A 72,089-nucleotide genomic window follows, 5' to 3' on the forward strand; every position below is an offset into this window, starting at 1 on the left:
TAAAATGATTGAAAGGTTTTTTGACAAAAATGTTTTTAGAACCAATCCTTAATAAAAACTCAAGTGAATCTTGGAAAAGCACTTAAGGTACTTTTTCGAAGAAGCACAAGTTATGTACATCTTGTAGGAAACACTTTCAAGTGCTTTTAGAATCCAAATTTTGTTTCTTCTCTAAAAACACTTTCAATTATTTTAAAAGTACTTCCAAACGGATCATGAACAATCTCATATTTTATTGGGTTTCTAAAGACATATAATGATAAATAATGTGAACAATTCTCATTAAAAGTATAGAATTCCATAAGTTCATGACCAAGTGTTTCCAATAGGCATTCCAAAACATAAAATTATAGCTTGAGCCCATCATCCCTCAGTTCCAAGTTCCAACCAATCATTTGGTTTGGAAATCTAGCAAGTGCAGGTACTTGTCTCTCTCCAGTGTTCACCAAAAGTGAATTGATTCACAGTCACATACTTCGTAATTCTCAACTCAATCTCTCCAATTCCAAACCCCACCTTCCCCCAAAACCCCCAAAAGCCATGGCCAAAGCTCTAAACCTAATTCCCAGTTCAATTTTCCCGCCTTTTTTATCCCCCACAATACCCAAAAGAAAATTCTGTACTATTAGAGCTACTACAGAGTCCTCTGAGACCCCCCAAACTTCAGCTTCTGTTCAAACCAAACCAGAACCTTCATCGCAACCGTTAACATTTGCTCCTCCGCCCAATTTCAAGCCGCCGGAGCCGAAGCGGTTCGGCGTCAGGCCTGACAAAGTTTGGGACGTCTTAGGGGCTGCTCTTGCCTTGTTCTTCCGGTTGGGGACTGGCGTTTTCGTTTCTGGGTAACCAAATTTTAATTTTTTTTAAAAAAAATTTCGTTAAATTAATTTTTTTGTTCAGTAATTTAAAGATTGTTGCTTTATTTGCACTTGGGTTTGTTTACCATGTAAATTTGTGCTGTTTAGCTTAGTTTGAAATCGCTTCTCGTGAGCGGTTTCGCTATGCAATAAGCTATTTGAGACTTGTATAGCGTAAAATAGTATTGATAAATATATATGATAAACTCCTAGTCTCGACAAATGTATAGTAAGCTATTTGATACTTGCAACAAAACACATATAATTTAATAATAATTTCACATTAATGCATAATAAACTCGTACTATAGTCATTTTCATTGAATGGATGGATGTGGTGATTGTCGTAGCAATACGATCACGAGGTATTTGGTGTGGCATATTGCTGAATATCGCATAAAAATCGAACATTTTTTTAGACTATCGTGATATTTTGTGTTATACTGCAAAATCTCTTACGTGACGGGATATATAGCGCTATATATATTGCGCGTTTTTTCAAACTATGCTAATGCACCACTAAGCTGAAATTTTGAATTAGATATGTTATAATAAACTACACTGAGTATTTTAAGTACCAAATTCCAGTATAGTGCTAGCAAAAAACAGTTTCTGACTTCATTTTTTCTTTCTGCTTTCCTGTTTTGGTTGTACATTGGCAGATATTCTTTCTCTTTCGTTCCGAAAAATGATATTCCTTCGGACCAGTATGCTCTCGAGTTTAATGGTACGTGTTAGTTTGAGTTGATATGATTTATGGCATGCCCTTGTAAAATTAAATGAAGATGATTTAAGATATTGTTGTTAAACGGCTGGTATTAGTGTATGTTGAGTCTAATCAGAACTAAAAGTAACTATTTTTAAGTTATGAAGAAGTTTTCCTATGTTGGCCATCATGATTTTTCCGTAATATGGAAGTTGTTTTTGGCATCAAGCATTTTGCTGTCGTTGTGAATATGAATTTTTGGTTTGTTTTAATACAGTTTTTTGAACAGTAACCAAGAGATCTGATAACTTCAAGTATCCGAGTGTAAGAGGTTTCATTTTTTTTTTCTGTCCAATTTTCATGTAACAGATTCTAAGGTCAAAGAGACTTCAAAAGTAGGCCCCCGTCCGGCGAAGCCTATTGAGATATATGAGTTTGAAGGGTACTGTATTTTCATCCCATTGTATTGTTTCTGTAATTTAATTCTTTATGGTAGAAATTTCTAGTCCCCCCGAGTTTTATCCATACCACTCTAAAACTGACTGCTTGTATTTTTTTTTTTCTGTTGGATAATGCACAGGTGTCCATTCTGCCGGAAGGTAACTTCAACCCCTGAAATTTCCATGTAGTTTATAAATATAAAAGCATATATATATATATATAGGGAAGTGATTTTCACACACCCTTTTTAGTTTTCTCATGCACCTCTCTTTATTTATGGCCATTGGGTTGAATGAATCAAACAGAATCAGCGGCTAGGATTAAACAAGGGTGTGTAAGAGGCTAAAAAGGGGGTGTGAAAATCACTTCCCGTATCCATATGAAAGGTCTTTTTTTATTTTTGTCCGTAGTATTCTCTGTATGACTTGAGTCCATACACATGATATCATTACTGCACTGTCCCATTTAATCCAGTGCATCATCATTCTTTGATGGGTATAATGTTGAAATCTGCGGTTACGAATAGGTTAGGTGTTTAGGTTGCTTTTAGGCATTTAGTTTTAGCCATATTGATATTGAGTAGTGTAATTTAGGATCAGGCTATTGACCTTCTGTTTCATCCAAGATAAACACTTTTTGAGCTTCATTGCTACCTGGCCAATTAAGGGATCCTCTAATTGTCAAGATTTTGATTCAATATGTGCATCAATGGCTCTTAAGGTCATCAATGTGCTTTTCAATTGATTATTATGTATTTTGATGAATACCGTTACATGTTCTTTCTTTATTTATGAATTGACATTTTATGTATGTATAGGTTAGGGAAATTGTTGCAGTATTGGACCTCGATGTTCTGTTTTATCCTTGCCCACAAGGTGGTCCAAACTTTCGTCGCAAGGTTGCTGAGATGGGCGGAAAACAGCAGTTCCCTTACATGGTTAGATACTGTACTCTTTAAATTATTGTTTTCCTTTTTATCATCGCAGTCAGGGGGGCGTTTGTCCTTGAGAGGGATGTAATGTAAATAATCCTTAATAATGGTAGACTTTATAATTTGATTCAAAAGAAAGCAGAATTTTTAAAGTATTAATGTAGTGCTTAGCAGCTCCAATGTATTAGCAATAAGATGGATCAAGTTGCTTTCTCTGTCTTTCATGAAATATCTCTAGCAAAACTCTCCAATTTTTCGTGTACTCACTTTTGAGATTATTGCTTGTTGTCATTGTGTCATTACGAACCTGTGGCCATTCCTGGAGGTGTAAAATTTCAGCTATGTTTGGACGATTGAGTGCTGTTTTGAAGACTTTTTGTTCAAGAACCCATAGGCAAATTTCCAAGAGAAGGGAATTTGCAGATATTTAGAATAAAAAAGGAAACCTAATAGATAATAAGTGCTATATATAAACATTAGAACCTTTTGAAAATATAGCTAAATGATTCCGTCAACTAAATAACATTTGAAAAACACAAAGCTAACACTTAAGTTTCTCCTCGGCTATGATGATAAGAATCTTTCACACACAACGAAATATTAATAGCTCTCATAGTTTTTACTTCTCCGCATCATTCACTAGTTTTGTTTTTATGCCTGTTGTTACATATACCTTAGTTTCATCTCATTATCATATCACAATGGCTTTGAGTGGCAGCTACATTGCAATTTTTGTGTTTGGTCGCAGGTGGATCCAAACACTGGAGTTTCAATGTATGAATCAGATGACATAATCAAGTACTTGGTTGGGAAATATGGTGCGTGTGGTCACACTCATCTTGCTACAATCACGTTATTTCATTATGTTTATTGTATTACCTTCATCTTACAGTGTATGCAGACATGATAGGGGATAGATACATAATACAACTGCACTATGACGTTTGGGTACATTTTTATACGTTAAGTTTATGGTAACTATTTGTTATGGAAGCAGTATACCTAGGCTCTACAAATTATGCTTCTATATCGCGATGCATTTTTGCTTTTTATTTCTTTGCTTTTTACAGAAGCTACACTTTCTTGAATAAGAGCTTCTACTAACTATATTATTCATTCATGCCAACCATTTAACACCAAATTCTTTTTAAAATTTCTTACCCCCGGTCCCCCAAATGTTTGTGCAGGTGATGGAACTGTTCCTCTTGCATTGTCACTTGGTTTGTTAACGGTTAGCATTTGACTCATCTCAAATTTTCTTTTTATCTTTAGAAAGTATATTTTTAATTAATTCTTCTGGTTGTAAAATTGTTGTTTTTAGTTATTTATTTATTTCAACTCTCGATTGCAGACTTTGACTGCAGGGTTTGCTATGATTGGTCGTGCGGGAAAGGTTAGGTTATTTGAATTCTTTAAGTGTGTAATTCTTTTCACAACCTCTTTCTTTTGATTCGTTGTGAGTAGGGGGTGTGTGTCCTCCTAGAATATGCCTAGTTCATTAACTGCACGATGCATCATACACTAAAGTTTGCCCACATTGAAAGCCCATGTTAGATTTTCGCCATTATATGTAATTTGTTTTACAAACTTAATTGATCAATCTCTTGTTCGATAATTCCGTTCAGGGTTCTCGCTATTCTCCATCAAAACTACCACCCAAACCACTTTTAGTATGGGCATACGAGGTTAGACTGTCATGCTCTGTACTTTATATCCTAACTTATTTGAGGTCCTTATTATACATGATAGATATGCCTTGGGTTTTTTTTTTTTTTTTAAATATATGCATGTGTTATCTCCATCGGCACCCGGATGCAGTGTTAAATGAGCAAGGGGGCCATAGAAACTTCTTTTCGAACGACTCCACTCAAAGTTGTTTGGGAGCATATGCTCCTATCAACTTTACCCGGGACACACAAAAGAAGTACTTTGATCCTATTAGACGGGGGAGGGTGAAGAAGCTAGGACAGAAGGGTAGAGTTCAAGAGAGCAAAATGCGTTTAGGAACGTGGAATATAGGAACCTTAACGGGAAAATCTATGGAAGTAGTGGAAGTTATGGTGAGGAGAAGGATAAATATTATGTGCCTACAAGAAACTAAGTGGGTTGGTAGTAAGGCAAAGGATCTAGAAAACTCAGGGTTTAAACTTTGGTATTCGGGCACAAATAGAACGAGAAACGGTGTTGGCATCATCGTGGACAAGACCTTGGTACAAGATGTTGTAGATGTCAAGAGGGTAGGAGATAGAATCATGGCAATCAAGATTGTAATAGGACAAGAACTTATCAATGTGATTAGTGCGTACGCACCTCAAGTAGGGTTGGATACGAGTTCGAAGGAGAAATTTTGGGAAGATCTTGGAGACTTGGTGCAAGGAATTGCTCAGACGGAGAAGTTATTTATAGGAGGAGATTTAAATGGACACGTGGGCAGGAAGACAGGCAACTATGGAGGTTTTCATGGTGGCCATGGTTTTGGGGAGAGAAACGAGGATGGGGAAGCTATCTTGGATTTTGCAATGGCATATGATCTCTTCTTAGCCAACACCTTCTTTAAGAAGAGAGAAGAACATGTGATCACCTACAAGAGTGGGTCGTCAAAAACACAAATAGATTTTCTTCTAATGAGGAAAGGGGATCGTATAACTTGTAAGGATTGCAAAGTTATACCAGGAGAGAGCGTGGCTAATCAACATCGCTTGTTGGTGATGGATGTACATATCAAAAGAGTAAGACAAAAGAACAAGACTTGGAAGTGCCCAAGGACTAGATGGTGGAATCTAAAAGAAGAAAAACAAGCCATTTTCAAAGAGAAGGTAATCACCCAATGTGTGTGGGATAGAGAGGGGGAAGCTAGCCAAATGTGGGATTCCATGGCTAGTTGTATCCGAAAAGTAGCAAAAGAGGTATTAGGAGAGTCCAAGGGCTTTGCCCCACACCAAAAGGAATCTTGGTGGTGGAATGAGGAGGTACAAACAAAGGTGAAGGCTAAGAAGAAATGTTGTAAAGCCTTATACAAGGAGAGGACCGATGAAAATGGTGAAAGGTATAGAAAAGCGAAGCAAGAGGCGAAGAAAGCTGTCAGAAAAGCTAAGTTAGCGGCTTACGACGATATGTATAAACGACTAGATACCAAAGAAGGAGAGTTGGATATCTATAAACTATCTAGAGCAAGGGAAAAGAAGACAAGGGACCTAAACCAAGTGAGGTGCATCAAGGATGAGGATGGAAAGGTTCTTGCTACAGAGAACGCGGTTAAAGACAGATGGAGAGGTTATTTTCATAATCTCTTCAATGAAGGACATGAAATGAGTGCTTCTTTAGGGGAGTTGAGTAACTCAGAAGAGTGTAGAAACTACTCTTTTTATCGTCGAATCCGGAAGGAAGAAGTGGTTGTAGCTTTGAAGAAGATGAAGCATAAAAAAGCAATAGGCCCAGACGATATACCAATCGAAGTGTGGAAACTTTTGGGAGAGACAGGTATAACATGGCTCACTGACCTTTTCAATAGGATTTTGAAAACGAAGAAGATGCCAAATGAGTGGCGAACGAGCACTTTGGTGCCTATCTACAAGAATAAGGGCGACGTACAAAATTGCATGAACTATAGGGGTATTAAGCTAATGAGTCATACAATGAAGCTCTGGGAGAGAGTCATTGAGCATAGATTGAGGCAAGAGACACGGGTTTCGGACAACCAATTCGGGTTCATGCCAGGGCGCTCAACCATGGAGGCAATCTATCTCTTACGAAGATTGATGGAAAGATATAGAGATGAGAAAAAGGATTTACACATGGTCTTTATAGATTTGGAAAAAGCGTATGATAGGGTCCCAAGAGACATTCTTTGGAGGATTTTAGAGAAGAAAGGAGTACGAGTAGCATATATCCAAGCTATAAAGGATATGTATGAAGGAGCAAAGACTGCCGTAAGAACTCAGGAAGGACAAACCGAAAGCTTTCCCATAACTGTAGGATTACATCAAGGCTCATCCTTAAGTCCTTACCTTTTTGCGTTGGTAATGGATGAGTTAACAGGACATATTCAAGATGATATTCCTTGGTGTATGCTGTTCGCAGACGATATAGTGTTGATAGATGAAACTCAGGAAGGGGTAAATGCAAAGCTTAACCTTTGGAGAGAAGTGTTGGAATCTAAAGGTCTTCGCCTAAGCCGATCAAAGACAGAATATATGGAGTGCAAGTTCAGTGCAAATGGAGGCCAAAACGAGTTAGGGGTGAGGATCGGAGATCAAGAAATACCAAAGAGCGACCGTTTTCGTTACCTAGGATCTATCTTGCAAAAGAACGGAGAATTAGATGGAGATCTCAACCATAGAATACAAGCTGGATGGATGAAGTGGAAGAGTGCATCCGGCGTGTTATGTGACCGCCGTATGCCACTGAAGCTCAAGGGAAAATTTTATAGGACGGCAATAAGGCCGGCGATGCTGTATGGCACAGAATGTTGGGCGGTGAAACATCAACACGTACACAAAATGGGTGTAGCGGAGATGAGGATGCTTCGTTGGATGTGTGGGCACACGAGAAAGGATAAGATTAGGAATGAGGATATCCGGGGTAAAGTAGGAGTAGCCGAAATTGAAGGAAAGATGAGAGAAAATCGGTTACGGTGGTTTGGACATGTGCAAAGAAGGCCTACTGACGCTCCGATTAGAAGATGCGACTATGGGACAGAGGTTCAGGGCCGAAGGGGTAGAGGAAGACCTAGGAAAACTTTGGAAGAGACTCTAAGAAAAGACTTAGAGTACTTGGATCTAACGAAGGACATGACACAGGATCGAGCACAATGGCGTTCTAAGATTCATATAGCCGATCCCACTCAGTGACTTGGATTTTCCAAGTCTCCAACCGAGAAGTTTTCCTCACTCGGAAAATTAAGGGAACACTACCCCAACCTACATGCTCCACTCAGAAAGCTTCAACATACAAGCTTCAACAAAAGAAAATTCAAAGAACTTAGCGAAGAAGGCTTTGGTGTATTTAACACAATACGTTGAAATGAAGGAAAGCTTATTTATTGATATCCCCGATAAGCTACAAATATGTACATATACATGAGTCAAAATAAACACACAAGAGGGAGCCTTCACAAAGGTTGCTTAGGAGAAGTCTCAGCAGTCGGTAGAGCCCCAGAAAGAGAAGGCACCGGAGGGGGATCATTTGGAGCCTCAGTACTGGACAGAACCCTAAAAGGAGGAGGCATCAGAGGTTGATCATTTGGAGCTTCATTACGCGGTACAGCCCCAGAAGACGAAGGCAATAAATGCCTTTGGAACAAACCCACAAATCTCTGATGATCAAGTAAAACCTGACCATCAGTTTCCTTCATCTGGTCAAGCTTCCTCTTCATGTTTGTAGCATAGTCATGTGCGAGCCGGTGCAACTGTTTATTCTCATGCTTGAGCCCTCTAATCTCCTGTTTGAGACTCATCACTTCAGCCGCCAATGATTCAACTTGGCGGGTTCGAGCAAATAGGCGTTGGGCCATATTAGACACAGAACCTGCACATTGAACACTGAGAGCCAGCGAATCCTTAACAGCTAACTCATCAGACCGTTTGGAAAGTAGTCTGTTATCTTTGGGAGTGAGAAGGTTCCTGGCCACCACCGCAGCGGTCATATCATTCTTCATCACGGAATCCCCAACGGTAAGAGGACCAGTAGGGGAGACGAAGGATGGGCGCCATATGTTGTCTGGAGAAGGCGGGGCTGCCTCTTCAACAAGGTTCAAGTCAAAACGACGGTCGGAGGGGCCAGACATTTTCAAAGGTGTTGAAGAGAGAAGAGGTCGGACAAATCAAGATCTTAGAAGTGCAAGAATGAAGCTTCTACTGGTGGAGATTCAAGTGTGCTTTGGAACTTAATGCCAGCCCCTATAAAAATCTGCACTCGACGGAGCTTCAGAAATCGAAGAGGCGCCTGCTCAGAAATCGAAGAGGCGTTTGCTTTCTCAAAAGCTGGGCTGCTTAGAGATCACGAGGGTTGATCTCAGAAATCGAAGAGGCGTTTGCTTTCTCAAAAGTTGGGCTGCTCAAAGACCTCGAAGGCTGATCTCAGAAATCGAAGAGGCGCTCGCTTTCTCAAAAGCTGGGCTCCCCAGAGACCACGAGGGCCAATCTCAGAAATCGAAGAGGCACCTACTTTTCCAGCCTTGTCAGCACCTGTCACACGCACACTCAGCTTTGCGGAAATTATGGGCATTCTGTCGAAGACTTCTGGGGAAGTAGAAAACACATGAATCTTACTGTTCAATCACCCACTTCCCACACGCAACAATAGCTCATGGGTACCACAGATAACTTTGCCAAAGTTCTCTGCCAAAGTTGAGCACGTGAAGCTTGCAGCTTCCACTACATCGCTCTGACCAAGAAGGGTAAAAGAATAGCAAAGAAACAGCACTAACAAAGTTTAGACCCATAAATTTTGAAGGTCTAGCTACCATATTATTACCCACAAGGGTAAAGGAATAGTACCACTGCTGGATAATTGGAAAGTCCCTGTGTGTCAACCTATGTGCTTCGTGGCAAGGTAGACTAGCAAACATGCCCAACCTTTACTCACATTCGAGAAAACACTCCCAATAAGATTGCTTGCTCCAAAATCGAAGAGGCACCGTCCTCCGAATCTCAAGAGCCAGACTCCCAACATGACTTCTTTCTTAAAAATCGAAGAGAGGGTAAAGGAACAGTACCATTGCTGGATAATTGGAAAGTCCCTGTGTGTCAACCTCTGTGCTTCGTGGCAAGGTAGACTAGCAAACATGCCCAACCTTTACTCACATTCGAGAAAATACTCCCAACAAGATTGCTTGCTCCAAAATCGAAGAGGCACCGCCCTCCGAATCTCGAGAGCCAGACTCCCAACATGATTACTTTCTCAAAAATCGAAGAGACACTGCTCCCCGAATCTTCGAGAGCCAGACCCCCAGCATGATTGCTTTCTCAAAAATCGATGAGGCATCGTTCTCCGAATCAATCGAAGAGGCGCTCGCTTTTCTCAAAAGCTGGGCTGCTTAGAGACCACGAGGGCCGATCTCAGAAATCGAAGAGGCACCTACTTTTCTAGCCTTGTCAGCACCTGTCACACGCACACTCAGCTTTGCAGAAATTATGGGCATTCTGTCGAAGACTTCTGGTGAAGTAGAAAGCACATGAATCTTACTGTTCAATCACCCACTTCCCACACGCAACAATAGCTCATGGGTACCACAGATAACTTTGCCAAAGTTCTCTGCCAAAGTTGAGCACGTGAAGCTTGCAACTCCCACTACATCGCTCTGACCAAGAAAGGTAAAAGAATAGCAAAGAAACAGCACTAACAAAGTTTAGACACATAAATTTTGAAGGTCTAGCTACCATATTATTACCCACAAGGGTAAAGGAACAGTACCACTGCTGGATAATTGGAAAGTCCCTGTTTGTCAACCTATGTGCTTTGTGGCAAGGTAGACTAGCAAACATGCCCAACCTTTACTCACATTCGAGAAAACACTCCCAACAAGATTGCTTGCTCCAAAATCGAAGAGACACCGTCCTCCGAATCTCGAGAGCCAGACTCCCAACATGACTACTTTCTCAAAATCGAAGAGAGGGTAAAGGAACAGTACCATTGCTGGATAATTGGAAAGTCCCTGTGTGTTAACCTTTGTGCTTCGTGGCAAGGTAGACTAGCAAACATGCCCAACCTTTACTCACATTCGAGACAACACTCCCAACAGATTGCTTGCTCCAAAATCGAAGAGGCACCGCCCTCCGAATCTCGAGAGCCAAACTCCCAACATGATTACTTTCTCAAAAATCGAAGAGACACTGCTCTCCGAATCTCGAGAGCCAGACCCCCAGCATGATTGCTTTCTCAAAAATCGAAAAGGCATCGTTCTCCGAATCTCGAGAGCCAGATAGCACAGACCACTTTTTCAAAGTGCTCTGACAGAGTTAAAACATGTGAAACTGGCAGCTCCCACTACCGTGCTATGACCAAGCAGGGTAAAGGAATAACATTACTACTTCTTAGGGAGACTCCTATATATGTCGACCTCCATCCCCAACAGACAGGCAGACCTGCAAAAATGCTCAACCCTTCATCATATCTGAGAGGGCACTCCCAACGAAGCCTTTCGAAATATTCAGCTTTCCTTCCCCCCGATAATACCTCTGCAAACAAGCTATACTAGAGCAAGAATATCTCATATCATCAGGGTTAAAAGCAAGAGTATCCCATATCATGCTTTTTCCCTGTCTTTTCCTTTGGCCTTGTTTTTACCTGCAAGACAAGGAGAAAGAGAGCAATCAGTCAGCACTTGGAATCAAGCTTCCAGCCAGGAACTGACTGCCTGGAACCCCTTACCTGATTACTTACCTGGCATTGCTCTCGAGTACTCATCTTCAACATCTTATATTTCCAGGGAAGATTCCGCATCTGCTTGAGGAACAGATAGGGCAAGTGCGAAGGATACAAGGAAGCATGTGGAGACAAGCGTAACAGCACACGTGCCGATACATCCATTACTCTGTCAAAAGCAAAAGTATCCCATATCAGCAGGGTGGAACGTACTCTAGATTTGATGGACTTGTTTTGACCCTCAAATTCTTCAGTCGGCCTTATACTCTGGAGGAAACCAGAAAACCCTCCAGCTCAGTTCAAGAATAAGCCTGTGGAAAGTTACTTCTTCAAAAGCAAAAGTATCTCATATCATCTCTTCTCATTTTTCTTCTCTTTATCCTTCATGCTGCTGCAAGATGGGGAGAAGGTGAACAATCAGTCGGAGCTCTGATTGCTTACCTTGTCTGTCACCTCTTTCAGCAGACCCCCTAGCTCGGCGACTTGGGGGACTCCTACTACATGGTTTGTATCGCGCTTGACCAAGCCTGAAACTACAAGTAAGCTTCAAGTGAAATTGATACATTACCTTGTGCATCTCCACCAGTTAAAGATACCACCCCTGGATGGAGGAAGAGTACTTCCAGAGAAGATGCCACATCTACCTATGAGACAGATAAGGCAAGTCAAGACGACACCACACTCCGATACTTAGAAGTTTCGTGATTACGAGATCATTCTCCCACAATATTTCCTAATGTCATTTGTACTAAATCATTCACTTGTACTCACTAAAGGAGAGCTTGAACCTATGTACTTGTGTAAACCCTTCACAATTAATGAGAACTCTTCTATTCCGTGGACGTAGCCAATCTGGGTGAACCACGTACATCTTGTGTTTGCTTTCCTATCTCTATCCATTTATATACTTATCCACGCTAATGACCGGAGCAATCTAGCGAAGATCACAAAAAGCGACCGTTTTCGCTACCTAGGATCTATCTTGCAAGAGAACGGAGAATTAGATGGAGATCTCAACCATAGAATACGAGCTGGATGGATGAAGTGTAAGAATGCATCCGGCGTGTTGTGTGACCGTCGTAGGCCACTGAAGCTCAAGGGAAAATTTTATAGGACGGCAATAAGGCCAGCGATGTTGTATGGCACAGAATGTTGGGCGGTGAAGCATCAACACGTACACAAAATGGGTGTAGCGGAGATGAGGATGCTTCGTGGGATGTGTGGGCACACGAGAAAGGATAAGATTGGGAATGAGGATATCCGAGGTAAAGTAGGAGTAGCCGAAATTGTAGGAAAGATGAGAGAAAATCGGCTCCGGTGATTTGGACATGTGCAAAGAAGGCCGAATGACGCTCCGGTTCGAAGATGTGACTACGGGACAGAGGTTCAGGGCCGAAGGGGTAGAGGAAGACCTAGGAAAACTTTGGAAGAGACTCTAAGAAAAGACTTAGAGTACTGGGATCTAACGGAGGACATGACACAAAACCGAGCGCAATGGCGTTCTAGGATTCATATAGCCGACCCCACTTAGTGGGAAAAGGCTTTGTTGTTGTTGTTGTTGTAAATATATGCATGTGTTGCTACCATGTTTACATATGAATTTTGGTTTCTTCTATCTATACATATATATACTGATACATCACACACAGGCCAAGTTGTAGTTTGAAATTTTTGTCTGTTTCAGGGATCTCCTTTTTGCAAACTTGTGCGTGAAGTACTGGTAGAGTTAGAACTGCCTCACATATATCGCAGGTAAATATGAGTAACAATAATTATGTTTAGGTCTTGTGTTATTATTAATTTTCATAATTCATCAAGTAGCACACAATTCTAAGTGAACTTTTTACTTGTGAACTATCTTTTTCGTTGGCGGTTGTGTGATTGGTTTTGGCTCTTGTGTAGGAAGTCTTACAATATTGATAAAACTATCTCTGGTGCACATGAAGAATATTATAAGACCATAGTAACAACGCTTCATTTGTACATACACAAATGTTTTTGATAGGAATGTGATTGAATATGCACGCATGTGCAGATACACTCACAAGCAAAAACATTAGATGAACATAAGAACTCTAATCCAAGCCCCATAAATTTGTGGTATTTTGTGTCCCAGTGTCATATCTATGTTAATGTATGTACTTTTACAGTTGTATCGTTCCAAGGTTGTGTATTGGGAAGATGCGATTTATTGTTACATGGTATTATGATTCTGCATGTGTGTGCTCGTGTATATGATTCATATTTATCTAACATGTTTCTATCTCTTTGATGCTACATTTTGGCATCAATTTTGAACATTTTTCTGAAAATTTAATTTTTCTAATATTTCCACTTTCTCACCCTCGTAGGGTTTTTATTTTTTTATTATCCACGTCTCTCTGAATATATCTCTGTTGTTTCTGAACTCGGGTATGGAGCATTATTTTTCCATTGTGTTGTAAAGGATTATCGCCTGTTTCAAGGTTTTTCTGATGCAAAGCGACCCATCATCTTTTGGAAGAACCTATTTAGCCTTCCTTTCAATGTCATCTGTTTCTGTTTTTGTGTACAACGATGTAAAGTATATTACTGAGAGATTATGAATACTCTTTTCAGCTGTGCTCGTGGCAGTCCAAAACGACAAATACTGTTTGAGAAAACCGGACGTTTTCAGGTACTTTCAATAATCTACAATGAATTCCTGAAGCTGTGGTTTTATCGTAAGAGAATGAAAGATTTCATCTCCATTTGACATGCCGTGAATTAGTAACTTGACAGTCTCAATCTTAACATTTTGACAGGCTCCTTACTTAGAAGATCCAAATACGGGGGTGGAAATGTTCGAAAGTGCAGAAATTGTAGAATATCTAAAAGCAACGTATGCTCTACAATAAGTAATGCTTTCCTAAGGCACGCACTTTTTTTCATTTATATTTTCTATAAATTTGTTGTGTATTTTGTCACGCTTTTATGTTACTATGAAATTATATATGTCTTCGGCTTATTTTGTGTTGAATAGCTTTAATTTCGTGTTCTGTCTGTTTGAATATTTTGTTGCGTGACATGATGCAGTAGAGTTATGTTTCGATAGTTGCAGTACGTATACTTGAAGTTTTATCGTAGTGGTTATCAATGATTTTGTAAATTATAGACTTTAGCTCCCTTCTAATTGTAGAAAAACTGTGATACGATACACCTACTTTACGTCTTCACAATTGTACTGTAACTAGTATTATTAAGAGAAATATGACATCATCCTTCAATTATTACAACAACTACTATTTATAGTCACTTGCTAGCTTACTCCTTAAGCTACCCTCCAACAACTTCTAACAATCTTAACAACTCAACCTCATCAACTAATTCCTTTATCACAACCTTACATCTGTCACAATTAGCTGCTGCCATTTGGCATTCTAACAGCACCCTAACAATACCCCCCCTTGAAAACCTACTAACACAGAACAGAAACAAGCACATTAGCATATCAGAAATTGACAATTTCGGGGAATTTAGTCTTCAATTCTGCATAAGGCTCCCAAGTAGCATCCTTTGGTGAATGATTTGGCCATTGCACCAACACTTCAGTGACAGCTCCTTGTCCTTTCTTCACCATTCTCCTTTCCAAAATTGCAATTGGAACATCCTGCAGAATTCCAGCTTCAGTGATGACAGGTAAGGGCATTGTGGGAGTAACTTGGCTACCCAAATGCTTCTTTAAGCAGGAGACATGAAATACTGGGCGTAATTTAGAGCTGTCAGGTAACTTCAGTTTGTATGCCACTGTCCCAATCCGTGCCAGAATCTCAAAAGGTCCATAAAAGTGAGGCTGCAACTTCTGGAATGAATGAGAAGCCAGGGACTTATGCAAATAAGGTACTAAGCGCAAATACACCCAATCACCTACTTCAAAACTCCTTTCTTTGTGCTTCTTATCATACTGAATCTTCATTCGACATTGGGCTGCTTCTAGATTGGTTTTGAGTAGGGACAACATCCGATTCCTTTCCAACAAACATTGCTCTACAGATTCTACCTTTGTAGTACCAGGTTCATAAGATGGAAGAAGTGGAGGGGTTTGACCATAAACAATCTCATAGGGTGTCAACTTCGTAGCAGTATGATATCCGGTATTAAAACTCCATTCTGCCCACGATAGCTACAAGGCCCATTTCTTTGGTTGCAAACTGCAAAAACATCTGAGATATGTTTCCAGACAGCGATTCATCACTTCAGTTTGGCCATTGGTTTGAGGGTGATACCCTGAACTATAACAGAGTGCAGAGCCTTGTAAAGTGAAGAATTCCTTCCAGAATTTACTCATGAAAATAGGATCTCGATGACTAACTATAGAAGTAGGCATACCATGGAGCTTAAAAATATTGTCAACAAAGAGTTGAGCAATCATTGAAGCAGAGAAAGGATGAGCCAAAGCCAAGAAATGGGCATATTTGGATAGACGATCCACTACCACCCAAATCACTGTTTTGCCCTTGCAAGGAGGGAGACCAACTATGAAATCCATGGAAATATCTGTCCATACCTTTGAAGGAATTGGTAATGGTTGTACGAGGCCAGATGGAGAAAGAGTCTCATATTTGTGTTGTTGACAAATTGTGCAAGCAGCAACCATATCTTTGAAATCCTTTTTCATGCCTTCCCAAAAGAAAGTCCTTGAAATTCGTTTGTAAGTTTTGAGAAAACCTTCATGACCTGCAGTGGGTGTAGCATGGTTTTCCTCAAACACTTTAGAACTCTAAGTACTAAGAGGACTAAGAACAATTATGTGTTTGTATTTGAGAAACCCATTATCAATTGTAAACCGGATATTAGCAATGGGAGTGGACTCTGATGAAGTTGATAACACTTTCTGAGTCTTCTCAATGATCCAAGAATCGTGCTCATTGTATCTCCTCTAATCATCAATCCAGGTAGAATAAGGATAGGAAATAGCCACACTCAACCATAGCACAAGCAGTAAGTACTGAGGAGTCAGTGGTTAATGGACTTTGAGAAAGAGCATCCGCAACTTGATTATCACAGCCCGGCCAATACTGAATTTCATAGTCGAATCCCATGAGTTTTGACACCCATTTATGTTGAAAAGGGGTGTGAGCTCGGCCTTGCAAAAAGTATTTCAAGCTGTGATGGTTTGTGCGAATTATGAAATGGTTGCCAACCAAATAAGCTTGCCACTTGTGGATGGCGTGAATAATGGCAAACATTTCACGTTCATAAGATGAAAGGACTTGATTTCGAGGACTAATAGCCTTACTTGTGAATGCAATGGGCCTGCCATCTTGCTGCAACACTGCCCCAATTCCATGACCCAAAGCATCACTTTCGATTATAAAAGGTTTGCTAAAATCAGGTAATGCCAAGACTTGTGGTGACAGCATAGCTTCCTTGAGAGTGTGAAATGCGTTAATAGCATCCTCAGACCATTTGAAGCTGTCTTTCTTGGTTAAGGCAGTGAGTAGGCCAATTATCTTTCCAAAATTGGGAATGAATTTCCTGTAGTATCTCGTCAATCCCAAAAAACCCCTTAAGGCTTTAACAGAAGCAGGAACGGGCCATTTAGATATAACGTCTAATTTTGCAGGATCCGCAACCACTCATTGTTTAGACACAATGTGACCCAAGTATTCCACCTTATCTCTGCCTAATGCACACTTGGACTTCTTAACAAAAAGAGCGTGCTGCTGCAGCGTATCGAAGACAATTCTCAAATGTCGCATATGAGATTCCCAAGATGAACTGTACACTAAAATATCATAAAAAAATACCAGAATAAACTTCCTCAGGAATGGCCTAAAAATCTCGTTCATTAAGCATTGGAAAGTGGCTGGAGCATTGGTTAAACCAAAGGGCATAACCAAAAACTCGTAGTGGCCATCATGCATTCTAAAAGCAGTCTTGTCAATATCACCAGGGTGCATGCGAATCTGGTGATAACCTGCCCTAAGGTCCAGTTTGGAGAAGTACTGAGCTCCAAATAATTCATCTAACAGTTCATCAATAAGAGGTATAAGAAATTTGTCCTTAATGGTGATCAGATTTAAACCCCTATAATCCATACACTTTCGCCAAGTACCCTCTTTTTTCCTAACCAAAATAACTAGAGAGGAGTAAGGGCTATTACTAACCCTTATGAAACCGGCTTGCAACAACTCAGTGACACACTTCTCTATTTCAGACTTTTGAACAGGACCAAATCGATAGGGTCTACTATTAGGAGGCTTATACCCTACAACTAATGGAATTCTGTGATCATGATGGCGGTGTTGAGGTAGGGTGGTAGGAGTTGAAAACAGTACCTCATATTCTTGTAATAATGACTGCAAGTTCTGTCGTTGTTGCTCATTGAGATTGTTGGATTGATTGTCACTGAGAAAATGATCATCACAAGGAACTTGAACAGGCTCTGGTTCTATTTGATATAGTACTGCTCCTACTATGCTTCCTTGTTGAAGAAGCTTCTGCATTTGCATAGCTGTAATATCCTCCATTTGATGCAGGGTAGATTTTGGGCTAGTAATACAAAAAGTTTGAGAGCCTTTTGAGAACTGCATGTATAACTTGTCGAAATCCCACAATATTGGGCCAAAAGTTCGCAACCATGGAACTCCTAGTACCATTTTGCAACCATCCAATGGAATCACATAGAGGTCTGTTGTACAACTGTAACCCTGAATCTTGATGGTTGTTTGCGCCAAGGTCCCTTTGGTAGCCACACGACCACCATCTGCAATCTTGACATTAAAAATGTGACTTGTATCTAACTGCCTTCTCAAACGTTTAACGAGATCCAAATCAATAAAATTGTATGAGCTGCCACAATCAATAAGGATTGTAACCGAGCAATTCTTGATGAATACAGTAACCCTCATTGTGTTGATCGTAGCAGGTGTAGGGATACCAAACAAAGCACATGCCGTGATTTCTGGTTCTTCAGTCTCAATGTCATCAGTAAGCACTATATCATCCTGCTCCTGTACATCAAGGAGGAGCAATTGCTTCTTGTCACATGAATGGCCTCTGACATATTTTTCTTTGCAATGGTAACACAACCCATTTTTTCGACAATGATCCACCTCCTTAGGGGTCAACTGTTTGACAGTGTTAAAATTGGACCTTAAATCCGGCTGTGGTTGATTGTGGACAGTATTCAAAGCTGAAGATCTCGAATTAGGAAAAACAAAAGAGGATCTCGGCAAAGATTTCATCTTGAGATTTGATATAATGGCATCTATTTGTTGAACGAAAGAAGAAGCTTCGAGCACATCCCTTGGCTTAAGGAGTTTCACATCGTGATGTACTTCTGGTTTAAGACCCCCAATGAAGCAAGATTTGAGAAGAGTAGGGTTGATGTCCCTTGTGCGATTTGACAATCTGCGAAACTCGAGAATGTAATCTCGAAGGGTTCCCGTCTGTCGTAGTTTCACCAGATTCGCAGCAGTCTTCGAATTCGGAGGGTTCAAATTCTTGGCATAGCACCTTCGTGAAGTCGTCCCACTTTGGGTAGTTGGTGAGACATTTAGCCCATTGGAACCATTGAAGAGCTTCACCTTCCATGTGGAAAGATGCCATTTTTACCTGTTTCGAGTCGTCGATACCAAAGAAATCAAAATAGTGCTCGACTTTATAGATCCAACCCATAGGATCGTCCCCTTCCCCAAATCTGGGAAACTCTTTTTAAGAATGGCGATTGAACATGATGGGTCGAATTCTAACCAAAATTAGGGTTTGCCCCCATCGTGCAGATTCAGATCACTGGGCGTAGCTTCAGAGGATTCACCACCGCTCGGACCACTGTGACCCTTGGTTGCCAACGACCGAAGCTGCATCAAGATCAGATCTTGACTGGACTTGAGATCGGCGATCATGGTTTCCAGGCTAGAGACTCGGGATTCCATGGCTTTTCTGGAAGCTTGTCGAGTCATACACTATTGAAGGATCAATAGGGATCGTTGACTGGCTCATACCAATGATACGATACACCTACTTTGCATCTTCACAATTGTACCGTACCTAGTATTATTAAGAGAAATATGACATCATCCTTCAATTATTACAACAACTACTATTTATAGTCACTTGCTAGCTTACTCCTTAAGCTACCCTCCAACAACTTCTAACAATCTTAACAACTTAACCTCATTAACTAATTCCTTTATCACAACCTTACATCTGTCACAATTAGCTGCTGCCATTTGGCATTCTAACAGCACCCTAACAAACTGCAATAGAAGGGGAAGGATATTCTCCTGTTACATTTTCCTTATTCACTGAAAATTTAATCGAAAATTAACGTTACTCACCCGTTTATTCATACATTGTTAAATCACTATTAAAGAATGCCACCTTTAAGGAAAGTTATGCTGTCGTATTGTTTTCACAACTTTTTCTGATGAAGTTGAATTTATATATGCTTATCGCGTTAAATCAGGAGTCACCAATGTTGTTCCTTAAGAAGTCTGTAAAATCAAAGTTTTTGAATTATACAAGAGAGAGCTACCAATGTGGGAGCGATGTTTGTGTTTTTCCCTTGTGCTCCAGAATTTGTTCGACAGTTCTGCTTAAACATGTCGAAGTTCCTTTTGAGATCTGCCAGAACTCTCAAAATTTGTCATCTGAGAGTTGTTTGCAGATCCTTGTTCGTTGTCTAGATATATTCATCGACTAGATTGAATGACGATAAATGTTATGCAACCGAGAGAAAATGTATAGTAGATGAGTGAAGACACTGTTGAACCTAGGAATAAGTAATCTTCAGAACGTTTCTGGAGTAGTTCGTTATCTTCCTGTTACTCCTCGACAAAATGATCGAATCCAGATCTCGAGTTGTGTCGCCCTCCTAGAGGAACTGGATCTGCTGGTTCTGCTGTAACTTCTGCTCCTTATCCCTCTAATCTTCCAATTCAGAGTAAATTGTGGTAATGGGCCCTCAACTTTTAATCAAATTGGAGCAATGATCCCTCAACTCATTACCATTGGTCCCTCAACTTATCAAAATGTGTAGCTATGGTCCTTTTTGTTAACTTCGTCAGAATTTTGTCAAAATAAGTTATGTTGGAAGGACCATGGCTACAATTGGGGTCCCTCAACTCATCAAAATATGTAGCTATGATTATTTTAGTCAATTTCGTCAGAATTTTGTCAAAGTGAGTTATGTTGGAAGGACCATTGCTACAATTGGGTTAAAGTTGAGGGATTATTGCTTCAATTGGGTTAAAAATGAGGGATCATTTCTCTAGTTGGATTAAAGTTGAGGGACCGATGGTAATGAATTTTTAGTTGAGGGACTATAGCTGCACGTTTTGATGAGTTGAATGACTAATAGTAATGGATTTTTAGTTGAGAGACTCTTACTTCAATTGAGTTAAAATTAAAGAACCATTTGTACAATTTACTCTCCAATTAATCAAACTTTCGACCTAGCATAAACGATTGTCGAAGGTTATCTGCAAAATAAATTTGTACCAAAAGGAAATTGCAGGTATGTGGCATATCCTCACAATGTGGGGACTGAAGCAAATGGTGCATATCCAAAGTGGATCCTTTTTAACTTTTGGTGGAGAATCTCTCCGTCTTTGTTTCTGAAGCTGAGAAGAAAAGAGTTGTCAACAGGTGAGCTCCTAATCTGCCACATTTTTTGTGGCAACTGGGGATGTTTTTTCACGTGTTTGTTAGTGGGGAATATACTTACCAGATGCGACTTATCACCCATTTGCTTCCTCTAACTTCTAATCTGCAGGTCCTGTCAAATGGTGCGTATGAATGTTGAAATGTTTTAAAGGCAAAATTATTGGGTTCTTTGTCTTCCTGCATTATATTGGCACTTTATTTTATGACAATAATCTTGCAAATACATCATGATTTGCATGAGTTTTGTTTCTAACTATTGGACAAGAAGAGCATGAGTTCTATTTTATTAGGTTTTTTTGGCCAAAATGGTCCATGTGATTAACATAATTCCTCACTTTGGTCTCTGACAATGAAAATCGATAGAAGTGGTCTTTGAGTTTGTCCACCATAAATCATTTTGTTCCTTCCGTGTAAATCATTTTGGTCCTTACGAGAAAGTTGGTCATATCCTCGTTAAATTGTCATGGAAGTGACCGCTTGACCATTTTTTAAGGGTATTTTTTGTCAAACTAATCCCTCTACTTAATGAGGATATTGATATATTTTTCACGAAAAAACCAAAATGATTTATGGTGGCAAACACAAGGATTACTTCTATCGATTTTCATTGTCAGGAATTAAAGTGATGAGTTATGTCAATTGCATAGACCATTTTGGTTTAAAAAAACCTTTTTTTTTTTAATTATTAGAAAGGAATTTAATTACTGGACATTCTAAAGGTCATCGTGTGCTTTTCCATGTGCAATTTCCTTAAATTTTTGAAATGGGATGATTGTAGATCGACTTTTTTGGAGTTTCAATAATATTAATGTCAAACAAACTTTCAACTTTTTAGGCGAAAAATCGCATATAGATCAGGTTTTGAAATTTCACAATATTCTCAAAAGATTTGAAAGAGAAATAGGTTATGGTATATCTTGAAGGAGCATCTGTTGCAGGATATGGGATGTCTATGTTCTTGTGACATTTGAAGCTAAAATTATAGTGGCCTGTTTGGACAACATAACAGAAAACTGCAGAACAAAGGGACCAGAAACCCATTACCTTCCCATATAAAGCGTGCACAGTTTGCCATTGGTGACTGTTGGGGGACCCCAACACCAATTGGGAACCAAAACGGCAAAACCCATCTGTATCTGGGTAAGGTAGTATTTGTCCTCCAGAATAAAGTTAGGGGGGAAGGTTTTGAATAAAAATACGCGGGAAATGATTTCCGCCCTCTCATTTATGTTTAAAAAAAATACATTTGAGCTTTCTAACTGGTGCGGGTTAATCTGTCAATGAAATTGTTATATGAAAAATGATTTCCGCAGTCTCGTTTATGTTTAAAAAAAATACATCTGAGCTTTCTAGACTGGTGTGGGTTAATCTGTCGAGGAAATGGTCATCCTTGGTGCCTTTTTTTTAGTGGGGTGGTGAGTGGGTTTATGGGGAAGGTTGTGGTTTGAAAAAGAGACTACAAAAAGACCCAAGCGTGACTCGTTCAATGCAATTGACGTTTTTCGACTAAAACAAAAAACCAAGCTTGACAAGCCCTTCCTAACATTTGATGCATGTATTGTATTCCTCCTTGTACAAGTGATTTTTAATGAAAAAAAAAAAAAGAATAGAAATGTTAGGGCGGCCGTAATTTGTAGGTTTGGTATCAATTAAGTTTGTTAGAACAATGTGTTTCCTCTTCTGTATTTAAGTTCGAATCCCCATTCTCGTAGTTTAATAATTCTAATGAAAATTAGAGCTTTACCATTACTCTTTTCTTTTCCTTCTTTGCTGCACTTGGGTAATTGAGAGATTAGTGATTGGCTTTTATGCTTGATCTATAGTAGAAGATAAACTTTACTTGCGCTCAGGCTTAGTATGCTACTATAACGGTATCTTGAAACATTAACGTATCCTAAAACATTAATGTATCCTAAAACTTGGGTTATGTGCCACTTAGAGATTTGGACCTCATGAATCAAAAGAACCAAGATGGTTGTGGTGTTCCCCACAAATTTGACATGAAACGTTGTCAAATCTACTAGTTTCGAATAATGTTTTCTAACCACTCAACATTACAATATAATAATATTTTTTTCAATAAATAAAATATCATAATTTTAAATCTTGTAAATAACGAGTTAGCGAAACTAAAATTTAATTGCACCTTTAGTGTAAATATAATTGTTAGTGGGGTCCCCATATATATGACATGGTACCACTAGCTGTCTATAGTCTGTGTCTCGAAGCTTTCCATAGAAAAGCCTTCACATTATGTGTTTCTTGTTTTCCTTGCCCTTTCTACTTTTAATTTATTTCTGCAGATTACCCACTCAGCATATATTTTAAAACAATTTCTTTTTGTAATCCTATATTCGACAAGGTTGTTTACACGTTTAAAACGCATTTATTCACGGTCGGTCACATCCTCTGATTTAACTAACTCATAGTTTAGTAATTTTTTTAATATTAAAAAGAGAAATGCTAAACCCTAGACTTTCTTAAAAGTAGAAGCAAAACTTTTCATATCATCTCTACTATCTTATGTTTTTGAGTAAATTGTAGCTATGATCTCTTAACTTTAACTCAATTGAAGCAATGGTCTCTCAATTAAAAATCCATTACCATTGGTCCATCAACTCATCAAAACGTGTAGCTATGGTCCCTCAACTAAAAATCTATTACCATTGGTCCCTCAACTTTCATTCAACTCGAGAAATGGTCCCTTAACTTTAACCCAATTGTAGCAATGGTCCTTCCAACATAACTCGTTTTGACAAAAATTTTGACGTTGTTGACGAAAATGACCATAATTACACACTTTGATGAGTTGAGGGACCCTAATTATATAAATGGTTATTCCAACATAACTTATTTTGACAAAATTTTGATGAAATTGATGAAAATGACTATAACTACATATTTTGATAAGTTGAGGATCAATGGTAATGGATTTTTAGTTGCGGGACCATTGCTACAATTGGATTAAAGTTGAGGGATTATTGCTACAATTTACTCTATGTTTTTTGTATGATATTGGCACGAGAAATTACGTCAAATTATAAGATGACAAAGAATTCATGAAGAGTCACATTTTTAGAAAGTTTCATTAGTATTTCTCTATTAAAAAATGTCCCGAATTCATTTGTCGATAATGAAAGACCAATTCACATGGTGCCGGCTGTTAAATTGAGTTTTGTTTCTAGACATTCAACTTTATATATTCATAAGCACATTACATAAATTATAAACACCACACCAACGTAACTACAAATAGATGGTGTCAAATTAAGGAAAGAGATCCACTATGGATATTCTGGAAACTAAGGACCAGAAAATCTGGACCACTCAAATTGATTCTGACGGTCTTCATTAACTTATTACGCTAGTCTATCTCACACAAACTAAGAGCTTCATTTTCTCTTTCACACAAACTAAGGATCCAAATTATTTAATTCTTAGGTTGCAGACACTAAATTCCAAAAAGAATTCGAATTCTTAAATTAAGACTTATCTTTCGGTCATTGAATTGATCCATTCTTATAGATTAGCATAGAAACAATTATAATTTAAGGATAATTTCTTAATTATTACAGAATTAGTCCACAAACACAACGGGCAGCGGTGGAAAATTTGTTTTATTTTTAGTTTAATATTAATGCGTTCCCCCGTGCTCTGGGGCATACGTGGCCATGCACTTAGAACATTGTTTTTTACAAATTTAAACCCACGCGTCAAGAAGAAAAATGAAAATTTGAAATAGGGCAACAGATTTTGAGTTTCCACCATGCTTTTTTTGTTAAAATGGTTTTTAAGATTTGTATAACACATAAATTTGGTCATTGAGATTTAAAATTAATAGAAGTGGTCTATAAGATTGTCCACTATTCATTATTTTGGTCTTTCCGTTAAAATGCTCCTTTAAGTTGAGGGTATAACACATAACTTTGGTTATTGAGATTTGCAAAACACATAATTTTGGTCCTTGAGATTTGCATCACACGTAACTTTGGCCCATGAAATTGTCTATCATCTATCATTTTGGTCCTTCCATTAAAAAGCTCAGGGACCACTTAACAAAGTTTTTTAATGGAAGGATCAAAATTATGGATGGTGGATAATCTTAGGAACCACTACTATTGATTTTAAATCTCAGAGACCAAAATTATGTGTTATGCAAATTTTAAGGATCATTTTGGCTAAAAAGCCTTTCCACTGATAGGCCCCAACAATAACACGATTGTTTTCAATCATCTCCAATTTGTGGTGTCAAAAATAAAATGTAAAGTTTATGCAATGTGTGGATGGGAGAGAGATGAACAACACATCTAAAAAATCGAGACTGTAAACTCCCTTGTATCCAAATTCGAACCTCACTCGTACTTTATATTAGACTAAAATTTCCCGCATATCTTAAGAATAAAAGACCATGTAATATCAAAGACAAGTAGAAGATCAAAATTGAGGACTATACAAAGAACTTTTTTCAAAGTCGATTTCATAATTTTGATGGAATTAGGATAATTTTGGATATGTATAAATATCACTTGCAAATCACACATATCGAGTAAATTATAATGCTTATATGCCTTATAGAAATCGAATTTAATAACGATCCACATTGTTTATTTTATCATTAGACCACCCCTCTTAAACGTAAAATTTGATTACCAAGAGCAGATGAATTGTACGTCAAGCGGGCTCCCAACATTTACCTTTACACATGAAGTTTTGTATTGGATTTTTCTCCCCAGCATCACTTGTATCAAAATAGTTAATTACTTAACCCTAAAAATTTATTTGAGAAATGTTGAGGAGATTCTTTCAAAAATGAGACTCTCTATAGACTATTTATCACCTCATGCTTTTGGCACAATTCATGTGCCAACATTATAAAACACTAGCATTTGCCTACACACTTTGTGTGTATAAACACAGTTTTTTAGAAAATGAGAAGGAGAGAGGGAGAGAGATAACGTGGGGGGAGTGTAAGGTTTTTGTTTTTGGTTTATTTTTATTTTATTTATTTATTTATTTATTTTTAAATATTGGAGGTAGTTTAACATTACATGTAGGTGAGGCTTTAATAAAAAATAGTAAAATTTGGACCTGTGAAATTACATTATTACCCATAATTTTTTTTGTGATAGAAGACTAAGTTGTCTTTTTACCATCTTTGGATTGATAAAGAGGGTTTCATTAATTAGTAGAGATTATGCCAAACATATGAGGTGGAAGAGAGTTTATGGAGAGTCTCACTTTGAGAGTCTTTTTAACATTTCTCTGTTTTGTAATATTGACATAAGAATTGACATTAAAGAGTGAGGCGGCAAAAAATCCATGGATAGTCCCTCAACATTTCTCAGTATATTATAATTCTCTTTGTTACACAATCCTGGAAAGGTCAAATGTGCACTTTCACTAAATTCCAAGGGCCCTATAGCAAAGAAGCAGATAAAGATATCGAAGCTTTCTAAATAAAGACATAATTAGTTATTTAAATACAAATAAAAACCCCAAACTGCAGGTTATATAAGCAACAGGAGGCAGCAGTAGCAGCAAGTGTATAAATAGGCAAAGCCATCAAAGCTAAGGTGCTCCAAGACTCTCGAGAAACAACGGCTATTTAGCACTTAGCAGAGAGAGCGAAAGATCGCCTGCCTAAAGTTAGCAGCAAAAGAAGCCACAAGCTATTAAAACATAAGCCACCTGCAGAAGTCTCTTGTTTCATTTGTATTATTGAGAGATTGAACTAAACTATGGCCCTTAGAGTTTCCTTCTCCTTCCTTGTGATAGCTTTGCTGCTCGTCTTCGGCCCTTCGGCTTCTGTCCAAGATGGTACGAAATCTCTCTCCCTCTAACATATCCATATCTAACCCGTTCTTGAGCGTTTAGATTTTGTTTTCTGATATAGAACCGTGCTTTTCTTTCCCCTATTTGTTTCCTTGAATGTTATCTACCTCTCTTTCTCAGCAACTTTCGTGCGTGAGATTTGAACTCATAACCTACTTCGACTGTCATTATTTTTTCAGCTTTTACAAGTGACGGAACAAAAGAGCCGGTTCTGTTTCTTTTAAGATGCATGCTTAATATTCTTGCCATTTTCTTTCCAAGGATTTTAGTTTTCTGCATAAATACTTTGCCACAACATACTTTATTAGTTTCTCCCACTTTTCATTTTGTTTTTGGCAAGCTTGTAAAAGATGCTAGGTGCTAGTCCAGAAACATGCTAGGGCTTAACACTTAGGCACCTAGGCGCCTAGGTGAGCTAAGCGGATTAAGTGGATTGAAGTAAATTTATTATATATCTTTAGTACTTTGACAAATTTGATTGTATGCGATAAAAGTTCAAATGATTGCAAGTCTGGAGTATTTTACGAAATATTTTTTTAGAAATCATAGGAATTTATAGTGAAATTAGAGAGAAATAAAAGTGTATGTGGGGTAGAAAGCATTTGGTGAAGTGGAATACTGGCACGCATAGAAGGGAGGTGGGGCACACTAATACTTAATACACGTTCAACCATGTTTATTAAAAGGGAGCTTTTATTAAAGGGGCTTTTAGATCCAGGTTAAAAAACATAGAGAGTTTTTAGGATTGAGTTCAGTTAATAAATTATATGTTTTTATTTCTTTTATACTCATTTTATATTTTCTAAAAATATTAAAAATCAATTAAAATCTTTTAATTATGCATTTTTCAACTCCAAAATATCTAATTAATATCTTATAACAAAAAAAAATTAATATACTAACATAAATCTATCTGCAAAACATTATACCCTAACTCAAGTAGCAAATATATGAACGTATATTATACCTATAAGTGAGATATGAAACTTAACTAAAAGGTAGAAAAGACATAATATACCTACAAGCAAGACACATTAATCTGTGATAGGTTGACTATGAAAAAGAATTTGTCATATAGATAGATAAATACAATTAACCTGTGATATAGGTTGATTATAAAAATTAAAATAAAATCTATAAATGGGTTAAAGCACGAGGAAGAACAAGAAATAACATATAATTAAATAAAAATAAATAATCAAAGAGATAATTAGGAAGAAATTTGATTTTTACAATAAATTTTTTCATTTAAGAGATAATTATTGATAATAAAATAAATAAATTTAAAGAATTGGACCTATTCTAATAAATTTGACTATTCCTACTATTGGCTCAAAACATTGGAGTTATATCAAGTTTCCCCTTTATTATAAAATGCTAGCTGTCCCAACTTGTTTGGACAAAGATTTTATAAAATATTAAATAAAATGATTATTTAGATATAAACTAATACGACTTTTATTTTTTAGACAAAAACTCACCTAATTATAAACTTTCAAATAAAACCTAAATTTGAAAATGACTGCCATATGAATTTATAGTGAAATTAGAGAGAAATAAAAGTGTATGTGGGGTAGAAAGCATTTGGTGAAGTGGAATACTGGGACGCAGAGAAGGGAGGTGGGGCACACTAATACTTAATACACGTTCAACCATGTTTATTAAAAGGGAGCTTTTATTAAAATGCTAGCCGTCCCAACTTGTTTGGACAATAATTTTATAAAATATTAAATCAAATGATTATTTAGATATAGACTCTTACAATTTTTATTTTTTAGACAAAAACTCACCTAGTTATAAACTTTCAAATAAAACCCAAATTTGAAAATGCCTATCAAGTAGAAAAATAATTGACCTATTATTACAAGATATTTACAACTTGTGCCACAATATTCAAAATAAATCAATAAATGTAATTACTCACCTTAATTACAATGAAGAAATACTTATTATACATATTATTACCCCTAACATACATACATACATACATATATATACAAATCCTTTAAGAAGAGGGATCCCCATTTTTCAGAAAAAATAGGGACGTCATCTTGGCCGTTGGATTGGTTTTAATGAAATTATATGGTTGAGATTAAATCACAGGCCACACAATCTCAACCACACAATTTCATTAAAGCCAAATCCAACGGTTAAGAGAGTGTTCCTATTTTTTTTTTGAAAAATGGGAATCCCTCTTGTTAAAGGATTCCTATATAGATATATACACGTCAAAGACACACACACACACACACACACACATATATATATATATATGTATATATGCACATTACTACATATATGTTCAAACATATTATACTAATTAATCTACCTATATGTAAATTTATGATGAGCAACTAACATATATTTTGTAGGTGAATTAATGTTGAATCAAATAACATTCTTTTATTTAATTAGTAGGTAATATATTTTCCATGTATTATTACATATATTTGGCACATTTTATTACTATAAGATATATGTACAAATAATAGGAAAATTAATTTTAAATCAAATAAAATTGCTTTATTTTGTAAGTAAATTAATTTTGAATCAAATAACATTCTTCATTATGTAGGTATTTTATTTTGTATGTATCATATATTGGGCACATTTTATTATTATATGTACAAATAATAGGTAAACTAGTATTGAATAATTTTTTTTTTTATGTTGGTGCATTATTTTGCATCTATTGGGTTTGCTTTATTATGTAGGTAAATTATTTTGCATGTACTTTACATTTATTGGGTAAATTATTTTTCTTTTTTTAAGCATCTAACATTTTAAAATTTGAATAGTAGGTGCACTAAATCAAATAACTTTTTTTTTGTAGGTAAATTATTTCGAATGAATTTTTACGATATCAAGCATTTTTTTGGTTATATGTGTGTGTGTGTGTGTGTGAAATAATTTACCTACATTTATTTGTAAAATATAATTTGAGCATGTATTATTACATATATTAGGTATGTTTTATTGTTATTATATATTTATTAGGCAATAATTTTTTTTTTTTTTGTAAAATCATTAAATCTTCCTTACAACCGTATAGAATTAATTGTGTACATCAAACATTCAAATAGGAGTATTTTAGGCATAATATTTCTTTTAAATGTGTAAAGTCTAATATAATTAATGAATTTGCTGATGTTGAATCTAGTCAATGGGTTTTACTAGAGTAAAAAACTTATGTTGGGTTTTATGTGGAGAAAATTAAGTTTTAGGGGTTAAAGTCATATTTTCAATAAATAAAAAGGGTGAGTGTGGTCACCAGGTGGGAATGGAAGAGAGAGAAACTCATTTTCTCTTAATCATCTCTTCTTAAATGTCTAGACTGCTTAGGGTACCCAGTCCTCATCTAGGTCGTTTTGGGGCCCGCTTAATTCTTTTTACGATTTTCCTTTCGACTATGGGTTAATCCCGACAGTTGGCCACCGTATAATGCATAGGCTGACTTTTAAAACCCTGATTTTTGAATGTACTCATCTATATATGTTACATAGTTATGATTTTTAGGAATGCAAAATTTTGTTTGTTATATGCATTGCCATCAAAATCAGAAAAAGAATCTCTTTTAAACATAGAAAACCAACAATGTTACTCACACTCTCTAATACAAATAAGTCTTATCCCACATGCAATGATAGGGCCGACCTCTATTAAAGGGTGTTATTAGCTGTGACATCCCACATCGCCCAGTGGATCCTGTAAGCCTTATATGTACATTCTCATCTCTACCTAGCACGAGGCCTTTTGGGAGCTCACTGGCTTCGGATTCCGTAGGAACTCCGAAGTTAAGTGAGTTCACGCGAGATTAATCCCATGATGGGTGACCCATTGGGAAGTTCTCTGTGAATTCCCAGAAACAAAACCGTGAGGGCATGGTCGGGGCCCAAAACGGACAATATCGTGCTACGGTAGAGTCGAGCCTGGGATGTGGTGGGGGCTTGGACCGGGATGTGACATTAGCAATGTGTGGTTAATTTTGTGTGTCAAAATAATATTATTTTTTTAGTAAATGGTTGAATGTGTGTATATATATTGTTGATCAATTTTTGGTTTGTGTGTTTGATGTTTATCTACATGCTTGCAGACTCACTCTCATTTAGTTACACTGGTCAAACTGGCCCTGAGAAATGGGGAAGCTTGAGTCCAAATAACACAGCATGCTCAAATGGGAAGATGCAGTCTCCGGTGGACATCGTCAAGAGCATACTTACCCCTAGCAAGAAACTAATGCCGTTGACCAGAGTCTACCGTACTTCAAATGCCACATTGTTTAACAACGGCTTTAACCTTGGGGTAATTTGTTCCTCTATCACTCTTCTTAAGGTGCTTGCATTCCAAGAAAAAAAAAATCACTAATAGTAGTTGCTTAAAATATCGATTTAGGTTGAGATATTGGTATGCAAATTTATGGGAATATCGATGGATATATCAATATCAACATCGTTTGCCTTCGACATTATGAAAATTAGTAACGGAATGGGTATATATCAACTCATTCAGATTTGGTCGAAATTAGAGAAAAATTTCTCAAAATATTTCATAAGTTTGAAATTAATAATTAATAGGTGGATAAAAGACCTTTCAGTATTCCTATTGTCGGATTATCTTGTAGGGTTGTTTTTTTATACTTCTATCATATTATTTTGGTAAGAATATGTTATAATGTTTTTTCCTGTTTTCATTATTTTGGTAAGTGATCATCCAATACGAAAAAGTTATTGAGAAACTTCCAATTGTTTGAGCTTAAAATATTGGAAGTGGTTACATTTTTTATTTCTTCTTTCAATTCCTTGCTCAATAATGGGTTATATGTAATTGGACTCAGATTACAACTAATCTAGAATGAGAAGAAACAGGTTTGTAGCTCAAGTTATTAAGATTCCCATTACTCGAGATCATTCGTTCAATTCCACGCTACCTCATTAACTTATATGTGCATGGATTTTGTTTATGAAGTTGCGTTTCGAAGGAAATGGGGGAACATTGGATGTGGATGGTAAGAACTACAACTTGATGCAGTTGCACTGGCACACTCCCTCTGAGCATCGCCTTAATGGAATCCAGTATGTGCATTTCTCCTCTCTTTTATCTAATAAATCGAGTAGAGCAAAAAAATGAAAAGGGTTCGTTAGAGGTCGTTGTAACTTGTTTTCTCAACAAAACAGCATTATTATGTCTAAAGTATTTAGCTTGAAGTGTTTCTATCTAAAGTGTACAGTTGTTACGATGAAGAGCCGAAACCGTTTTTACAAAATTAGACGAATTATTAGACGGGCTGGGAAAATTCTACTTGTTAGGTTTTGGACCTTATAATTAGCAAAACTGCAACGGCTTAGAGGTATATAACAATGCCAATAACTGCTACAGATTTCCAGCGGAGCTTCATCTGCTTCACCAGGCAGCTGATCAAAGCCGCGCAGTTGTGGCGATCCTCTTCAATTTCGGCAAGGAAGATATCATCCTCTTACAGGTACGTTAGAGTTTCCCTAAACCCTTGTTTGGTTGAGAAATTGAATCAATGTTTAAGTGGTGGAGATTAACATTGGCCATGAGTCTAGGACTCAAGACTCACGTCCAAGGCCCTCGGCCTTTGACATGAGCTCGTAGCTCACTGTTGAAATTCATGACTAGAAGTTAGCGACTTGAGGTTTTTGTCCAGTTTGAGATTAGGTTAGCTGCACAAATGTTAAGAGTCTACAAATGGCTCAGGTAAAACACCTATTAGTGACTAATGGGAATTTGCATGGCAGCTCCTTAGAGGGCATTACCTTCTCACGTAGGTTTTTTTCATGATTTGGATCTTTTCTATTACTACAAGTCTAAGGCTTACAGTTCATCATACAGATTAAGAACAGGCTGGCCGAGCTGGCCAAGGAGGCGTGCAAGAAAGATGAAGATGCTACCATTCCTGTTGGAACTGTTGACCTGAACGAGTTACAGAAGAAGAGTCGCAAATATTACAAATACGTTGGCTCTCTCACCGTTCCTCCATGCACCGAAAATGTTGTCTGGAGCATTCTCGGAAAGGTACTAATTACTCGTTTCATTAATTTTTCTACTTGCGCACACACATAAACATATAAATACACAACCCTAAAGTTTGACTTACATGAATATGCATGCAGGTGAGGACTATTTCCAAGCATCAGTTAGATGCACTAAAAGCACCATTGGATGCATCTTGCAAAAACAACTCAAGACCTCTTCAATCTCCAAATGGACGCAAGATTGAGCTCTACGATGAGCTTATGCACTAGTAAATGTGTCATCTTAGTCGACCTGTGACATTGATTTAGAATAAGCGGCGATGACTCATAGGCAGTGGTTTGGATTAAAGGAACATGCATGAGTCGTAGGTAGGGAAAATGAGTCCTCGGAGGTCTATTGTCGTTGTTTTTGGATTTGTACCCGTGTGAATAATTCATGACCCACTGATGTTGAAGCATCCGTGAATGAATTATAGTTACCAGTTAGGCGAAGCAATTTGCTAGAAAGAGAAGTTTGTGTACCTTTTTTCCCTTCTTTTTAAGTTGATAATAAATACATATACAACAGTTCCTTGCATTGAGGAATTCTTTATAGGACACACTCCAAATCATATTTCAATGGTTCAACCGTTCATCTTTCAGGTCTTTTTTTCAAATATTATCTCTTCCAAAAAAAACATCCAAATTTGAAACCATTTGACACTACTACAATATTAGCTTTAGGTGGTTGATGATGGTGGCGGATTTAGAAAAATATTGTCGGATAAATTATATTTGACACATTATTTAATTAGTGGCGGATATTAGAAAACTCATGTCGGTTATATCCAACATAAATTCCTGTCAGATACTTACTGGCGGATATTAGAAAAATTATGTCGGTTATAGCCGACATAAATTCCTGGCGGATATTATAAAACTCCTATCTGTTATAAACGACACTATTTTTGAATTTTAAAAAAAAAAATATTTTTGACAGATGGTGGTGGTTTTTAAGTTAATGGTGGCAGTTATAACCGTCAGAAATTTATTATTTTATTATTTTAGTATTCTGGCAATTATTATTTTAGTATTGTGTCTGTTATAACCGACAGAAATTCACTTTACGCCACACGCTTTTCAATTTGTTGTTATTTCAGATTTCGTTTTCTTCCTCATCTTCATTTTACTCGTTTTCTCTTCATCTTCAATCTTTCTCTTCTCTTCCCCTCAATTTGTAAGTTTTTCAATTCTTTTGCTTCTATACTTTTCATATTCTATTTCTTTCTTCAACAAGCATTTCGTGGTTGATTTTTATTTTCTGATTTGATTTTGCAGGGGCTTTATTTTAGTTTGGTGACTTTGTAAAGAATAGATCGACGATGAAATTCTTTAATAGTTCAGGTTTTATTACTGAACTTCTTGATGTTTAAATTGTTTGTTTAACACACAAGATTATTTATTTAGATTTTTTAACTTAATTAGTAAGATAAATTAGGAATATTTGTGTTCAATTAGTTTAAGTTGCTTGAATTGTTATGATATTTTAATTTAATTAGTAAGATAAATTAGGAATATTTCAATTAGTTTATTTTATTCACTTAAATTGTTATGAAGAAATTGAAATAAATATTATTTGTAAATAGTTATGTTAAATTGACAATATTTAATATACTATAAATTGGTCATATTTAGTAATATAGGTATATATTATGTTAATTAATTAAATATTTCACTCTAATTGCTATGAGGATATACAAAACTTGAAAAATATAAATAATCAAGAGTGTAGATAAACATAGTTTTGTTAACCTTTTATTGTTTTTTTTTTAAATTTGTTTAACTATGATAGGTGTTGGAAATTAAATTGCAATTGTGATAGTTCGAGGTTGAAAGATAGGGATTGAAAATTTTCATAGTTATGCCTACATGATAGGGATTGAAAGATTGTAGGCATCTTTGTTTCAACGTAATATTTGCTCTCGTACAATGGTAAAACATGGAAAAGAGTTGGTTGACATTACCGTGAAATTTGGAAGCGTATACAGATGGAATTAATTTGTTTTTGGATCAAGCAGTTGCGAATGGTACAGGCCCTGATAAGTTTAGATGTCATTCCAAAAGATGTTTTAATCGATATACTTTTGTTAGAAAAACTATTGTCGAACATCTTGTGTTGTATGATACGGATAAAGATTACAAAAATGCTTCGTGGCGACATCATGGGGAACCTTTCATTAGAGAGCAAAATATGGGGATTGGAGAAGAAGGTGTTGGGTCATCTACTGAAACAGGAGATCGGTTGACTGATATTCATGATGTTCTTAATGATGTATTTGTCCAACCATTAACAGAAGAAGGTGTTGGGCCGTCTACTTAACCCCTTTTTGGGGAAGGGTGTTCGGAATAGGTCAAGACTTTTTTTAAATTGCTTGAAGAGGCAGATCAAGATTTGTGGCCAGGTTGTAAGGAATTTAAAAAATTGGAGGCGGTTGTAAGATTATATCAGATCAAGTGTTTAGCAAGAATGTCGGACGGGATCTTTACCACGTTACTCAAGTTAATTAAAAGAATGTTGCCTGATGGAGATTGTTTGCCTGAATCTTGTTATAAGGCAAAAAAACTTATAAATGACTTGGGTTTGACGTATGTGAAGATTGATGTGTGTCCCAATAATTGCATGGTCTATTGGAAATACATTGGGGAGTTGACCGCATGCTCAGTTTCTATCGGATTTTGCTTAATATCCGACAATAATATACATTTCTTGGCGTTTTTGATAGCGCCACTAATAAATGAATTTGTAGTAGTGTGACCATGGAAAACATTATTCGTCAATATCCTTCACTATAATGGGATGTCTCATAATGGTTTGAATTTGTGTAATTTTTTGTAAAAATGACCTATGAATAATGTACTAAAATACAGATGGTTTGGATCGTTAAGAAAACTACAGAATTAGCACCATAAGATATTTTATTCAAGGGATCCATATATATATATATATATGAAGGAACCCAGCATATGATATGGGGTGGATTGTATAATTGGGTCAATTGACCATCTCTTTCAATTTGATTGCAGAACAAGACTATTGATGGAGTGCTACAACTTGCTTCATTCTTTTCCGGAATATACGCCTTAATTTCATTACCAAATTAAGGAACTACAGATTACTATATCATCTGTATTTATCATTAACTTAACGCGCTTCCAAAAGAATAAATAATCAAAGGAACACAGTTGATGAGATAAACTGGCATATTTTATGGACAAGGATCCTCTCCGCATATTTTTTCTGGGAATCCTAAGATTAATCAATCGTGTCCGTTTATTGTATATTATACAATCAATTTTAGTTAGGTACTATTTATATTCAATTTTAAATTTTAAATAATTTCTAACTGCACGATATACGATGAACGGACATGATTGATTGATTTTCCAGATTCCCACAAAGAGAATCCAAAGAGGATCCTATTCCATATTTTATAACCCAAAAGGGAGAATAAAAACAGAGCTAATATATTTTAATGTATAAGAATCAATCTCGTGTATTTTATAAAATTAAATTCTTTTGTTATTGGTATTCTGAAAAATATAAGTTTAATTTTGCCGTAAACAGTTTGAAGATACCAACTAAAGTCTACCGATACTTCATCTTGAAATATATCCGAAGTCCGTATTTTTCACACACAATTTATTAAATTAAATAAATAAAAAAACCTTAGAAAACAATCAGAATGGTAAAGCATTTTTCTTGTTCTAAAAAAATCCTGATTAAAAAACACAAGTAATTTTGTTTTCTAGGGTAAATGGAAGAAATCATAAAAAATGAAAAACATAAAAATGTGGGGATTAAAACCAGGGTCCAAATTAAAGCCAAGAAAGCATTAGAGAGAGCAGACATGCTAATTCGAAGTACTGGTCAAGGATTCAACGATGTTGAAAAACTGTGGGTAGCGGAGTTTTTAATTAGTTTTTGGATCAACTTTTTCCAAGAATACATAATTTAATATTAATATTTAATAGGAAAGTAATGCATTTTCCTATAGCTAGACGGAATTCAGATCCTTTCTAGGTTTCGCTGTTCGGAGTCAAAGAACGAGTAAATCGGGTTGCTCATAGGAGGAAGAGCGAGATCCGAATTCTTTAATTTGTATGAGATGGATCAGTAAGATGGACTGATAGAGCTGCATGATTTAAATGAATGATTTGAATTATTCGGCTCGTCGACTCTCGACTGCAAGATTCGAAAAAAATCTCAATTCAGCTAGATGGGCAATGTGGACATTTTCAATGAGAGTGATCATCTGGTCAATCGTCTCTCAAAGTCGAGAATGCCTAATTCTTTATAGATGACCACAACCCAAACACAGACTTGATGATGCACATGTCCAAGTCTTCTTTTTATTTTATTAATTTTAAAATCATCAAAACTGTAACTTTTAATGTTACATGATAAGATAAGTGATATGCCTATGAACCTAAAATTTCTGATCAATAAGATCCGATGTGTCGCAAGAAACTACATGATTGTGACCCGAAAATGATGCGGCAATCTAACTGTCATATTTTCGTAAATTTTAAATTTAAGTCATGTAGCTGTTAATTAAGATTTTATGATCAAACATCTGGATTTCAAAAAACCAAGCTAGATCTCATAACATAAGGGCTACATATGTCACACAAATTTCACACACGGAGCTATTGTCGTGCTACAAAAGCAAAGGTTTTTTATGCAACTTTAACCGTTTACCCATCTCTCTAAGTGTTCGACACAATGCTCAAACGAAGCAAAAGTTTTCTTGAATTTCTTATGATGCTTCCCTTCATTTGATGATGATTAGATGACATTAGTACAATGTTTGATTAAATGGTACTTGTAGGTTCCACTTCCCTATTTTTTACCTTCTAAAGGGAATACCCTTCTCCCGCCATTAGACTGACCCCCAATCATCTACCTGTATTATTTTGAAAAGAAAGAGTACCAAAATCGAAAAAGTAGGTAAGACAACACAAGTTATAGTGTGGTAGGCCAAAACTCCTTTTCCGCCATCCACTAAAGTTCCTACCCTCCTCAATTCACATGTGGTCAATGCTTGGATTTTTCCAAGAATCCTAATCTGTTAAATTATCAATAAAAAAAAAAAAAAATATATATATATATATATATATATATATATATATATAATCAATTAATTATCACAATAATTAGCCGTAGCAAAAGTGCCTAACTCACCGAAAGCAAGTTGATGTGTACGTAACCACATTGACATGAGTACAAAAAATGTGTGCATGTGCTCTTACTTATAAACCCGCGTTTAAATTACGTTCCTGCAGGTTAAATTAGTTCGAGTCATATCTGCTTTCTGATAATAGAAAATGCAATTTTTGTACCCGTAATTATCCAAAATAACAAGCAAATTTACAACTCTCAATCCAAAGGCATATCTATTTACACAACCTTATACACTAATGAATTGAAAAAAAAAAAAAAATACAAAAAACGAAGAAAAACGTTGTAGCCGAAATGACCGTTTTACCTCTAACCCGGGTATGGAGGGAAACCGTTATTCAACGTGCCACGTCATCCCAACCACGATTTAAACAGGATGAAGCGGGTCCCACTCAGACAACCAATCACGCCCGCAACCCACCTGCTGCTTCCTCGTGACTGTATCCCTCTCAGTTTTCCGAGACGCCCACCAACTACGCAACGTCGATACCGCCTTCGCCCACCCACGACCCGGACCTCCGACCCGAAACGAACCGCTTCATGCCACCCAAACCGGGCGGTTCGCTCTCCACGCTGTGTCTTGGAAGCGAGTCGACATCGTCCGCTGCCGCTCTGTCGCGCGCTCTCGTCGACTTCACGCTGCTGTTTCTCGGAGGCAAGTCGTCCACGAACGGCGTTTTCGCCGATTTGTCCCGGTGTCCGCCGTGACGAAAAATCGCCCGAAAACTCGCGAAGAAACCGAGTTTTCGTCTCTCGGAAACCGGTTTAACGGACTTTTCTATGGACGTCTCGGCCGACTGTCTGTGCCGATTCCTGACCCGACGCTTCTTCCGATCCCTCTTCGATCTCACCCTCCCCATACACGAGACCTTCGGAGACGACGGCTCGATCATCGGAGCGTCCGATTTTCCGACGGATCCGGACCGTTTCGGAAACAGCCTCGTGTTTCCGGCCTTGCAGTGCCGCCGATTCTTCGTGTCGGTGTAGTTGTGCTTCTGCGGCTTGGGAAGCCCGATGATCGCCGCCTTCGACTTCAAGTTCATCGAAAACCGCTGCGAGTTTGAATTCGAGTGCGAATTTTGATTCGAATTCAAGTTATTAGCGTTGGAGTTTCCTTTGGTGGAGTCTTTGCGCTCGTAGAAGGCGTTGCGGTCGAACCAGTCGTACTCTGCGTCTTTCGAGAGCCAGAAGGATTCCGGCGGGAAATCCGGCGGAACCTCCTGTTCCTCGACGTCATCCTCCGGCCGGCCGTGTCCGGCGGTGGTGGCGTCGGCCTGCGTCTCGCAGGCGATTTTCCGATCCATTGAGCCACCAGCGCACGCCGAAACTAGTGTTTCCAAATCAACTTGTGGCATATCGCAGAAAAAGAAACCTGTGAAAATTTAGAGAGAGAAAGAATAGAGAGAGAGAGAGAGAAGGCTGTGGAGGAAGGTGTGAGGAGGAAGAAGCATTTATAAAGGTATGTTGTTTACGAACTCCAAAGTCTTCCAAGTCTCAGATGAGAAATAAGAATTTCCTTTTTCGTATTTTTATTTATTTACTTATTTACTTATTTATAATAATTATTTTTCTTTTAATTTATTTATTTTTGTTTGACTCGTGTTTCATGGTGAGAAATTTTTAATTATCATGGGAACACAGATAGTATACTACTTGTTTCAATAAAAGTGGTAATAAATTTTATTTTTTAAGTTATTAATTTTTTAGTATACATATCATATTATTTATATAGTTACACGTGATATACTACTTTATGTATGGATCATACTTAAAAATCTCTCTTCCACGGTTTCGTTTTGGAAACCTAGTTTTCGAAAAGGTTAAAAAAGTATAACTTTATCGTCAAAAGAATACGAACGCGGATGATACAAAACGCTGAATTGCTTTACGCATTCGCTGATTGCTTGCTGCCTTTCTTTCGTTGGTTCCTTTTCTTTTCGTTAGTTCTTTATGGCTCGGCTTTTAAAACGGCTTGGCTTGCAATTTCACTAGAAAACCTTAGAAATTTCCATAAAAATCATATTCGTCAAAAGCTATACGTAAATCGAAAATAACTAAAAGCGTTTTAGATCACCAAAGTACAAAGCGATTATTGTGTGTTTTTTCGAGAGGTGCTTTGGCAAAAAAAAGTTCAATATAGTTTTTGGTACAAGAAAAATGCTTCAAGTGTTTTTAAGAATAAAGACATATTATGTGTTTCGTTTAAAATATACTTTTTCAAGAAGCGGTTGCATTCTTTATCACATCCCTGCCCGGGCCCCCACCGCATCCCGGGCTCGACTCCGCCGTAGCATAATATTATCCGCTTTGTGCCCCGACTACGTCCTCACGGTTTTGTTTCTGGAAACTCACGCGAGAAATTCCTAGTGGGTCACCCATCATGGGATTGCTCTCGCAGGAACTCGCTTAACTTCAGAGTTCCGATCAAACTTGAAGAGCTCCCAAAAGGCTTCGTGCTAGGTAGAGATGAGAATATACATATAAGGTTTACAGGATCATCACCCCTGGGCAATGTGGGATGTTACAATCCACCCCCTTAGGGGCCCGACGTCCTGGTCAGCACACTTCCGGCCAGGGATTGACTCTGATACCAAATTATCTCAATTTTTCACTTCTCTTCTAAATTTTTAAAATCATTAAAATCTTTGGTTTGTCCATGAGGAAGAAATGATTTGTCTATACGTGTACTTGTTTTTGCATGAGAAAGAAAAAAAAATTAGAACAACTCACCCCACTTTAGAATTCTGATTCCGTTCTGCCTGAAGAAGCATTAACGTGTTTTTCTATAGGATGCTTGTTTTCCCGTCGAATATCATAAGAAGTGCTTTTAGTTTGTCAGAAAGTGATTCTAACTTTTCCGTAATCTGTTTCATACAAACCTATTTCGGTTTTCTTCATTGGAACAAAAATAATGGATATTATTCCAATTAATGTGAAAAATACCACATTTGGTCGATGAAAATTAAAATCATTTGTCAAACCATCCGTAACTATTTTTTCAAATAGAATAATTTGTTTTGGAATTTAGTGAATACAAATTGGAATTCTCGTGTTTTACTTTTGACTCTAATTCGGATAAGTACACGTTGTCTGCCTCGTCATTCCACTCAAGCATTAGCCACTGTTTTATTGTCGGTATTTATCAATATGTGTCTTTTTATGTAAGCTCATAAGATATCTATTTGTTGTATATAGTTTTATTTTCTCTTTTCACTTTGATCTTCATTTTTATATGTATTAAGAAACGTGACAACAAATGTGTCTGTTTGCATGTTTAAACAACATTACTCGTTTTTATGTTATGTTAGTTTCTCACAATCCATTAATGAAATGAAAAATGAGAAAAGAAGTGGCATCACATTCTTACTCTTAATTTTTTTTTTTGTTAAACAAAGGGGCTAATAGCCCGACAAACGAACCACAAAATAATATCGCGTAATCGAGAGATTCGAGAAATATTAGACAATAATAATTACTTACAAGAAGATGGAGCTTGCTCAAAAGAGACTGGACCCAAAGGATGGAGGGGCTTAGGTTGGCCAACCCGTCACCAACAAAATTTATCTCACGATAGATATGTTGAATCTTACATTCCTAGTCACAATATAACATTGCACGACAATGAATCAATTCACCAAGAGAATGATGTCAGTGGCACCATGTAATATCAGTTGGACAACAATGACGGAATCAGCAACCTCTTTACTCTAAGTAATTTGTAATCCCAAAAAGATCTACCAAATTACAGCATTGAGAATCTCTTCAGGCTCAAGATTAACACAAAACCCAACATGCCAAGCTCCAAATGAGTTCCTAAGAATCCCACATGCTCCAATAAATTTAAGAGAGCCTTTTCTCCAACCTTCCACCTTGAGTTTAAACCACCTTTCTGGAGGTTGTTCCCAATGAAAAAAAGAAGCAAAGGGTTCTGGGTGTCTTATGAGAGGTAATAATATTAGCTTGCAACCATGCGAAAGTAATAATTTTGGGATCACTTGGGAAGACAAAATCACGCTAAAAAGTGCTTTTATTGTGCTAGTACCAGATGAGCCAGCAGGTGACACAAAACACAAGACGCCATTCAAATTGATCAAGGAAGAGAGCCTTTCGAACAAAATTTATCATGCACCCATTCAAAGATATCCTCAAGGGTAAAAAAAATTAAATTGGAAATTTGACACTTTGCTATACCTGAACAGCAATAAGGCAATCTCTGTCTACTTGCGCAATAGACTTACAGACTCCCACACATTTGTAGCACGAAGGATGAACAACTAACCCCCTCTTAAAGCATTGATTTTTAGTGAGGAGTTTATCAAGTAAAAGAAGCCACAAGAAATATTTCACTTTAGGAGGTAAAATGCCATTGCCAAACAGACTTCCACCTCCTATCTGGGCATTCAGACACTTGTAAAGTAAGATTATAAGCAGATTTAACAGTGAAATTTTCATCACTAGTCTTATTCCAAATACCTTTGTCTTGATTAAATGAAGTGTTGACAATGTGATCCACAATTTATTTTAGAATAAAAGGAACAATAATTAGTTCAAAATACAGTGTTCTCACCAAAGCCAATGCGCCCACAAGCAAGACTCGTTTTCAATAACGTAGCTCCTTTAGTAAAGCCTCTTCAACTATTAGGAGCTCCATCCCAATTAGCACGTTTAAATAAATAATTATTCCATCCAGCAAGATATACTTATTTTCAAAAACATAAGTCTGAAGTGCATTTTTTTGCTAGTGAAACTGTTTGGGTCCGAAATAACGCTTTGGGTTGAGCCTAGAGTTATTCTCGGTCCAGAAAGGGATACTGGGAATATTCTGTCATGGCCTGAGCCCACTGAGCCGACTGGAGTTCGGCCGAATCCTATCAGGAGATGGTTTTATCTGGATAGGGGTTAGGTGATCAAATCCCAGTACAGTGAGGATTCTCGAAAATTAAGGATGCTTTGAGTCAGAAAAGATGCCGTGAATCAAGGGATGAATCTGAGTGATTAAAGAGCTTGGTTTAAAGTCCTATAGGGGTTATGATTGGTCGATACCTGATAAGATTGGGTTAAGGAATTCTAGTCCGAGTTAAATTCTACTTCGCCATGGAGGAAGTCATTACTATAAATAGAGAGGGGAGTGCATCATTCAAAGCCCCTCCAATTCAACACACAACTGCCCAGTGCAAACCTTTCAAACACTTTGAGATTTTTATCTTTGTTCCTGCCAACACATCTTCAGTTTGGAGAAACAACAATGTGGAGGCAACCGGCAACATCTTCAGTTTGGATAAACAGCACTGGAGCTTTAGAATCAACCAACTAAGGAGTACCTTCAGTTTGGTTAAATAGCACTGCTTCGAGACCGACTAGTTATTTATCCAAGTCTTGGCCAATAAGGGTTTCTGAGTCCTTGTTGGAAGATTTCTTCTCATTAGCCTTCTCGACGAAGTAAGGTATTGCTAAGTTACTACATTCGGCACACTAAGAGCCGAATTTAATATTGAACTTTGCAGAACTAGCAGCCTTGTCTTTAGGCTCTAGAACCTAAAAGCCGATACGTGTTCCTTCCTCAGCCGCAGTCGCGAGATCAAGAAGTCAACAGCGTACCCAACGCTGCATCAATATATTTTACTCTCCGGCCGAGCTCGGCCGACGAGTTGGCATGCCCCACATTCGACCAGCATGTGCGCCACGTAGGCTAGATAGTTTTTAGGGTCAACAAGAACATAATTCATAGTCTTCATATTTTCAAACTTGAACCGCCTACAATTTTAAGTACATACACCTAACTCCATTTGACCAAAGAAATTTTTGATTTGGAAGATTGAGAAGAACCACATTGTTCGTGGAACTAGTGGGAAAATTGAGAAGACCCACATTTTCGTTTTTGTAAACGAAGTAAAGATTAAGACTGATCGAGTATGAATTGTTGCATCAGTTTTAACCTATTACCAACATTTACCTCAAAATTTTGGGTGGCCGAGAAAAATGATATATAAGTTGGGAAGAGAAATTTCTCAAATAAAAGTTCAATTAAAATAAAAAATTAAAAAAAAAGATTCCTGAATGTCTGAACCTAATTGATGACGATGGAAAGGGATCCTTTTCGGGTCCCTTCCACTTAGTCCTCCTCACCAAATAACTCGGACCCTTGAAATTTGATCCAACGGCTAAAGTTATTATAACTTTAAAAGTGGGCCCCTGTTTTTAGCCATTGGATGAAATTTCAAGGACCCAGATTGTTTGATGAGGAAGATTAGGTGGAAGGGATCAGGAGAGGATCCTTTTTCGATGACGAAATCTAATAACAAATAAGTTCAAATCAGATTAAAAAGATTAATCAGTTCCATGACAACTTGCTGCGTTAATTCTTTATTTAACGAATCCAAATCCTAGCTGGATCCTCGCCGGATTCTCTTTATGACAATTTCGGAAAATCCGTGAATCATGTATGTTTATGAGGTTAGAAATCATTTTAATTTTTTTATTTAAAATTAAACACAAACAGTACTTTACAAAAACCGACCACATGTTGTACGATGAACGGACATGATTTACCAATCCTCAGGATCTTCACAAAGAAAATCTGGAAATGATCCTATTGGTTATTTAACTGCTTCTAATGATCCAGGTCAGGTGATATACCTTAGAATGGAAAGAGATCCTCTCTGGATCTCTTCCACTAAGGCCATTGAATCAAGTGATATGGGTCTTTGAAATTTCAACCAACAGCCCATCTATTTTGATCCCTTAAAAACTATAATAACTTTTGACCGTTGGATGAAATTTCAAAAGATCAGATCACTTGATCTGATGGCCTTGGTGGAAGAGATTCGGAAAGGATCTCTTTCACCTTCGAATATGTGCCACCGCCAAGCCTCATGAGTAAAGACAATTTGATTACTTGAAGATGGTTTCAATAACAACCATGTATTATTAATTGAATTGACCTTTATCAAAAGAATGTAAATGTAATTGTCATACTGTGATGTGGTGTTACTATTTTAGGATGACGTGATATTACTTTAATTTATGAACGTGAAGTGACTACGTAGTATACTAAAAAGGGTTTTTTTTTTTAATTTTATATTTTTAATAATAAAAAAAGGACCAGCTGGTGGCTTTGCCACATCAGTCCACCATTTAGAGACCGAGAAGACTCCCAAAAGCATTTTAACATTGTTTTGGCCACCATATTGTGATTTACCAATGCTAAAATCAAACCTAGGACATAGCGTATGGAATATGGACATGAAATTCATCACCAACCACTAAATCATCTCGTAATGATAACTAAAACGGGTTTAGGTACATATAGAAATTTCTCGTATTAGAAATATAAGTATAGAAACTTTCGCTCTACTTTACCTCTTGGAAAGCGAATTTAATTCATTCCTTTATATTCATTCTTCAGCAAGTAAATTGAATAAATAAAAAAATAAAATACAAAATAAAATGGCGAAATGTGAAAAAGAATGTGCAAAAATCACTAGTAGAAAGAATAAGGGAAATTAGCAATATCTCTCTCGGATCGTATGAGACAACCCATGCCTTAATATCACCAGCTAATTAATCATTTTAAGAGATTGGAAGGCAGTTGGTTGGTCAATTTTGTGCCTTGAATTATATATATATAGGAGGGCAAATGGCGTGCTTGGATGCCCTTAAAATCAGGGGAAACAAAATTATTAGCTATTAACTTGCAGCAGCAATATGCGTGATTGCATGTGATGGGTTGCTATGTCTCCTACTGGTTAACATTATCTGGGTTGCAATGTCTCATATGACATATGATCACACACTGACGTATGAGAGTCCATCCATGCATGTCCCCGGCCGGCCCCTTCTATCTCACTAGTGTATATGTATTTTCCTTTTTCTTTTCTTTTTTTCGTATATATACCAACCCACATATATACATGCAGGGGGTGGATCCATTTATAGACTCTGGTGGTTTTGGGACCAGTCGGTAATTCGAAGAAGCGCATGTGAGGATATTTGAGGACCACCCAAACGGTTTAGGCAGGTGGTGGACATAGAAGACCGCCATGGCTGTGCAGATGTTGTGCAACAGAAGCTTTGAACCAATAAGAAAGATCTAATTTTAGACGAAGAGGAACAGGAGAAGACCACCATGACTTTGCTATTCTTGGGCCTTGGTTCCAACGAAGAAAAAAGATTTTCTCTCTCCATTTCTCACGTGACAAACTCTCCATTTTTTTAAAAATTGTTGTCCAATTAGTTTGTGCCACTAGCATTTTAATTAATAAGGGATGATGTATTACTCAATCAGGGCTTTTTGTACCATATGTTTGACACCTTTTATTTTTTAAATTCATTATAAATTCATACGACATCTGAAAAATATTTCGTAAAGTACTACGAATTCGAAATCACTTAAACTTTCATTTCATACCATCAAATTCACTAAAATACTAAAGGAAAAACTGATATTTTTGTATGGTATTGTCAAATAATAAACCTAATTAAAATAATAAACTCAAATTCTCAATATAAATATATTTTTTTTAAAGTGTAAATAGAGACTTATTTATAGGATATACAATAAATTTTCTTAAATTATGTTAGTTCGTCTAGGTCATGTCTAGGTGTATAGGCGTTAGACCCGTCGCCTGACTAGCACCTAATCAGGATCATCCGATTTTAAAATCTTAAAACTACCACTACATACACTACATACAAGCATACATATATACCAGTATTGCACATATGAGTGTATGTATACATAATATAATTTCGGAGAGAACAAGAATGGTGAAATAAGTAGAACACTAGCCTAAGTGCGGAGATAAGTGTGCAATCATTAGCGTTGATAACTTTATATGCATAAAAGTTGGATCAATAATTAACCAACTGTTAATGAAGTTGACATCTGCAGGTTTGTCAGTAGGTAGAGATGTTAGGTGATCCACAAAGGAAACAAAGTATCGAAAGGCAAAAAACCGCAGATGTTTAAGTTATCAAAGAGTGTTTAAGATAGTAAATGATGGTTAACTATAAAAGGTAATAGGTGTTTCTATTTTATATAAAAGTGAGGTTGTTGGAGATTCTTAAACTTGGGAAATTAGAAATTTATGAGGTTTGTTGTGGCATTCATACTTGCGGTGATTGGTTTCTAGGTCAAAGGAAAACCTCTCATTGGTTACGGGAATAGTCAATAGGTGTATCTGCCACGTGTTGTGGCGCTCATTTATTTGGGTTTAATTCATGTGCTTCAGTAAATTCTTGAGTGATGGCTTAGATGGTAACAAGTAATCGATAAATTCAGAATCGGTTATATAGACCGAGCAGTTTCTGACACGACACGAAAATAACGGATTTCGGATCAAAACGTTAACTTATCAGATCATTATCGGATGATCCGTTAAGAACCCGTTAATAACGGGTATACACGCGGGTAACATGTGGGTAACCCGTTTCGACCCGTTAAGAAAAAATTTATTTTGATAATTTTAAAGTTTAATTACTAAAAGATTTATTATAAAATACAATAATCATATTAATATATACAATATATTCTATATTAAATATATAGTTTTGTATTATTATTCTATATAAGTTTAAAAAAAAAAGTTTTTGTCATTATTTATTTTTATTATGAGAGTTCCTTATTATCATTACGAGGATAAATTTTACTTAACATGTTGTTGTCCAAAATTAAAATAAACTAATATAGTATTTGTATAGGCAAGAACTAAGAAGACATACATACACATATGAAAAATGTGAAAGAATATATAAACACTCGTGATTCATCATTATTCCTCCACGAGTAGATAATGGTTACACTTGTATTATCGGTTAGATTTTTAAAATCCTCCAAACCTTCATGAATAATGTTTTTTATTTGAGGGTAAAATTAATAATAATTATTGTAGAAGTGTAAAAAATGTAAAAAAATGAGTCAGCTTCGAAATCCAACACTATAATTCATAAACCTTAAATATATATTTAACCGTCGATTGTCATTTATGCTTTATTCTTCTTACTGAATTTCATTTTTAAAATTTTCTTTTTTGAAAACATTATCATCTGGCGGATGTAAGAAGGTGAATGGTTCAGATTTTTGATAACACGTTTCGATATTTACGGTTAACTGAAATATGAGTCGATGTCATATAGTTTGTAGAATCTTTATAAACATCAAGCAATATTTTCACTAACTGTAAAACTCTGAATATAATATCAACGATTCAAACCGTTCATCTTCCTGCATCCTATAATAGATCAAGTTTTCAAAAAAAGAAAATCTGAAAAAACAAAATTTGATGAGAGCAATGAAGCGTAAATGTAAACAACAATCAACGGTTAAATTTTGATCTATGATTTATATGATTATAATGGTGAATTTCGAAGTTAAGCTAATCATGAAAGTTGTAAAACTTGTCGTTACAAGCGTTTATATATATTTTTTCTATATTTTTTTTTACACTTCTACATTAATTAAAAAAATATTAAAGACTTTAGGTAAGTGAAAATATACTTAAAAGAAAATTGTGTTTTTATGTTTTGGATGTGACAATATGGTATGTATATACTTATTTAGTATTATGTTTTTCATTTAATTATTTATTGATTTAAAATATATTTTCCTTAACGTGTCGGGTCATATTATCGAGTCGGGTCATTTTACCCGTTTATTTTAACGGGTGTTACACGACACGACCCGTTAAGATATCGGGTATGACACGAAAACAACACGAACACGAAAAACACGACACGAATGCCAGGTCTACGGTTATATATGGTACAAACAATTCAAGCTATAATCTCACCTAAAAGGTGAGAGATTTTTCAGTATGTCGAGAACATGGTTCAGTACACCAAATGTCATAATACAAATTGTTAGATATTTGAAAAAATAAATTTCTAAACACGTATATTATAATAATTATTGTAGAAGTGTAAAAAATGTAAAAAAATGAGTCAGCTTCGAAATCCAACACTATAATTCATAAACCTTAAATATATATTTAACCGTCGATTGTCATTTATGCTTTATTCTTCTTACTGAATTTCATTTTTAAAATTTTCTTTTTTGAAAACATTATCATCTGGCGGATGTAAGAAGGTGAATGGTTTAGATTTTTGATAACACGTTTCGATATTTACGGTTAACTGAAATATGAGTCGATGTCATATAGTTTGTAGAATCTTTATAAACATCAAGCAATATTTTCACTAACTGTAAAACTCTGAATATAATATCAACGATTCAAACCGTTCATCTTCCTGCATCCTATAATAGATCAAGTTTTCAAAAAAAGAAAATCTGAAAAAACAAAATTTGATGAGAGCAATGAAGCGTAAATGTAAACAACAATCAACGGTTAAATTTTGATCTATGATTTATATGATTATAGTGGTGAATTTCGAAGTTAAGCTAATCATGAAAGTTGTAAAACTTGTCGTTACAAGCGTTTATATATATTTTTTCTATATATTTTTTTACACTTCTACATTAATTAAAAAAATATTAAAGACTTTAGGTAAGTGAAAATATACTTAAAAGAAAATTGTGTTTTTATGTTTTGGATGTGACAATATGGTATGTATATACTTATTTAGTATTATGTTTTTCATTTAATTATTTATTGATTTAAAATATATTTTCCTTAACGCGTCGGGTCATATTATCGAGTCGGGTCATTTTACCCGTTTATTTTTACGGGTGTTACACGACACGACCCGTTAAGATATCGGGTATGACACGAAAACAACACGAACACGAAAAACACGACACGAATGCCAGGTCTACGGTTATATATGGTACAAACAATTCAAGCTATAATCTCACCTAAAAGGTGAGAGATTTTTCAGTATGTCGAGAACATGGTTCAGTACACCAAATGTCATAATACAAATTGTTAGATATTTGAAAAAATAAATTTCTAAACACGTATATTATAATAATTAGTGTATTGGAATGTGTTCTCGACATCCTAAAAGTTTCTCCTAAAAGATTACATGATATATTTATATATATAGTTCTTTTTTCTTTTTTTTTAAAGAAATATATATAGTTCATTTGATTATATGAACTTGAGAGAAAATATAGGCAGGGTAGTTGTAATTACTGAAAATATGATTTTAGCCCTTCAAACTTAATTTTCTTCATATAAAACCCTACATAATTTTTTTACTCAAAGAAAACCCAGTGACTAGGATTTACATAAGCAAATTCATTAATTTCATATTACTTCACACATTTTACATTTTTCACGTGCCTAAAATACCCCTATTACATATTTGATGTAGACAATTAATTGCAAGGAGAGAGTAAATGGTTTTTCAATAATAAAAAACAAGACATTAATGTTAAAAATTTATTGCATATTAATTTTTTAGAAAGGCTTTGAATTTTCATAAAACTATTCGATTCAGTTTTTTCACCCTACTCTTGAATACTTTTGAATTTATCCTTTTTTTTATTAATATATTAGAACAATGTATTTCATTATCTGCATGCACATTAATTTACCTACAACAATTATACTATGCGTGTAATATAATATTTTGTTTTACAATGATGCAAAATATTGTGCCTAACATGTGTACTGATACATGGAAAATAATTTACCTATATTAAGAAGAAATGTAGTTCGATGCATAGTATTAAAAATACTATGTTACACCCATGTTTATACAACAATAAAATGTGCCTAACATATCTAACAATACATGAAATTAATTTATCTACAAGTTAGAGAAACGTTATTTGGTTGGGTGTGGTATAAATGTTTTTAATAATTGGAAAAATTAAATATAACTAGGTGTAGTGTAATTTCTTTTAATATAATTAGAACAAATTAATTTACCTACCTACTATTTGAAATGTTCATTTCCAATGATGCAAAATGTTCATTACCTAACTACAAATTAATTTCCAATAATTTACCTACAACAATTATACCATGGGTGTAATGTAATATCTTTCTTTACAATAATACAAAATATTGTATGTACAACAACAAAACGTGCCTAACATAAGTACTTGTACATGAAAAATAATTTACCTATAACAAAAGAAATGCAGTTTGATGTATAAAATCAACAATATTATGTTCCACTCATGTTTATACAACAACAAAACGTGTCTAACATACATAATAATACATAGAAAACAATTTACCTACAAGTTAGAGGAATGTTATTTGATTCAAAATATATAATATAGGTGTAGTATTTTTTTTAAATAATTGGAACAAACTAATTTACCAACCAATTAATATGGATAAAATTGCTACAAAATATATCACCAAAAAAAAAACTACTTTTATAGTTTGACATGGATACAATTAATGCAAACAGTTTGTACATTTTATTTCACTTTTTTCTACTACTTTTAATTTGGCATAAATTTAGGAATTTGGAAAATGGACCATAAAGTATGAGTGGCATGGATGTAAATAAATTGTATTAATAGGTCAATAGTGTTCCCATATGTTTGCAAATTTTAAATTTGGGCTTAAACTGGATTTTAAAAAATAGATGGGTTTTTATCTAGAAATAATGAGTTGAAAAAGGTCAAAATCTAAAGCACCCTTGTAATTATTCAATTGATTATGGCAGTTGCTTGTACGTACATACATGCAGGTTAGGAGAATGTTTAGTACGTAATTGCCAGCATAATTGCTTAACAACTGTCAACCCTTTCCAACCACCCCGTTTCTTAAGTAATAATTATATCCAAGATTACAACGACGTTTGAAATGCTATTACCTACCGTATATCTTGCATTATAATATTTAGATGTGAGTAAATTGTAACTATGATCTCTTAACTTTAACTCAATTGAAGCAATGATTCATCAACTAAAAATCCATTACCATTGGTTATTGAACTCATCAAAACGTGCAACTATGGTTCCTCAACTAAAAATTCATTACTATTGGTACATCAACTTTAATTCAACTGGAGAAATTGTTTCTTAACTTTAACTCAATTGTAGCAATGATCCTTCTAACATAACTCGTTTTGACACAATTTTGACGTAGTTGACGAAAAAGACCATAATTACACACTTTGATGAGTTAAGGGACCCTAATTATATAAATGGTTATTCCAGCATAACAACTTATTTTGACAAAATTTTGATGAAATTGATACTAAAATATCTCTCCACCTATAGGCTTTTGGCTTTAATTTAATAACGTCATATTTTAGTACAATCTTTTCAAAAAAAAAAAAATTATTACAAATAATGTTATTATCTAAGCTACACTACTAAATGAGAAGAGGATTTGAACCTCAAACATGAGAAAACTTGTACCCATTAAGACAATCTACCACATCGATATTTTTTTTTTTGCTTTTAAGAGTGAAAGGAAGGTTCTCTTGCAAAGACAAAGATGATGAAATTAAAATGAATAGCACTTATTTACAAATATATACCCTATGCAAATGCCATTGAAATATTATATATAGTTAGATGGAGATTGGTCTGACTTTTCTCCAACCATCGCTAACTAATATTCGGCCTTTAGTCAACATCCCTACTAATTATGTTTCAGTACGATTGCTGCATAAATCAACCTGCAGTCCGAGATCGGATGAATTAATTGGTTGTATTTTCATTATCATAGCGATTGGTGAGTTTATATGATTAAATTTACAATATATGAAGAAAACTGAGGTTTCACTATAAAATTAATTTGATTAACATAGAAAGTAACCAAATTACTTGTAAAACACATATAAGGTCCATTTTTTCTGATATAATTAATATACTCTAAACAATATATATGAGTGCTTCTAACTCCCTATAAATAGTTTACAATAATTACAATTATAATTTACAAGATTATAAGAAAATTAATAATTACGAAGAAGAGTCTAGAATAATTAATCCTAGTCTATCAGTATGAGATTCCTTTGTCATGTTTAGTTAGTGAGGGAATGACATAACCTATTTGATGCACCAACGTTCCATTTATCTATTTAATTACAAGCGATATTTTATTTTAATACACACTAAAAAGGAGAATGAGGATTGAATTCAAGACGCAAATGTCATGAACACGAAAAATATTAAATATAGTGCTAGTAGAGGAGTGTTGTTAAAATTTCAAAGATGGTAGAGGAGTATTGTTAAAATTCCAAAGATGATTTGGTGACCCCACTACTATTCACATTGAACCATTCAGTATAAGATATCATTCCAATTAGAAGTGAAACTGTTTAATATTAATAAAATTTAACTTAATGAGGATTTTTGATGTGGAACATGCTTTAAGAAGTATATATAACACATGAAAACCTTTTAATTAAAACCTTTAATAAACTTCTTCAAGTAAAATGACCAATGGTTAATTTACTTGGTACATAAATCCTAACATATATCATTATTGCCTGAATTTATGAATTGACATTCTCTTTGGATCTCTGTGTTAGGAGCCGACAGACTCGGAAATTGAGACCACTTTTTCTAAAACACGTGGTCCTTATTAGTCAATTTCACCGACCCACATCACACAAGTTAAATGTCTGGATTTTCTGTCTTTTTTCAACGGCCTGAATCTTCGAGTTAAAGAGAATCTCGACTTAGTTTTATAGATTCATTGAGTGGCCTTTGCCTTTATAATGAAATCCTCTTTTTTTGACCAAGGAAAAAGAAGAATTTTATGGCTTCATGGCTAAAAATACGATGAGGGCTTGGCAAGCTGAACTAAACTAAGCCGACTAATGAAAGGGAGCTGTTGTTGGTGGTGGGGTAATGGTTTACAGTTGGGAGTCCGAGATGAAGTCATAGTTTGTAGATAAAGACGAAGGATCGATGGATTAACATAATACATAATTGATTAATTAAAGTTATATTGGCTTACCATCCAAATTCCAAAGTGATTAAGCAAAGAAGCCGCCAAAGATGAACTAACTAATACGTGAGCCATGATCGATGACATCTTTAGTAACCTTCTAGAAGATGAAGCTTTTCTAAGACAGTACACCGATCGATTAATATGCTTTTCTTTTCTCTGTTTACTATATATTTATTCTTCATGATGTCTTAATTTAGAATCATGTATGTATGTGTATATATATGTATATATAGGGTCATTTTAGTTTTGGTCCCTAATCAAATTAATTATTAGAGTGAAACTTATATTGATCGAGGTTCTTAGCCTCATTTAAGAAATTTACTCATGCATTTATGCGTTTAATGTCCCACAAATTATGAAATTTAAATAAATTCAAATAATATTTTTAAATATAATAAATTCTTAAAAATCAATTATAGAGTAATATTGTTCTTCACAAAAATTATAGCAAAAAATTAATGTACCACATAATTATTAACATGTTTTAAAAAATAACTATTGATATATTTTCAAACATAAAATAAATACATATAATTAGCATGGGTACATTTTGTGACAACATGTCCCTGATTTTACAAAATTATTAATTTTAAATGAGGGAATTGACGAAAATGCCCCTAAAGGCAAAAACTTTGACTTCTGTTGACCACTGTATAGAGGTACGACCTATTCTTTTAGCGTACTTGTATAGTACTCAACGATACGAACGCCTGGGCACCAGCAGAATCGAATTTGGAGCTATGATAGAAATTTTACGGACTAACAAACGTGAAGGGCGATTTGGTATTTTCATGATTAAAGATAGTTTGTATTGTTAAGTGAGCTACTTAGGCCCACACCTCATTTCTGCCCTGTCCTATGTCTCCCCCTCCAGAAGTCTCGGATTTGTCTATCTCATTTCAGTATTTCTTTCTCACTCACCTATCCTCCTTCCCCGATGACCACACACCCATCTCCAGCGAGCCATCCTACAGGCCACCATTTCATCGTTCATTTTCTCTCACCCTTTCCTGTTTTCTCACTATCTCTAACTCTCACTCTCTCTGTCGAACCCACGCTCTGAGATTGTAACCATTGGAGCAGAGGCAATGACCACCTTGCCCTCACCAGTTCTCCCTTTCCTCTTCATCTCAAACCTCGAGGCCCTCTCTCTTCCACCACCGGCGCCAATGAGATGTTGCAAGATTCGACAAGGTGAGTTGAAAATACCTTGGGACGAACATCTATGGCTGCTTAATGTAGATCTGAGTGTGCTTAGTGTAAATCTAAGTGTGATAAGTGATTTTGGGTAGGTTTTGTGACAGAAATAATTCAGGAAAACTATTTCCCAGTTTTCTGGCAACTGGACCCGAGAGTTGCAAGTGTTTTCCGACCACAGCTAGTCTTCATGTTGGTAAATCCTTATTCTCCTTAGCTTCATCTTGGTATAAAGATTGATGAAAATGATTAAGTTTCGAAGCTAAACAGAGCCCATGAATTTTTTTGGCCAAAATCCCCAGACCGGCTGGAGAAGAAGAAGAAAAAAGAAAAAAAAATGGCCCAAGTCCAAGCCAGCCCAAACCATTGGGCCATTGACTTAGGATCCAGCCGGCTCAATTCCTAATTGGACCTGGAATATTCTTTGGAATATTCTTAGAATATTGCTTATATTATCGTTTTCAAATTTTCTCGGAGACCCTCCTAGGCTAATCTCGACGCCCCGAGTCCATTTTTGGCATCCATTTTGTGAAATTCCCAAGTTTTAGTGTAGTTGACCACCAGGGTGTCTCGGTTGACTTTTTAGGGTTGACCGTTCAGTTTTTACGAAAATTTCCCAGGACCCTTCTTAGCGTATTTCGACGTTCTGATTTCAAATCCACCGTCTGTTTCTCCAAATTCAAACATTTTAATTGAGTTTTACTAATGGGTTCCAATATTATGGTTAGGTGCGATGACTATCGGAGACTTCGACTTTCTTAGTTTAAACGGCTATGTGCTTGCCAGTATCAGTGAGTGGGTCTTTTCTTTAATATATATATATATATATATATATATATATACATATATTAATAAATCCTCTACGTGATTGCCATGATTAAATTAATGTTTATAAGAAATGCTTTATTGTTGGGAAATGACAAAATAATCCTACGAGATGCACATGTAAGCTTACTATACGATGATGCCTTAATTACATTTATGGTCAAGAATAGTGTTATATCTACTAGAATTGTTGAATTGTCCTGGCATGATTATATTTATATTATCTACTCATTGTTTGTTGCACCAGTGTTAGTACTCGCCTATGCCAAGGCCAGTCTTTCATGTGTATGTGCACATCGCACCATATGCTCACTTTGGGTTCATTGTAGGTGCCAGTCCTATCGTACAAGTTGCAATAGGCAACTCCGACTCGTATGTGCTACGCATAGAGTCAGTCTTCACGTGATTGTAGTACTAGAGCGTATATCATTGTTACATCCAATCATGTTCATGTCAGAATACATCTGCATGAACTCGTGTATCAGCATGTGTCGATGAGCACTCGATATGAGATGTTTGCTTATACGAGATTATGTTGATTACGAATGTCATGCATTTACTTACGAAATATTGTGCCGTATTTAATTCTTGAGCTACTGCAGGCTATGGTAAGTACTTTCTTACTATACGTAGTATGTATATTTTTGGAAACTATACTTGTTTTACGGCGAGAGGTTATTATGTTTCAAAAAGGTTTTTACAAAACCTTATTTTTAGGCCCACTCACCCTTGTTTTTCTCCCTTTCAGGTTTTATTAGCTAAGTTTTCATATCGACGAGGATTCTTGGCAAATCTTGGTATAAGTGGTTACCTTCGTTGATATAATTCTCTTCCTACTTTACTGTACTTTACTAATACTCAAACATCACGTGTGAAATGGGTTCATTCACTCTCACAAGCGCACTCTTATATTTAGGCACTTTTAGGTTTAAATTTATTCACATGTTCCACATCACTACACTTTGTGGCATCGTCACCCTCTGGGTGTCAGCCAGTACAGCTTGATTTGAAGTCCAGGTGGACATTCCGGGTCGGGGTGTATCACATTTAGCAAAATTAAAAATGGGTAGAAATAAATTAAAGGGTTAATCTCAGTTTACTACCCTGAAGTTTCTTGGTTTTCAACATTTGGTACATGAAGTTTTTTTTCGTCCCAGTTTGGTACCTAAAGTCTCAATTATGGACACTTTCATACATCCGTTAAGTTTTTCGTTAGAATCTCCATTAACTGATGACGTGGCAACCATGTGGATAGTGACAGGGCACCACATGTCATTATTGGCCCACATAAATATTAAAAATTTAAATTGAAATTTTTTTTTATCCTCTCTTCTAAGTTCTAACTCTAGCTATCAAGCCCCAAAACTTTTTTTTTTTCTGGGCCACTCCTCACCCCCACAACCCCTTCCCTCCCTTCTTGGATAAAGACCAATTTGAACCTAGGTGTGCGGGGAGGGTGGGTGCAAATGAGAGAAATGAAGTTTTTCCCTCCACTCTCTGTTCTGCCCCCACAGTTTTTCTTTCTGCAACTTCAAATCTCTTATTCTACCTACTGGGATACGCTGGATGTGCTTCTTCTCAACTGGGTTCCCTTGATTCAAGAAGAACAACAACATGAACGAGACCGAGAGCAAGATGAAGACGCCTCAGCAACCGATCTCGGAATCGACGCCAACCTAGAAGACCCCGCTGACCCCCATCAGGCTCTCACGACACCGCCTAAGCAGGAGCAGGACGTACCTATGACGGTGGCAGTGCACACGCCGATGAGAGCGTCGACCAATGACGTCACACAAAGGTTGAAGGGCAGGGACGGATGATCCGAATGCCTACCACATGTGCGGCTCGGATCTTACAACTGACCCGGGAGCTTAGGCACAAGTCTGATGGAGATGCAAAATAGTGGCTTCTAGAGCACGCTGAGTTGGCTATCATCACCGCCACAGGCACCAGAACGGTGCCAACGATTGCTATATCCGTGAATGGGTCACTTAAAATCCCCATTGGCGTGAGTGTGCAGGGAGGGTGGGTGCAGATGAGAGAAATGAAAGAAAGGAAAGAAGGGAATGAGGGAGGGGGTCGTGGGGGTGCGGAGCGGCCCAGAAAAAAAAATTGTTTTGGGGCTTGATAACTAGGGTTAGAAGAGGGGATACATTTTTTTTTAATTTTTAAATATTTACGTGGGCCCATAATGACACATGGTGCCAGTCAATGTCCACATGGGTCCCACGTCATTAGTTAACGCAGGTTCTGGCGAAAAACTTAACGGATGTATGAAAGCATCCCATAATCAAGACTTTAGGTACCAAACTGGGATGAAAAAAACTTTATGTACCAAATGTTGAAAACCAAGAAACTTTAGGGTAGTAAACTGAGATTAACCCTAAATTAAAAATATGGGTACAAATACAAATAAAAAAAAATTGGCACAAAAATGAATTAATATATGGATACAAATTAAAACTGAAAAGAAAATTGGAATAAATTAAAAGAAAAAGTTGCAATTAAAAATGGGTACAAACTAAAAATAAAAATATATGATAAAAAAATTGGCTAAATAGCCAAAATGGTCCCTGAGATTTGCATAACTCATCACTTTGGTCCCTAACATTTCAAATCGATAAAAGTGGTCCCTAAGATTGTCCACCATCCATCATTTTGGTTCTTCCGTTAAAAACTCCGTTAAGTGTCCCGGAGCTCTTGGCCGGAAGTTTGGACAATTTTCAAAGTTTCGTAACTCAATCGCTTCTTAACCAAATTCGATCCATAATATATCAAAATGAAGATATGAAAGTGTAGAATAAGATTATACCTATTTGGAAGCCCAAGAGCTGCTGGAGATAGCTAGAAAATAGACTCAAAGTTGACTGGTCCGAAGGAAAACTGGAAAACTCACCAGAAACTGGGTAAACTTTAAACGTCAATAACTTCTTCAATACTCAACGAAATCAAGTGATTCAAAAACAAAAATCATACTTATCAATGCAATGAAGAGAATGGTATCTTTTTCGACGGCTAACATGCAGTGGTGTGGCTAGAAAACGACTTGAAAGTGGCTATCTTGGTCTCGAGTTAGCCACTTTTGAGCCGTTTTCCAAAAAACCACGGCGATTTAGCCATCTAAAGAGATACCATTCTCTTTATCTTGTCAAGAAGTATGATTTTCGTTTTTGAATCACTTGATTTCGTTGAGTATTCAAGAAGTTATGAACGTTTAAAGTTTACCCAGTTTCTGGCGAATTTTCCAGTTTTCCCTCGGACCAGTCAACTTTGAGGCTATTTTCCGGCCATCTCCAGCATCCATTGGACTTCCAAATAGGTATAATCTTATTCTACACTTTCCTATCTTCATTTTGATATATTATGGGTCGAATTTGGTTAAGAAACAATTGAGTTACGAAGCTTTGAAAATTGCCCAAACTTCCGGCCAAGAGCTCCGGGACACTTAACGGAGTTTTTAACGGAAATACCAAAATGATGGATGGTGGACAATCTCAGAGACCACTTTTATCGATTTGAAATTTTAGGGACCAAAGCGATGAGTTATGCAAATCTCAGGAACTATTTTGGCTATTTAGCCTAAAAAATTAGCCATGGATATATTTAGAAATCTAAATGAATATAATGTTTCTAACACTAAATGAATATATTTAGAAATAAAAATATTTTATTATTGAAATAATTAATGATGTTTATTAAAATCTAGGGATCTTGATCAAAAATTGAAAAAGAATAAGGTTTTAATAAATGGAGTAGGAAAAATAAGGATGGGAACCTAATTTTTCCATATATATGTGTGTATGTGGAGGAATATGGGGAAGCCCAAAGTGCACTTAGTAATAAAATAATAGGAAAACTAATGCAAATGACTTGAAAACTTTGAGTTTTAATGAAAATGACAAAATAAAGGGTAAAGTGAATAGTACTAGAATTCACTTTTTAGTGTAAAAATATGATTTTTCTGTTAAAGTGAACAGTATCGGGAGCTTTTCGTTAAAATTCCCTAAAATAATACATGATTTTAATATGTTATGAATAATACATGTTCTGTTGAATTGTGAATTCGAATCATCGATCATGAAATTAATATTTGTCCGAAAAGAGGTTACAAGATTTGTTTAAATTATATATAGGGCAATATATGTAATTATATATATGAATACAAATTTTAGTTGCACCTGTAGTCACCTTGAGTAGATTAATGTTAACACATAACTCTATCTCTTATATGTGGATATTGGATAATTGTGATTGTTCCCTTTGATATTGTTCAAAGGAGCAATAAAATAAAGAATGTATGTGTTTGGAGTTTACCTCAAAATATTGGGTTAACGGGTTAACTACTCTTTAAATTTGCAGTGATTTTATGTTGGAGCAATATTAGAAAATATGAAAATAACACAAAAATTCAAATAATAATAATTATAAAGAAAATCACAACATTAGTAATATACGAGATTAATATAAACAACTAAATATAAAATAAGAAATACTGACAAACTTGGAGATTAAGCTTGCATAAATGCAATGTTCTAAAGACAGAATTCTGCTTCTACTCTTGTGCTTGTAGTTTAATAGGCGTTTGTCTTCCAAGATTCAACAGTCTATAATCCGAAGTCAAAACACTTCAATCTTCGGACTCTGGTAAACTTCATATATTCCGTACTCCCAAGGCATGATTCAAAATTTGATTAACAAAGAATAAAAGACATTGGAAAAACTCTTCTCTTAATTTTTTTTAGACATGTGGGATGCTTGAGTTTATATAGAACTCAAGTCATCCCTTTTGAAACATTGTGATTGTTGCCTAAAGTTCCAATGAACAAATGCAACTCATGAATTTGAATTCAACTATAACACTTGACTCTTATTTTTCATTCATACAAATATTAAATAATATAAATTAATATTACAATATATAATTTCCAACAATTTTCAAAATGAGTTACAAAGTTTTAATTTTCTCACCATAAGATATTGAAAGTATCAATTTTTTGTCTTCAGCCTAGATTGCACGTTAATTTATTAAATTGATAACAATGTGAGCTTAAGACCTTTACATGGGCTAACTTGTAAACTACATTTGCACAACAAAGAAAAAAAAAATCTTTTTAATTTAATGGTTAATAAATATTCGAGGCGACAAAAAATTGTAAATGGATACAACTTCAATACCTGTGCAATGTGAAAAATATGAAATCTCATAGTCCCATTATAAAAGTCAACTCGGACCTAAAGGGTGTAAAACGTAGTTAGACCTAAAAAATGTTACCCTAATTAATACTTAAGAGAGTGGATATTGTCCAACATTTTGTTTTTGTTTTTTAAGAATTGACTTGCTGGATATTTGTAAAACCCTAGGGAAAGTAACTTAATTAATACATAGAAAACCAAAAAAAATTTGACCCCATAAGGTATCAAATTATGACCCTAAATTCTCCTTACAGAAAACCAAACCAGTAAGAGAAATGTTAAGGAAACTCTCTCAATATATGACTAACCATGGATTTTCTGACACCTGATCACAATTTAACGCCAATTTTTGTACCAACATTATAAATATTGTGCCAAAAACATGAGTTGATAGAGATTATGTAAAAAGTCTCACTTTTGAAAGAATCTCCTCGATGTTCTCAACCAAACAATCTTAGGAATAGAGTAAAAACTCAAAAGTAAAGCACTACTGCACTTTTAAGGGCAGTGGTTATACAATCGCATCAAGCTTTTATTTAAGTTGCACCACCATAAAAAGGTTTCTAGATGATCATATTGAAATTTGAAGATATGGATTTCATACCTTTTCAAAAAGGAGAGGGAAAGAATTAAGGATCAAGCTAGCTGGAGCTTGGGACCTGCTTCTGCATGCAGTGAGAAAAGATATATATAGCATCATTCTTCCTTAAACAAAATAATGGACAAACCAAAAGGGAAAAACGATTGTGACTTATTGCTTAAACTCAATCATGCATGTTTTAAATTGCTAAAACCGCCATTGTTTAACTTTTGTGCTAAAATTTTGAAATGTCCATATTCAAACAGTTCTTGATAATGGTTGATGCACAAATGTGAACCAATTTAGATCTAGCCGTAAGATTACACAAGCATAAGAACACAAGATATATGTGGTTCATTCAAAGTTGGGGTTACGTTCATGTTGGGGTAGTTTTTGTTTCCACTACATAATCAGGTGAATTACATTGTACATGAAGAGGGTGTAAAATAGCTAGGGTTTAGAATACAATAAGAGGCTCTTCCTAAACATGGTACAACAATTATTGAAGTTTTTATTTGTTTTTTCAGACATCTCCAATGCACACTAGATAATTTAGACTGAAATCTTAAAAATCAAAATGTAAGAATATAGGTCTAACCCTCTAAGAATGCAAGCATTTGCATTGGAGAAGAAACTTAAAAAAATGGATATAATTGTTTAAGAATGTACCCTTCGAACCATTATATTTTTAGACCTATAAATTTTTAGACGATTAAACGGCATCAATAGATACCGTCTAACCGTCTTAGAATGTAAGTCTTTGCATTCCCAATTTTGTATTCTGTGATTTATGAAGTTTGATTAATGGATAAAATTGGTTCAAAAGTTCCACCAAATTTACACAAGACTCATGATTTCCTTTATGAGTGCTTATCCAACAGGCTATTGATTTAAGATATTTCATTCAACAGGCTACTGATTTAAGATATCTATCCAGTAATTAATATTGCTTAATTGAAAACCCACTTTACACTCCACTCTATATTTGAAAATATGAATTCACAGTGACGAAGCCAGAATTGTGGTCCAGAAGGAACCCAAAATGCTCTCCTTATTACCACTCCAAACCTAAAAATTCCGGCATATCTTGCTTCAACCAGTTGTTTTACCAACTCTTTTATCCACATCTTTCAATTCCTAGCTAGCCAATCTTACCAACTATTTTTTTGGTTGGAAATCAATCTAGCAATCCTCTAGGGAACAATTTTGGTTAATCACTTGTGTCACTGTCTTTTTTTTTAATAAAAGTGATATAGTGAAAAGGGGGAATCAAACACAAAATATTAATTCACAAGTTATGTCAGTTTGCTAAAGTAGTATGTTCATGCTTTCATAACCAAGTTGAAATTCTTCTTCAAAAAGAATAGTTTAATAGAAAATACATATTTCAAAAAAACAGAAATTGAAACTTAATAGAAAGAAGTCTAAATTTGAAGAAATATTTGATAAAGCTAATAATGTGATGAGACATTGACATGAATTAAAAGTTTAGAACAAAATATTTCCACTTGTGCAACATATCAAATGTTTTTTCTTTCGAGCACAAAAAAAAAAAAAAACTAATAAAAAGAGCTTGAAAACTTTGAGTTTTAATAATAAAAACAAAATAAAGGGTAAAGTGAATAGTATCATAATTGACTTTTTAGTGTAAAATTGTGATTTTTCATTAAAGTAAACAGTACCGTGAGTTTTTCGTTAAAGTTCCAAAAAAAAGGGCAGCAAGCAAGCAAAAGTTTGTGGGTCAAATACATAAATACAGGAAATACAAGATATAAATTAGCGAATAACAAAAGACGACAAGGACTTCCCTACAAAAAATACTCGATGTCTTTCGAATTTTCGGACCGTTGAGGCCCGTTGGCCGACAAGGTAACCGTTAAGATTCACAAACCACATCAAAAGAAAAACTTCCACTTCGCCTTCCCCAATCCTCAATCCAATACCCCACAAGCATTGCTTCAAATCAGAAAACATAGAAACAGAGAAATCATTGACAGAGAGAGAGAGAGAGAACCCCACTCGTCAATGGGCTGCGTTTCATCGAAACTGTTCAAGAAAGAAGATAACAATGGCGGCGGCGAATACGTCATCAACCACGTCGTCTCTCTCACTTCCAGCACCTACGGCGTCCTGAACCTTGAAAATGACCCACAATCCACCAAAGACGGCGCTGAGGAGAGTAAGAGGGTGGAGAAATCTTCGCCGCCCCGCGAAGATCCGGAGGTTATCAACGCTTGGGAACTCATGGAGGGGCTCGAAGAAGGAATGCCCATCTCGAATCCGGCCAAGAAGAGCCCGAAATCGCGTGCTCTGCTTCGCGGGTTTGCGGATTTCGATTCGAGGAGTCCGTTCAAGTTGTTGAATCAGATCGGGTCGCCGATGAAATCAAAGCGATTCGGAGGGAAGGAGAACAGTAAAGGAAGAGTGGTGAATGTTAATGCGTTGGGTTATAGCCCGAAACATGTTCTGAAGCAGAAAAATGGCGGCGAGAATTCGTGTAAGAAGATGTTGAATTGGAGCCCCAGCGTAAAAGGGTCGCCTGTTGCGGCGAAAAGGCAAAGCTTTGGCAGCGATTCGTCGCAGAGGAGTTTTAGTCCCCTGTTTGATCCGGAACTTGTTGCTTCTTACGAAAAGGAAATATCTGAGGAGAAAGAGCAGATCAAGAGGATGGTTCCGCCGTCACCAAAGCCCCGAAAATTGAGGAATTCGTCCAAGGATTCGGAGTCTATGCTGCAATTATTCGAGAAAAAATGCCCACCGGGGGGAGAAAATGCTGTGGTTGTGTACACAACTACACTCAGAGGAATTAGGAAGACTTTTGAGGATTGCAACAACGTCAGATCCATCGTGGAGTCACACCTCATTCATGTCCTCGAGCGCGATATATCTATGGATTCGGGTTTTAAGGAGGAGATAAGGGGACTAATGGGTACCAAGGAGGTTAAGGTTCCACTTGTGTTTGTGAAGGGGAGGTTGATTGGTGGCGCCGACGAGGTGGTGAAGTTGGAGGAGGAAGGGAAGCTTGGGGTTCTGTTTGATGGGATTCCAAGGGCGGTCATGGGATGCAAGGGCTGTGCCGGAATGAGATTCGTGATGTGCATGGTATGCAATGGAAGCTGCAAGGTTTTGGATGAGTTGCGAAAGAGGATGGTAAAATGTGGTGAATGTAATGAGAATGGTTTGATCCACTGCCCAATTTGTTGCTGCTAATTGTAATTCCATTGACAGATTTTCAGGTTTTCGTGTTTACGAAATCTTTGGTTTTCTGAAGGCAGAACAAGGATTGTTTTTATTTGATTAGTGGGATTCTAAAGTGTGTTTTAGGCCCCTTTAGATGCTGGATTTGTAGTTCAAGATTTTTTTTTTTTTTTAACTTAAGATGCTGGATTTCCACGAATTATATACAGTTTCCTGTTTTGTAAGTTGAAATCCTGCTTTGTTGGATTTTTCTGGTGTTGTGAAAAAGGGCAAGTTACAGGGTTGGTTTCTATCCGAGAAGGTTTGGGTCTCGTCCATGGCGGCCTAACTTGGAGTGATGGATTCAGTCGTCATGTTAGGAGTCAAATTCTTCCCACCAAAACCCCCATTCCTATGAGTAATTCTTTCCAAGAAATGGGAACGTGTGTGGTGTTGGAGCAGTCCCCTATTAGATTTCGACATGGGTGGTGATGATCAGGAAAGCCTTGATTATCGAGACAACATCTTGATAACATATTTGGAATGTTGCGGGAATGACAAGAAAAGAAGAAGCTGAAGTTAGATAATTGAGGCTTCATATGACGGGGTAGATACAATCAAAGAGTTAGATACAATCCTTCGATTTGGTAGATTATTTCAGAGGATCGACCTGAGAATTGAGAAAACTATTATTGCTTATCTTGAACGACCTTTCTTGATGCAAAATCTAAATGATCTTCGATTGAAATGATTGTTTGTAGTCGAATGAGGATTCAGAAATTGAACAGTTCCGATAATTGATTTATTCAATTAAGATACGTTATTTGTAAATGTAGGGATATGTGCATCTCCACATTGGGGGATGCAAGTACTATCCATAGCTAAAAGAATTTTTCAGAACCAAATACTCTTCCTACCTAAACATAAAAGAAAACAGATCCGAAAATCTCCCTAGTTAACCTTAAATTCCTACACAGATATAAATCTAAAAAATATATGCAACTTCTCTAATACTGATTCCTTAACAAGGTTAAGGAGAATTGGACTCCTAACAGGATGACTGAGTCCATCACTCCAAGTTAGGCTGCCATGGACGAGACCCGAAAATCTTCTTGGATAGAAATCAACCATGTAATTTGCCTCTTTTACCCGATCAGAAAAATCAAGCACCTCAGGTAACATCCGGAGGAGAATCAACAGAGACTTTGAATATCTGTGGGTCCTTTCGTCCGCCTTTGAAGGTCACCGTTCGATAAATTGACATATGTCCGCTCATAGCTCCAATGCCGATGGAAGGGTAGTTGAGATTTGAGAAAGTATGGAGGAACAGGTACAGAACTGCAAGGTATAGGCTACCCTGTAAGCGTTTCGAGTTGGGGTCTAGAATGACTGGGAGCATAAAAATGCAGCAGGTCGTCCAGTTCAAAATCGTACAGTAAGCCGGGATTGAATGCGTTATCAGGATTCCCGGATCCTATGTCTCAGGGTGCTGCTTCAGTTTTACCAGACCGATCGCGAAAGGTATTTCCGGTTGTCCTTGGTTTTAGCTGCATAAGAATGGAAATCTGATAACATGTTAGACAACCGCTAGAATATTAGACAGCGGAAGTTTAAGTTGTTAGGAATTTGATCAATAATTTTTATCAAGGTAACAAATACACCTGTAGTCATTAAGACGGACATTATTTCCGCAGGACTCCATTTCTAGTATTAAGCTTTTAGAACTGCTGCAACACCCGCGACGTGCGAACACACCATTGAAGTACCTGAATGCATGTTGTACGAAAGTGCATCGACGGCTTGATTTTTACTCGGTGGCGCTGCTGCTAAAATGTTGACTCCTGGTGCAGTGATGTCAGGCTGGACATAGAGATCAAAAAAATCACAAGACTGCTTTTGCAGCAAGAAAATTTCAACTCTAATAGTTCTTTTATTCCTTGGTAAACAAGTAATTGCAAGCTAACTTTGATGATGTCAGGTGTTACAGAATTAGGTCCTCTCGACGAAAACAACGCCATCTTTGGTGCCAGTTCTACTCCAATTACTTCCCGAGTCTCCAAGATACTTGCGATCGGGCGTCTGGAAAATCAAACAATTAGTCAAACAAGTCCAAACTATTATGCATCTGCAAACAAACCACTATAAATATGAATGAAATGCAAACCTTATCGTAGCCATATAATCAGAAAGTTTGCGTCCTTCCATGCTACTAATTACCGAAGTAGGGAGATCAAAAGAAGGAAGATGCTCGTTAAAGTTATCAAATTGATCAATGAGAATCATTCCAACGGTTCCGCCTTCTTTTACGACCTTTGCTTTCTCCATTACATCGTCGTCGATTTTATCCATGATACAAACCACAATCTTTCCTCTCATCATGATTGAGTGTACCATTTCGGCAAAATCTGTAAATAACATACTGTCAATAAGTATTGAAGTTACTAACTTGACGAATAAAAATAATGTGTGTGCAACTGTGCAAGAAAACATACCTTGCCTCGACGTGCTTCACCCCATCGACGAAGTTTACCCCATGAAGTGCGGCATCATTTGCTGATTGGAGTTGGTAAGGACCCTATGAATGTTGCCAGTGGCGAAGCCAGAAATTCTCGAGGGGAGGGGCGAAATTTAAAAAGTTTAGGGTCCTGGAAAAATGTGAACATTCATTTGAGATCTAAGTCTAGGATTACCCGTAATATTTATAGGAGAATTTACACTAACCGAAATATTCAAGAGGATTTGGACTACTCAAAATAGTCGAAGTAGGGTTTGAACAACAATATTATTTGAAGGATGATTTAGCACCGTTTCTTGTTGTATCGTCCTATTATTTAACTGTATAATTAGTAAAGTTTAAAAAGATGCAAAGCTCTAGTCAGGTGGTGAACATGACTTTACACTTAGGCAAGGACCTAGGCAAATTTGAACAAATTTATTATATACCATATAAATAATTGTCTATTTATTATACACCATATAATATCCAAAACTCATTGATTATAAAACATATAATATAAAAATATTAACAAATTTTCTTTATTACTTTGTTGAATTTGATGGTAAGAGAAAAAAAAAACAAATAATTACGAGTTCTTAATATTTTACAAATTATTTTTTGAAGCTCATATAAATTTATAGTAAATTTTAAGATAAATAACAGTGTTAAATAAGTGGCTTAAAAAATATTGGAAGAGTGGTCAAATTAATTGGATAATAATTAAAAAACAAAACAAATTCTAATATAAATAAGTAATAACAAGTTGGGTGGCACAAATTGATTGGTCACTAGTTAAAAAAAAACAAAAAAAACAAATTGTAATTGCACGTGGGGTGGGATGGGAGAGAGAGAAAGTCTCTCTCTTCTTTCTTTCTCTTCTTCTTCGTCAAAACCTCTCCATTTGCAGAATGTGCAAAATGCAGATCTTTGTTCCTCCTTTCTTTGGCCTAGGTATTTCTTTTTTTGGAAAAAAAAGAGAGCTCACAATCAGCCTGTGGTGCGATAGAGCAGGGAAACTCAAAACGCCAGAAAACCACACGAAATTTCATCACTTCCGACGAGACCGAAGGGATGGAACCACCGCTCCTGGGCTTGATTTCCGACGTGGGGACTGACGGCCGCCACTCCTCGCCCTCTCGTAGCTTCGCCATTGAATGTTGCAGGTTGAATTCATAACCCTACAATTTAGTATACATATTAATCATGGATTTTCGATGCGATTAAACGAAGTTAACTTTTCTTTAAAAAAAAATATTAGTTACCTTTATTTCTTCTTTATTGCCAAGACGTACAAAGCTATAAACTTCTCGATCAATTGTACCAGCAGCAACGGTAAGAACCCAAGGAGCAACAATAATAGCTACAACAAGAAGCTACGACAATTTACCTTTCTACTATTATAAATAAAGGTACAATGAGGTGAGATAACACACTTCAAAATACACCTCAAACTAACCCAATTCTCTCTCTCCTTGCCGCCGCACCCCTCCCCTCTCTCCCTTTGAATAATTTCTCAATTAAATAGGCCTACAACAATCTTATCAATATTAGTCAAAATTTAGTCAATTTTGCTTCAATAATAACTAAATTTGGCCCACTTCGTAACATATACTACAAAAATTTTGATCAAATTGAAAAATAGTTCAATTATTAATTTTTATTTTATAAATAGACAAACATAGTAATTAATCTATAAATAATGAAAAATATTCACAACAATAATCAAATGAATTTTTTAATTTTATGCAAGGAAAATTTACAATATGGGGTTGGCAGGTTGGTTTCAAACTTGCTATCTACGAGATTCAATAGTAAGATTTATAAGTAAAGAGGAATACCCGAACGTGGTCAAATTAATGACGTGATTTTTGACTTTGATGAATTTTTAACCGAATATGATAACTTCAAAATCAATTGTTCGAACTATGATTTTACATTGCTCAAATAAGACTACTTTATTACGGAGCTTAACTCAAATTTTCACTGACAAGATATTTCCGCGCGCCCAAGAATAGTGTCGGTTATATTTTTACATGAAAAATAGATTAGGATTCTTTTTCTTCTTATTCCTATTCCCTTTCCTCTTCTCTTCTCGCAATTTGCTTTTTATCTTTATAAAAAAAATCAATATAAAATATCAACGTGATTTAATCGTAACTATTCAAGTAAAATGAAAGAGTTTAAGACACAAATTAGGACTCCGATAATCCCCCTCCATGCAAAACGGTTGTAGTCAGTTTGTTGTGCAGTACAGTAATTCTGACAATCAACAGCGCCCATACAAAAACGAACCGCACACTCACTCACACAGACACAGTAACAAGACGGCATCCGATTCCACTGATTGTACTGCGGTTCTTTCACCTGAGAAATCCTCCAAATTACCTCACGAGCTGCAAACAATTAAAACCTGCCACATTATATAAATTAAAAATATTTTATATGTTGTCGCTTGGTGATTCGTGGTAGCCACTGTAAAACGTTGGAGACGCGTGCACCCGATTCAGCTTGACCGACCAGCTCACACGTGTTGTTTTCTATGCAAGTGGTGCCGAGAGTGGTAATAATATAACTCACATCCCTCCTCCCCCAAACTCTCTCTCCTCTCTCTCCCTGCGTCTCTCTCTCTCTCTCTCTCTCTCTCTAAACGGCAGTGACATTGGGTTCTCGCCATGGGCGGAAGAAAGAGGAAGCTGAAATCGTAAGATTTGAATTCTCAATTCTATATTTCTCAGTGAAAGCATTTCGTAATTTGCATGTTTCATTTCTTTGTTCTTTCACTCAGGATTTTGGAAATGATTGTGAGGATTTTAGGAATTGGATCAATTTAGGTTTTATGGTTGAAACCCAAATGTATTTAAGTAAGAATTAGGTTTAATTGATGAAAATTGATGCCAATTGTGAGAATTTTGATGGGTTTTTGGAGTAGGGTTTATGTCTGGCAAGATTGTGAATTTAGGGTCTTGGTGAAGTTGGGGTTACGTGAGTTTTTTAATAGAATGTCTAATTGATTTAGGATAAAAAAATTAGGTTGAATTTGTTTAAAATTGGATTCAAGAGTCACAATTGAAAATTTCGACTCGGCTGTTAAATTTGTTAAAACCCCAGCCATTGTTAGATCATAGGGTGGAATGTAGTAATATCAAGAAACAAAGGGTAGGCTTTAATTATGGAAAAATGTTAAATTGATTGAATTCTAAGCAATTTCAGGGTTTTCGGTTTCATGTTGTGCTCATTTTAATTTTTTGATAAATTTGGGCATCCAAGGTAAGGGTTTTTAGTGGTTCTTGTATGATCATATTTTCTTTTTTATATGAGCTCATTATGTCATAGGTTCATTAATTACTTGTTTGCCTATCTTGCTTAAGCAAAAGTACCAGTACGATCTTGTACGTTACCCAAAAAAATAGGGTAAAAGAATATGAAGTTGATTCGTTACAACCAGGTTTATCTCTTGTCGGTTGTGGGGATTGTGTGTTCGCTTGTCAGATTCGCACGTTGTATGTTACCCGAAAAGAATGTGATAGTTGATTAGTTACAACCAGGTTTTTCTCTTGTTGGTTTTGGGAATTGTGTTTATTGGTTGGATTCGTACCATCCAGTACGTTACCCAGAAATGAATATGGTAGTTAATTAGTTACAACCAGGTTTTTTTCTTGTCGGTTGTGGGGATTGTGTTTATTTAACGGATTCATACGATCCTTTATGTTAGCTGGAAATGAATATGATAGTTGACTAGTGACAACCAGGTTTTTCTCTTGTCAGTTGTGGGGATTGTGTGTTTATTTGTCAGATTCGTACAGTTCAGTACAACTATTGATTTCTTGTGTGTTTCTCTTTAGTAGTTTTAACCTGAATCATATGTTATCGAAACAGTCCAACCTTTAGTATTTCCGAAATGACTTATATGCTTTTTTGTTTTGGGGTGGGTGTGGCTGTTTTGGGGAAGGGTTGCTTTTGGCATTTGGGTTGGCGGTTACATGCTAAAGAATTTGGATTGATAATAGAAAGGAATTTAAATATGCGGATGATGTTGATTTATTCCTATCTGCGGCTTAATTTCATGGAAATAATTCTTTTTCCTTTTGCGTTTCGTTATAGCATACTCAGCTCATATTTGTGTTGGAATTTATGATGTATAGGTTAGCTGAAACAATCACAAACAGTAACAGAAAAGCAAGCAAGAAAAAGGAGAAATTGGAGCTGCAAACTTGGTCTTACCTTCCTGCTGAACTTTTGGAACTCATTGTGTCTCGTTTAACCCTGCGGGATAATATTCGTGTATCTGTTGTGTGCAAGAGATGGCACTCAGCTGCCATTTCGGTGCGGGTGGTCAACCAATCACCATTGCTTATGTACTTTCCCAGATTTGGTGACCTGTATGAATTCTATGATCCATCGCAGCGCAAAATCTACTCCTTGGAGTTACCTGAGCTGACTGGGTCTAGGATTTGCTACACTAAAGACGGTTGGCTACTGTTATACAGACCCAGATCTCACCGTGTGTTCTTCTTTAATCCCTTCACTCGCAAGATAATAAAGGTACCAAGATTCGAGTTGACTTATCAGATAGTTGCATTCTCCTGTGCCCCAACTTCTTCCAGCTGCATACTGTTTACGTTGAAACACATCAGCCCCACAGTTGTTGCTATTAGCACTTGTCGTCCTGGGGAAAGAGAGTGGACTACTGTTAATTTCCAAAACCGCTTGCCCTTTGTGAGTAGCATCTGGAACAAGCTTGCTTTCTGCAACGGAGTCTTTTATTGTCTGAGCCTCACCGGTTGGTTAGGGGTATTCAACCCCGAAGAACGCAGTT

General features: G+C 36.1%; 6 protein-coding genes and 1 long non-coding RNA gene across 10 annotated transcripts in view; 4 read left to right on the plus strand and 3 right to left on the minus strand.

Annotated features, from left to right (window-relative positions):
• The first annotated feature begins 313 nt into the window (after positions 1-313).
• On the plus strand, positions 314-14,284 carry LOC126593217 (uncharacterized). Its single transcript, XM_050259208.1, has 12 exons — positions 314-842; positions 1,519-1,583; positions 1,932-2,004; positions 2,143-2,161; positions 2,821-2,940; positions 3,683-3,752; positions 4,122-4,165; positions 4,286-4,327; positions 4,560-4,619; positions 12,983-13,050; positions 13,897-13,954; positions 14,082-14,284. The coding sequence occupies exons 1-12, from the start codon at positions 541-543 to the stop codon at positions 14,172-14,174; spliced, it is 1,014 nt and encodes a 337-aa protein (XP_050115165.1). The 5' UTR covers positions 314-540; the 3' UTR covers positions 14,175-14,284.
• Positions 7,968-12,373, minus strand: LOC126593218 (uncharacterized). Of its 4 annotated transcripts, XM_050259211.1 has the most exons (3): positions 10,601-12,373; positions 9,686-10,383; positions 7,968-9,467 (listed from the first exon to the last, which is right to left on the minus strand). In XM_050259211.1, the coding sequence occupies exon 3, from the start codon at positions 8,717-8,719 to the stop codon at positions 8,045-8,047; it is 675 nt and encodes a 224-aa protein (XP_050115168.1). In that variant the 5' UTR covers positions 8,720-9,467; positions 9,686-10,383; positions 10,601-12,373; the 3' UTR covers positions 7,968-8,044. The 4 variants fall into 4 exon arrangements, with proteins under 4 accessions (XP_050115168.1, XP_050115169.1, XP_050115167.1 ...); XM_050259212.1 differs by lacking the exon at positions 9,686-10,383; XM_050259210.1 differs by lacking the exon at positions 9,686-10,383 and having other exon boundaries at positions 7,968-9,685.
• A 196-nt stretch (positions 14,285-14,480) lies between the features above and the next one.
• LOC126593219 (uncharacterized) lies at positions 14,481-19,571 on the minus strand. Its single transcript, XR_007612894.1, has 2 exons — positions 19,437-19,571; positions 14,481-14,631 (listed from the first exon to the last, which is right to left on the minus strand). It is a non-coding gene; the product is annotated as an uncharacterized LOC126593219 (long non-coding RNA).
• A 6,878-nt stretch (positions 19,572-26,449) lies between these two features.
• LOC126591934 (alpha carbonic anhydrase 1, chloroplastic) lies at positions 26,450-33,348 on the plus strand. The gene is made up of 6 exons (XM_050257650.1): positions 26,450-26,745; positions 30,854-31,062; positions 31,726-31,832; positions 32,137-32,239; positions 32,614-32,796; positions 32,895-33,348. Exons 1-6 carry the CDS (start codon positions 26,667-26,669, stop codon positions 33,024-33,026), a joined length of 813 nt encoding a protein of 270 aa, XP_050113607.1. The 5' UTR covers positions 26,450-26,666; the 3' UTR covers positions 33,027-33,348.
• A 4,550-nt stretch (positions 33,349-37,898) lies between these two features.
• Positions 37,899-39,417, minus strand: LOC126593782 (uncharacterized). Its single transcript, XM_050259895.1, has 2 exons — positions 38,282-39,417; positions 37,899-38,072 (listed from the first exon to the last, which is right to left on the minus strand). The coding sequence occupies exon 1, from the start codon at positions 39,327-39,329 to the stop codon at positions 38,448-38,450; it is 882 nt and encodes a 293-aa protein (XP_050115852.1). The 5' UTR covers positions 39,330-39,417; the 3' UTR covers positions 37,899-38,072; positions 38,282-38,447.
• A 24,036-nt stretch (positions 39,418-63,453) lies between these two features.
• On the plus strand, positions 63,454-65,089 carry LOC126592093 (uncharacterized). Its single transcript, XM_050257848.1, has one exon. The coding sequence runs from the start codon at positions 63,625-63,627 to the stop codon at positions 64,807-64,809; it is 1,185 nt and encodes a 394-aa protein (XP_050113805.1). The 5' UTR covers positions 63,454-63,624; the 3' UTR covers positions 64,810-65,089.
• Positions 65,090-69,821: 4,732 nt separating this feature from the next.
• The window catches only part of LOC126593166 (F-box/kelch-repeat protein At1g57790-like), a 2,918-nt gene continuing 650 nt past the window's right edge, over positions 69,822-72,089 (plus strand). The window contains exons 1-2 of the mRNA XM_050259081.1: positions 69,822-69,974; positions 71,416-72,089. The exon at positions 71,416-72,089 is cut by the window's right edge and continues 650 nt beyond it. Of these exons, the coding sequence (XP_050115038.1) occupies positions 69,946-69,974; positions 71,416-72,089 (703 nt within the window). The 5' untranslated portion in view covers positions 69,822-69,945. The remainder of the gene's footprint in view (positions 69,975-71,415) is intronic.

This window comes from Malus sylvestris, chromosome 12 (assembly GCF_916048215.2).
Source record: "Malus sylvestris chromosome 12, drMalSylv7.2, whole genome shotgun sequence".
Taxonomy (NCBI): Eukaryota; Viridiplantae; Streptophyta; class Magnoliopsida; order Rosales; family Rosaceae; genus Malus; species Malus sylvestris.

What these genes read in the sequence shown, in the direction of transcription:
- LOC126593782 (XM_050259895.1), bottom strand. Translation starts at nt 39,329, where the DNA reads ATGCCACAAGTTGATTTGGAAACACTAGTTTCGGCGTGCGCTGGTGGC.
- LOC126593218 (XM_050259212.1), bottom strand. Translation starts at nt 8,719, where the DNA reads ATGTCTGGCCCCTCCGACCGTCGTTTTGACTTGAACCTTGTTGAAGAG.
- LOC126591934 (XM_050257650.1), top strand. Translation starts at nt 26,667, where the DNA reads ATGGCCCTTAGAGTTTCCTTCTCCTTCCTTGTGATAGCTTTGCTGCTC. An exon ending in ACAACGGCTTTAACCTTGGG is followed by an intron (nt 31,063 to 31,725) that starts GTAATTTGTTCC and finishes TTGTTTATGAAG; the next exon opens with TTGCGTTTCGAAGGAAATGG. An exon ending in AAGATATCATCCTCTTACAG is followed by an intron (nt 32,240 to 32,613) that starts GTACGTTAGAGT and finishes TTCATCATACAG; the next exon opens with ATTAAGAACAGGCTGGCCGA.
- LOC126592093 (XM_050257848.1), top strand. Translation starts at nt 63,625, where the DNA reads ATGGGCTGCGTTTCATCGAAACTGTTCAAGAAAGAAGATAACAATGGC.
- LOC126593217 (XM_050259208.1), top strand. Translation starts at nt 541, where the DNA reads ATGGCCAAAGCTCTAAACCTAATTCCCAGTTCAATTTTCCCGCCTTTT. An exon ending in AACAGCAGTTCCCTTACATG is followed by an intron (nt 2,941 to 3,682) that starts GTTAGATACTGT and finishes GTTTGGTCGCAG; the next exon opens with GTGGATCCAAACACTGGAGT. An exon ending in TTTTAGTATGGGCATACGAG is followed by an intron (nt 4,620 to 12,982) that starts GTTAGACTGTCA and finishes TGTCTGTTTCAG; the next exon opens with GGATCTCCTTTTTGCAAACT.